The sequence below is a fragment of the Triticum aestivum genome, chromosome 3A (genome assembly GCF_018294505.1).
Source record: "Triticum aestivum cultivar Chinese Spring chromosome 3A, IWGSC CS RefSeq v2.1, whole genome shotgun sequence".
NCBI lineage: Eukaryota > Viridiplantae > Streptophyta > Magnoliopsida > Poales > Poaceae > Triticum > Triticum aestivum.
In genome coordinates, this window is record NC_057800.1 from 136,023,780 (window position 1) to 136,095,868 (window position 72,089).

Sequence of the window (72,089 nt, forward strand, 5' to 3'; positions counted from 1 at the left end):
AACGTCACCTGGCCCGAAGGCTCATTCACGAAAGACGGTGAAGGGGTGGCAATCGGGGTGGTTCTATATCACCGAGCCGCGCGACGCCAACTGGGCAGCGACCCCCGAATTCCGATCCGGAATCCCGATGCGGCTCACCTCCTGGCAAGAGAGGGGCCTAACCTGGGGTCCCTCGGATGAGCTGACTGGGCTCCAGACATGCGTCCAGAACATGATAGACAGGAAGATTAAGCTTGTCAACGTGGTCTAGGTCATTCTCATTCGTCGGGTCCTTCCGTGACAACGCCGGACTTGCTATCTGTGGGAGTATGATCCGGCCAAGCACCAGACGCTACTAGAGCTCTTCGGCACGACGCATAAAGAAATCTGAAAAGTTCTCTTCAAGGCCGGTGAGACGCCACCGCCCACGACCGAAGATCACGGGCTTAGCTTAAAACGCTAGGCTAACTCGGTAAGTTCCTTTAATGTTTTCAAGGTGTACCCTTTACTAGCATATTCTAAGAAAAAGCCTAAGCTTCCCTACCCATGTTTTCAGGCCTGGATCAAGGTAGCAGAAGGGATTAACTGTTCGGCTCCGCTGCCCGAAGACCAAGAATTCCCGTTGCTGACAAGAATGCTTTTTCCAGCACCTTATGAGGTGCCAGAGAAGACGACCAAGAAAGCGGCCAAAGGGGCCAAAAAGGGCCCTCGCCGAAAAGGCGCTCTAGATGTAACGTCCGAAGACGAGACTTCCTCTTCGTCCGCTGACGACGACGACGAAGAGGAAGAAGAAAACGACTCCCCACCTGAAGTGGGGAGGAAGAAGAGAGCGGCCCCCACAAATCCGGAGGAGACAACGCCTAAGAGGGTTAAAGGCTCCCTCGCGGATAACTCCGCTTGGGATGTTGATAGCAGTCCAGAGCGACCTCGCTGGACTAAGCCTCGGGCCGCCTCGTAAGTACCAGAATCCGAAAATGTCTGGCCTTCCCGGTTTGTAACATTGATATATCTTAAAACTTGTCATTGCAGTCCGGCACGCGATGGCTCCCCGCGATCCTCGACAAAGGGATCTCTATACTCAAAGGAGATGGCTAGCATGTCTCCACCACTTGCTCATTCCGTCTTTCCCAAGGGTGATGACGAGGTGGTGTCACAAAAGACCTTCCCCGACCGGGGGAAGTTTCCGGAGATCGTCGGGGTGGCGCCCCAGGATGATTCCTCAGCCATCGGGCACATGGGGGAAAAAGCCCCTATGGGGACTGGTGACGGGGGCCGAGTTCCCTTTGGACCTCAGCCAGATACCATTCCGGAGATCTACGCGGCTCCAGAGTCCAGCGAATGGCATTCCCCAAAAGGAGGGAATGTGCTTGTTCCGCCGGTGACCTCTGTCTAACCAGAGGCACCAGATAATCTACTGGAGGCGCTACGAGGCGCCTTTATTATGGATGAACACCGTGCCCTTATGGGCATGGTAATTGTCGGTGTCAAAACCGGCGGATCTCGGGTAGGGGGTCCCGAACTGTGCGTCTAGGCCGGATGGTAACAGGAGGCAGGGGACACGATGTTTTACCCAGGTTCGGGCCCTCTTGATGGAGGTAAAACCCTACGTCCTGCTTGATTAATATTGATGATATGGGTAGTACAAGAGTAGATCTACCATGAGATCAGAGAGGCTAAACCCTAGAAGCTAGCCTATGGTATGATTGTATGTTATGGTTGTTGTCCTACGGACTAAAACCCTCCGGTTTATATAGACACCGAAGAGGGTTAGAGTTACACAAGGTCGGTTACAAAGGAGGAGATATCCATATCCGTACTGCCTAGCTTGCCTTCCACGCCAAGTAGAGTCCCATACAGACACGAGACGAAGTCTTCAATCTTGTATCTTCATAGTCTAACAGTCCGGCCAATGGAGATAGTCCGGCTGTCCGGAGACCCCCTAATCCAGGACTCCCTCAGTAGCCCCTGAACCAGGCTTCAATGACGATGAGTCCGGCACGCAGTATTGTCTTCGACATTGCAAGGCGGGTTCCTTCTCCGAATACATCACAGAAGAATTTGAATACGAGGATAGTGTCCGACCCTGCAAAATAAGTTCCACATTCCACCGCAGAGAGAATAATATTTTCGCAAATCTAATTTGCTGGCTTGTTTTGGCAGCACGACGTTATGTCATGGCCCGGTGATTATTTGAACCGTTTCTTTTAACCAGCTCCACACATAACACGAGGCGGTTTCTTGACACGTCTTATCGAAGCGGAGATCGTGTTCCCCCAATTACGGGATTCTCATTAATGCGGTCGTGGGTAACCCAACCGTGTATAGGACTCCTAGATTATAGGCAAGTCATAAACGGCTACGAAGAGGACGCTTGATATTCGCCCTCTTTATAAGGGGACAAGGTTTTCGCTTTTTCCCTCTCATGCTCAATCGAACCCTTCCCCCGCCTCGAGTTCTAACACCCAAAGCCCAGGTTAGGTTCTCCGGATCTTCAATCATGTCCGGATCCAGCCTTCAAGGCCGATGGATGCCCTCCTCCGTTACGGAAGAGGACATTAAGAAGTTGAGGGAGGCCAGATACCTGACCAACGAGGTTTCGCATCGGCTGCCTGCTCAAGGGCAGATCGTCCCTACTCCCGAACCCAACGAGAACGACGCGTTCGTCTCCCACTTCCTCCGAGGTCTAGGCCTCACTCTGGATCCCTTCGTCAGGGGTTTGATGTTCTATTACGGGCTAGATTTCCACGATCTAGCTCCGGACTCCTTTCTCCACATTTCGACATTTATTGTCGTGTGTGAGGCCTTCCTCCGTGTTACCCCTCACTTCGACCTGTGGCTCTAGACCTTTGAAGTAAAGCCGAAGATGATCGAGGGGCAACATGCAGCGTGCGGAGGTGCATCAATAGGCAAGATGGTAGGAGCTCCCTGGCTGAAAGGTTCCTTTCTAGAGGTGTCTGAATTATGGCAACAGGAGTGGTTTTACGTCATGGCTCCCAGAAGTGCCAAGTGGGCAGCCGCCCCCGCTTTCTGCTCGGGCCCCCCACCACAACTGATGTCATGGATTAGCAGAGGTCTGAGCTGGGGTCCAACCAAGGACGTGCCTATACTACAAAGCCGCATACGAGATCTCTTCGAGGGAGATTTTAATTTGGCTGTGGTAATACAAGTTATGCTGGTTCGTCAAGTCCAGCCTTGCAAACACCGGCCCCTTCGCTTGTGGGAGTTCAACCCAGAGGGATCGCGTGCCATTCAAAGTTTCCTCGGCCTGACACACGAGGAGATGTACAAGTCATTCTTCGGACCTCAAGTAAAGTGTCCGGATATTATCGAGGACGTGGGCCTGAGCAGTAACCGCCCCGCCGAACAACTAAGAAATCCTCTGGCCGAACACACTGTATTTTATTTGTCACGAAGTTATTTCTGAGAGTTCGCTTTTTGACCAGGACTGGCTAACAAAGGCGAAGATGATTCGGTGTTTGGCCCCCCTCCCTGAGGGTTTGGAAAATCCGATATTGGAAAAGATGCTTGAGGTCGCACCTTGCCCGGAGCCCTCGAAGGAAGATACCGGGGGGGATAATACGGGCGGACGCGGGCCCCCATCACTGCCCGTTCCAACTGAGGGAATGAGCGTCTCCACGAAGGAGGACAACCGGAGGAGGAAAAGGACTGCTTCCGAGGATCCGGAAGCCGAAGCCTCCAAACGGGAGAAGAAGTCTCCCACAGAGGGTCCTGCCTCGGGGGGTGCTTTTGCCGCACAAAGTCCGTGGGGGGATCAGCCCTCCAACGAGTCGTAAGTGATCCAAAATACTTTAATAGTAAAGGTATGCTACCTTTTTTCTGAGAAAATAACCACTGCATATATCTTGTAGTTCGGGCCTTAGCCCCTCTCAGATGAGCTCGTCTTTGGGGGATCTCCTTCCAGAGATGATGGAGAGCGAAACGCCTCCCCCGGACTCCTCCGCTCAAGAAGCGGGCGACCCCGAAGTGTCGTCACGGAGGGCCTCTCCGGATCCGGTGAGGCCAGAAGATAATCCCATAGACCCCCGAAGTCCCCAGTGTCCGGCTCCCGAAGAGAGCAGACAAAAGAGTCCGGCACCATCTGGTGTGCGGTCGGACATTCTGAGGGAGTTGGTGGGGTGAGCGGCCATCTCAGAAGAACACCGTACGCTGATGGGTACGGTGATGGAGAAAATTTCGTCTGCCGAAAGCGGATTACATGAAGCCTTTATGAGTCTACTAACAGGCTTTGAGGTACGTGAGATAATATGTGATAGTACTGCACATGTTAGGTGTGCCCTGTGTAGATAGTAGCCCCTGAGACTCTGGTTGTCGTCGAGAACGGCAGTGAACAGAGGATCATATTCCCAGGCAATAACCAGACGGACCCTATGTGCAGGTGGTGGAAGCTCCGGTGGCTAGCCGGACTAGTGAGTTTGCCAAATTAAAACGGCAACTGGATGCGGCAGACGCCGACATCGAGCTTGTTAACAAGAGGCTTGACAAGGCACATGGTAAGTGTTATTATCTGGTGAACGCCACATAGTAAGAGCAGCATGATGCCAGTATCTTTAACATGTTGTGACTGCAGATGGAGCTGCCACCGTGGAAACCTTGCGGGCAGAACTTGCCCGAGCCAAGGAACAAGCGAGGATTAGTGATGCGGCTGCTTTGAAGGCGGCCGAAGATTTGAAAGCCGAGAAGGCCGCACATTGCAAGAGCCAAGAAAAGATGGCCAAGATGGCCGTAGAGTTAAAAGACACTGCCGACCATTGCTGGGTCCTTGAAAAAGAAAACCGAGCGAGGGCAACGGACCTTGAGAAGGCCACGGCGGCAGACAAAGACACCCGTTCTGCTATGAGAGCGAAGAAGGAGGAGCTGCGGGAAGCCGGGGATATTGCGGCTAGGAAACCCTTCATGTTACGGAGGAAGTTCGACGATCCATGGTATACCCCTCTGGATCGGCTGTGGAGTTCGGCAGATGCGTATATGGATTTGGCGGCGAGCGCTGCCGATGCGGCCAAGTACTTCCAAGGTCAGACAGATCGTGAAGTGGACAAGCTGTTCTGGTCGCAATTCCACGTTCCAAAGCGTCCGCTTTCATTGACTGACCAGCTAGCCGAATGGGCCGAACTGAATAGGTTGTCCGGACTCGCCATGAGGTCTGTTGTGGATCAGCTATGGCCGGAAAAGCCAAAGCCGAACAGCTATTTCAGCTTAGTGCAGCAGTTCCTTGGTGCGGTGCCGCGCATTAATGTGATGAAGAGGTCGGCGTGCATAGAAGGCTCGCGGATGGCCCTTGCCCATGTTAAAGCATACTGGGCGGAGATGGACACTACCACTGTTGCGGCACAGGGTTCGGCCATAGGCCGAGTGGCTGCCGAGCATTATTTCGAGGAGGTTCTCGAGGGTGCTCGTTTGATAGAGGCCCAGTGCTCGAAGAATATTATGTTTGAGTGATATGTATTCTCATTGTAAACACAATGCTTTTATGAAGTTTTTATAAGGCTATGTTTATACTTTTGCCTGAAAGTAGTATGATGCCTCCTGTGCGGTCGTTTATGTATACATGTGTATAACCTGAAATATTGCAGCCGTCGGCTTCAACCCCCACGCATATAATGCGGAGGTGCTCGCAAAAAACGTGTGTTCACACTTAACCCAATGTCTTGGTCGTATTAAGGAGGTGATAGCGTAGCGAGCGAGGCAACCGGATTATAATGCTTTAACACTTTCACTTAGCCATAGGAGTTTGACAGTGGGGCTGCTAGATAGCCCCTGGTGGCTCCGCACTCTCCCGATTGCGGGGTGCGTACATGCCTGGCCGGGAAACGGCCCTTCGTTAAGGCGGAGGAATTCTAACATTCCGATAGGTCATCGAGTGGTTGACCAGTCTCACGCTATATCATGACAGTTAGTTTTCGGCTTTCTCTACTGAGGTGCTCGTCCGGATGAACCAGGGCACAATCGTAGTAGTTCTCCTGGTGCTACCTTAGCCGATAAAGTGGAACGTAAGGCACCAAAACACAGGAGCCGGGCAAACCCAACATTTGACCAAAGACAATGATTCAGAGCTGATGCATATAAGGCCAAACTCGCGACGTCGAACACTCCCTAAGGTATTCGGTCTTTATGGTATAAACCGGGCCTAAATAGTGCCCTTTGTAAGAAGCCCCTTGTGTCCAGGTATGTGCATTATTCTGACGTGGCCACATGCCAAGATGTCAGCATCCTTCTCATCTGTGCTGAGAATTCGGTGGATATGTATCAACAAGAGACAGTAAAAAAGGTTTACGCAGGATCTTAATCTAAAAAGAATCCTTGGAGCGGGTCCCTGTTGCACGTCTGCGCCTGTGTCTCCGTTGTGCCGTCTCCTGTACGGGTGTAGCACGATGATCATCTGTAAAAGATAGGAACTTAGGTGAAAAAGTTGTCGTGCAATAAGATAGTTTTTAAAGAAACCATGTATAACTAAAAATGAGTAGAAATTGCCGCTTGTCTGTGCGCGTTGAGCCCCTTGTATTTGTAATAGGGGTGTGGCCATCCATCCGGTACAAATTACATATAGCAGCGCTGGACTCGTCTGACCGCGTCTGTGGTCTTGACGACCTATCAAATGCTTTAGTTGGTGAGGCCGTTTTTAGTGTGCGGCTGCCAAGGCAGCCGCACTCTCTTCGACGCGCAAAGATCGCTTAATACTTCCGTTTACTGTAATGATGCCGCGTGGACCGGGCATCTTGAGCATCAGGGAAGCGTGATGTGGTATTGCATTAAAGCGAGCAAAAGCTCCGTGTCCGAGTAGTGCTTGATAGCCACTTTGGAACGAAGCGATGTGGAAGGTTAAATGTTCGCTATGGGAGTTATCGGGGAAGCTGAATATAACCTTTAGTAGCAGGGAGCCCATGCAATGAGCCCCTGGGCCTGGCGTTACTCCTTTAAAGGTACTATTGCTATGGCAAATTTTTGTTGGGTCTATCCCCATTTCGCTGATTGTATCCTGGTATATCAGGTTTAGACTGCTGCCACCGTCCATTAGGACTCGTGTGAAGTGGTATCCGCCAATTATTGGGTCTAATACCAGGGCAGCCCATCCTGCACGCCGGATGCTTGCTGAGTAATCACGATGGTCGAAAGTGAACGGTTGAGATGACCAGTGGCAGGGCTCCGCGGTGATAGGCCCTTGGGCATATTTTTCTGGGAGTGCCGTTTTGTTTCTTCCCTTGATCATGTGTAACACGTTTACTATTTTGACTTCTGGTGGAAATTTCTTTTGTTCCCCAGTGTCTTGCTTGAGAGGCTCATCCTCGTCTTCGCTTGGTGTATCCTTCCCCTTGTGTACGGCGTTAAGCTTGCCGGACTGCTTGAAGACCCAACATTCTCTGTGGGTAGGATTAGCGGGTTTACCAGGGGTGCTATGGATCTGACATATTTCGTCCAGAATTTTCTTTAGGCTGGACAGTTCGTCTCTGGCGCCTTTAGAGGGCAGCTTTTGCTGACCTGGCCGAGAGCTTTTGAATCCGGCGTTTACTGCCGTGCTCTTCGTGTTGTCTTCTTTATTCTGGCGTTTGTTATTGCTGTTGCGCCGTGATTTCCCGTTTCCATCTCTAACTTCAGATGTACCAGGGTCGCTGGTGCTGCATCTTGCTAGCCAGCTGTCCTCACCCGCGCAAAAGCGGGTCATGAGGCTTGTTAATGCTGCCATTGTTCTCGGCTTTTCTTGGCCGAGGTTTCTGGCAAGCCATTCGTCACGGACGCTATGCTTAAAAGCTGCCAAGGCTTCGGCGTCTGGACAGTCGACAATTTGGTTCTTTTTAGTAAGAAACCTGTTCCAAAGCTTTCGGGCTGACTCTCCGGGCTGTTGAGTTATATGACTCAAATCATCCGCGTCCGGAGGTCGGACATAAGTCCCTTGAAAATTTGCCCGAAAAGCGTCTTCGAGCTCTTCCCAGCTTCCAATGGAGTTTTCGGGGAGGCCTTTAAGCGAGTGACGAGCTGGCCCTTTGAGCTTGAGGGGTAAGTACTTGATGGCGTGGAGATCATCTCCTTGCGCCATATGGATGTGGAGGATAAGTCCTCGATCCAGACCCCAGGGTCTGTTGTTCCGTCGTATGCCTCTATGTTTACGGGTTTGAATCCCTCTGGAAATTCATGGTCCAGTACCTCATCGATGAAACATAGGGGGTGTGCGGCACCCCTGTATCTGGGTGTACCACGTTGTTTGGATGTTTGTTGTGTTACATCATATGCTGGGGCGCGCTTGCGTGGTCCATAGATGGATTTGGTTGCGCCGTCCTTTTGGTGCGAGCCCTCGCATGGATCGTGTATTGTCTTGTGAGTGGCATTGTTTGCCGCTCTATGTTGGCCGTGAGGTCGTCTATCTGGCCAGGTGGCTGTTTTGATTTTTGGTTGTGGGGGGTCTGAGGCCTCCTCATCGAATTCAGGTAGCAACTTCCGCTTTGGGTAGCTCTTGATGGAGCGATTGTCGCCGTACTTCGCTGCTGTGTTGAGTACTTTACTCCATCTGATTTAGAGTGTGTCCTGCGCAACCTTGAGCCTTTGCTTCTGCTTTTTCAGACTCCTCGCGGTGGCAACAAGCCTTTGACGGGCATTCTGCTGCTCCGGGTGCCTGTCCGGTGTTATGTCGTCCGGACTATTATCTTTGACAGAATTGGTTTGTTCGGTTTGATTCTCCGTATTGCCGTGGTCCGGCAGTGGTTCGCCCTGCTCCAACGCTAGGTCTGTATGATCGTTATTTCTACTGAGGCGGGATTTGGGGCGGCACTTGCGCCGCCGCTTTGACTGCTTCTCGAGGGAACAAGCCTTCGGTGCGTCCTTCCGTTCCTCATCATCGTCTTTTGGTGTGTCCACCATGTATACACCATATGATGAAGTGGACGTCCAGCGCCCTGTGGACGGTGGTTCCTCTTTGCCTCCCGCATCATCATCCATACCGTCGATGTCTTCAGAGTCGAAGTCGAGCATGTCGGTTGAGTCATCGACAGTGGCTATTAAGTGGGTGGTGGGTGGGCGTCGAATTTCTTCGTCGTCCGCATCCCAATCCTGTTGGCCATAATCCGGCCAGGGCTCTTGTCGGTGTCAAAACCGGCGGATCTCGGGTAGGGGGTCCCGAACTGTGCGTCTAGGCCGGATGGTAATAGGAGGCAAGGGACACGAAGTTTTACCCATGTTCGGGCCCTCTCGATGGAGGTAAAACCCTACGTCCTGCTTGATTAATATTGATGATATGGGTAGTACAAGAGTAGATCTACCACGAGATCAGAGACGCTAAACCCTAGAAGCTAGCCTATGGTATGATTGTTGTGTATGAATGTGTTGTCCTACGGACTAAAACCCTCCGGTTTATATAGACACCGGATAGGGTTAGGGTTACATAGAGTCGGTTACAATGGCAGGAGATCTACATATCCGTATCGCCAAGCTTGCCTTCCACGCCAAGGAAAGTCCCTTCCGAACACAGGACGAAGTCTTCAATCTTGTATCTTCATAGTCCAGGAGTCCGGCTGAAGGTATAGTCCGGCCATCCGGACACCCCCTAATCCAAGACTCCCTCAGTAGCCCCTGAACCAGGCTTCAATGATGACGAGTCCGGCGCGCAGATTGTCTTTGGCATTGCAAGGCGGGTTCCTCCTCCAAGTACTTCATAGAAGATTTTGAACATGAAGATAGTGTCCGGCTCTGCAAAATAAGTTTCCACATATTGCCATAGAGAGAATAATATTTACATAAATCTAATCTGCTGACGTATTCCATAGTGTGACATCACACCACGGCCAAGCCTTTATTCGAATCGTTTTACTGTCCCATCTCAGCGTGTTATGCGAGGCGGTTTCCTTGGCATGTCTTGTTAAAGCAGAGATCGTGTCCCCTTATTCCGGGATTCTCATCAATATGGGTGTGGGTAACCCAATCGCGCCATTGATTACGGCGCTTGGGAGATAAGCGAGTTTTACCAGGCTGGTGGGGACGCATAGTCGCGTCCTCCCATATAAGGGGATAAGGATCCACCTTTTCACCTATGCCTTCTTCCTCCTTTGCCTATCCATTTTCGCGCACTCGAGCTCCAGCGCCCAAGTCCGCACTCCCCACCTCAACCTTCTCCAGCCATGTCCGGAGCGGGAGGCAAGTGGATGGTCTCCTCCGTTACGGAGGGACACATCAAAAGACCAAGGAAGGCCGGATACTTGTCCAACGACATTGCGCACCGGCTTCCCAAAGAGGGGCAGCTCATCCCTACCCCTAGGCCCCATGAGAGGGTGGTGTTCCTCCCCCATTTCCTCCGCGGACTGGGTTTCCCTCTCCACCCATTTGTCCGGGGCTCATGTTCTACTATGGCCTAGATTTCCATGATCTGGCCCCGAACTTTGTCCTCAACATCTCGACATTTATCGTCGTGTGCGAGGCCTTCCTCCGCATCCGCCCCCATTTCGGCCTATGGCTCAAGACTTTTAATGTCAAGCCGAAGGTGGTGCGCGGCAACCAAGCGGAGTGCGGAGGCGCCATGGTGGGCAAGATGCCCAACATCTTATGGCTCGAGGGCTCCTTTGTGGAGACCCTGAAGGGGTGGCAATCAGGGTGGTTTTACATCACCGAGCCGCGCGACCCTAAGTGGGTCGCAGCCCCGAGTCCCGATTCGGACCCCCAATGCGGCTCACGTCCTGGAAAGAGACGGGCCTATCATGGGGTAAAAAAGGAGAGCTGACCGGACTCCAAACATGCGTCCAAACCCTGGTGGACAAGCAGCTCAAGCTTGTCAACGTAGTCCAGGTTATGCTCATCCACCGGATCCTCCCGTGTCAACAACGGGCTTTCAACCTGTGGGAGTTCGACCCGGCGCGGCACCGAACTCTGAGTAGGCTCTTTGAGACGATGTACGAAGATGCCTGGAAGGTGCTTTTCAAAGGCGCCGAGGCTCCCGCATCCGCTACCGAGGATCGCGGATTCAGCACGCAGTGTCACGCTCGTGCGGTAAGCTATTTTTACCTTCTACAAGGTATCGGTTTTTCATAGTTTGACTCCATGTGGGATCTAAGCTCCCTTACCTTTGACAGGATTGGCAGGAGACGTCCGGACAAATCAACTGTCCGACTCCTTTGCCCAAAGGCCCAGCGGACGCTCGTTTGGCGAAGCTGCTGGTTCCGGCACCCTATGTGGTGCCGGAGAAGAAGGCCAAGAAAAAGGCCGCGGGGACTCGAAAGAGTGCCCGGCGCCAGGAGGTGTCGGATCCATCATTCGACGGCTCCAAGACGCACTCCTCCCACGAAGACGAGGAGGAGGAAGAAGAGACCTCTCCCCCCAGCGGGGGAAGGGAAGAAAAGGAAGGCCGCCCCAACTGGGAGGCCGAAGGGTCCAAGAAGGGGAAAACCCTTCCTCCGGACTACTCCACCGACGCCGACGACGGCGAAGAGGAGTGGCCGCACAGGGCCAAGCCCCTGGCGAAATCGTAAGTATCCGGATACCAGAGTAATTCATAGTATTCCTTTATTGCACAACTTTCCCTTATGTCGAATATGAATATGCAGCCCACCAAAAGACTGGCTCGACGCGTCGTCGAGCAGTTCACTTGACTCATCGGACGTGAATTCGCTTCCGACGGCTTCCTCCCCCCGCCCTACGGACGATGCCGAAGTGTTGTCCCAACAGGTTCCAAGCTAGGAGGAGGTGGTCCTGGAGGCGCCGCAAGGCGACCTCTCGGACTCCAGGGGGGAAGGGGATAAAATCTCCCAGGGCTCCAAGTCCGGCTCCAGGCCGGACACTGCTCCGGAACCTTCAAAGGTTCCAGAGTCCGGCGGGCGACCTCCTTCCAAGAGGAGCAAGCCCTCCGTGCCGGTGACCCATGTCCAACCGGAGGCACCAGACAATCTGTTGGAGGCGCTCCAAGGCGCCTCCATCGACGAGGAGCACCGCACCATTATAAGTGCGGTGGTCCAGAAGGTTCAGTCCGCCAAGAGCGGACTGACTGAAGCTTGTGCTAGCCTTTTAACAGGCTTTGAGGTAAGTAAATAATGTGTAAATAATATTACCGCATAGACAGTAGCCCCTGATGCTTTGTTTGGCGTTCGGGAAGAAAAGCCGAATAGAGGATCAAATGAAATTCGCAGGAGTCTAACAAAAAAGAGTCAATATGCGTATGCAGGCTTCTCTGTTGGCGTCCGCCGCACAGACTGCAGAAGTGGACATGCTAAAGCAGAACCTCGAGCAGTCCGAGCAAGAGCTCGGGCGTGTCAAGAAGCAGCTCGAGGACAAGGAAAGTAAGAAATACCTTGTTTAAATATATATAAAAAGGTGCAATTGCAAAAAATGACAGCATTATCGTGCCTATTGTAGGGGCCACGTCTGAGGTGGCGACCCTTAAGCAAGCGCTGCTCGAGGCTGAGAAGACGGCAGCCACGGAGCGCACCGAGCGGGAGAAGTATGAGGCCGAGGTTGGCAAGGTGCGGCAAGAGCTCCAGGCTCTCATGGAAAAACATGAGAGTTTGGAGCTTGACTCAAGGACGCGAGCGTCCGAGCTCGCGGTGGCTATTGAAAATGCCAAGTCTACCAAGGCCGAATCCCAGAAGACCCTCCAGGAGTTGGATGAGGTGAAAAAGATAGCGGCGGGTAAGGCATTCTTTATGCAAAGCAAACACATAAACATGAGTTACTTGTTACTTACCCGAATCCGGAGCTCTCCAGGAGCATTCGCAGATCTTTCCCGGAGCGTGTCCGATGCCGCCGCATTCTATCGAGCCGAGGAGGGCAGCTCGATAGAGAAGGTGTTCTGGTCTCAGTATGCTGAGGCCGGACACCCCGTGCCCCTAAGCGACCAGCTGAAGCAACTGGTCGAGCTCCACAAGGCGGCCGAACAGGCCATGAAGGGCCTCATAGTTCGGCTGTGGCCTGGAGAGGCTCTGCCTGGGAGCTATTTCGGGCTGGTGCGGTGGCTGGTGGGGGCCTGTCCAAGGCTCGACGTCATCAAGCGCTCCGTCTGCATTGAAGGTGCCCGTAGGGCCCTTGCCCGTGCTAAGGTGCACTGGGGCAAGCTGGATGCTGAGAAGCTTGTGAAGGACGGGCCACCGCCGGGGAAGGAGCATCGCAAGTGTCAGGACCCCGACTCAATGCCACATCGATCTAGCATGTAACACCTCATATCACTTTGCGGCCTCACGCACGGTATTCCCACGGGTGTCGCCTTACCCTTGCCCGGGACCGTTTGCGCCTTTTGGCACACGTATATGACAGTGTCGCTAGCATCCATATGATAAGGAGTCCGGGCTGACATGGCTAGTCGTAAACCCAAAGTGGCACAAACTTACAGGGACAGGCATCCATGACCCAGCATCGAACGTGTCGGTCATCAACGAGTGAATCCAGGCTGTAGCACTGGGCTAGCAGGACTCCGGTGAACCGGGCTGTAGCGGGCTAACAGGACTCCGGTATCCATCGCGTGACATTTCCCCAAAGGGACAGACACAGGAACGAAGAAGGACACATGCCGGCCAGCCTAAGTGTTCCGGAGCAGTAGCAAGCTACCATGGCTCGGTGGAAACACAAGGAGACATTTCCCGGTAAGAGAGGCTACTAAAGATAAACAACTAGATAGTCAGATCCCACACATACCAAGCATTTCAATAACATACACACAATATGCTCGATATGTGCAATACAACATGGCATCACAACATGACTCTATGACTCAAGTAATTTATTCAATAGGCTCCGAGGAGCGAGATATTACAAACAGGGGTCTCATGACCCAACATTCAGAGCATACAAATCAAAGCACAAGCGGAAGCTATAATGTCTGGGTACAGACATCTATAAATGAAAAAGGCTGAGAAGCCTGACTATCTATCAGATCCTGCCGAGGGCACAAGATCGTAGCTGAGGTAACAAGCTAAACGTCGAAGTCCACGCGAAACTACTAGTGAGACCGAAGTCTCTCTGCAAAAACATAAAATAGGCAAACGTGAGTACAAATGTACCCAGCAAGACTTACATCAGAACTAACTACATATGCATCATTATCAACAAAGGGGGTGGTGGAGTTTAACTGCAGCAAGCCAGCTTTGACTCGGTGGCTATCCTGAACTACGACTGCAAGCGACTCTTTGAGGTGGCGCACACGAGTCCACATATTCACCATATTAATACACCACTATGGATCCGCTCCCGTCTCCCTACGAGAACGCCATCCATAGCACTCACGCTTATCTTGCGTATTTTAGAGTATCCACTTTCACTTGTCTATGAACTGATATAAGCAACCCAGAAGTCCTTTACCGCGGACACGGCTATTCGTATAGATGATGTTAACCCTGCAGGGGTGTACTTCTTCATACATGTTTCCACCACTTAGCGTCTGCACACGACATGTGCTCGGCAGACTTCAAGCGAAAGCCGACGTGGGTGTAGACCACGACCTACCTAAACACTCAAGTCTCTAGTCTAGGTTTATCGCCTATTCGGGTTCCATCCATGAGGAGATCCGGCCGGAGTTTCGCTCACAGCCCCAAACGATGTGAACAGGGTTCCGTGACACCAAACGGGCGCCCGGTATACCCGGCCACGTGCCTACCGCATCACAGCCCACCCCTATGGTCAGCGCTGTCCACGGCCTCCAGCATACTACAAACACCAGAAACTACTTGCAACTCCTGGACAGAGGACTAGGGTGAATAAGAAGTCGAGCGCGGTCATATTTCAGGGCCCAATGTATGGTAGTAGCTGAATCATGGATCACAAACACAGAACTCAGTTCCTGAGGACGGCTGCAATGAGACAACCCACCATGTACTCCTACATGGCCTCTCACCGCTACCTTTACCAAAATGTGTTCACACACTTAGCTCACACACAGTAGGACATGTTCACACGCCTCTGATTCATCCCCGATGAATCAGACCTGACTCAACTCTAAGCAGTAGCAGGCATGACAAGCAAGCATGAATGAGTAGGCACAACAGGGCTCAAACAACTCCTACTCATGCTAGTGGGTTTCATCTATTTACTGTGGCAATGACAGGTCATGCAAAGGATAAAGGGGTTCAGCTACCGCAGCAAGTAACAGATGAATCGATGTTGTCCTAATGCAGTAAAAGAGAGCAGGAGCGAGAGAGTAGGATTGTATTGGAATGAACAAGGGGGTTTTGCTTGCCTGGCACTTCTGAAGATAACATTGAGTCTTCATCAGTGTCAACGATCACATCATCGGTATCACGTCTATCGAGAGGGGACAAATACCGGCAACACAGAAGGGAACACAATCAATGCAATGCACAATATGATGCATGATCATGACATGGCAAAATGAATGTGTTTTGGTCTAATGCATCTAGCAACAAGTTAAATGGGGTTGGTTTGAATACAAGATTCAAATTCAAACTCCATATGTGATTATTCAAATGCCATTTAATTGATTTGTGCTATACAGCAGCTATAAGTTGTTCTAACATGCATGAAAATGGTACAGATAGATTCCTTGAATTTTTCTGATAATTTTTCATATATAAATTATTTAATTTGGAGTTACGGTTGAATTTCTATGAATTTTAGAAGTTTTAGGCATTTTCCGGAATTTCCTGAATATTAATAAATCCAGAAAATGATTTAACTGCGTCAGCCTGAAGCCAGCATGACGTCAGCGAGTCAACGGCCAGGTCCAGGTCAAACCTGACGTGTGGGGTCCACACGTCAGTGACACAGGTTAGACAGGGGGGTTAGTTTAGTTTAATTAAAGATTAGGGGCACTAGGGCCCACATGTCAGTGGCTCTAGGCCTGGGTTAGCGGGGTGGTTAGGCCCTAATGACCGGCCACGTCAGCTCTCGCCGGAGTTTAGCCGGCGACGACCACAGAGCACGGCGGGGGACGCCGGACTTGCGCTAGGGGCATCGGATCGACGCGCCAAGGGCACCAGGAGGTAGCCCGTGCTCGTGCGCATCTAGGGGGACCAACGGGAGGTGTGGGGGTGGCCGGGGTTCGCCGTAGTGGAGCCCGAGGCGGCGGCCGGAGCTCGGGGTTGGGGCGAGTTAGTGCTACGGTGCGCAAACGAGCGAGGTGAGAGGCTAGCGGGGCGCTACGTGGTGCGGGGAGCGAGTTAGGCATGCCAGGGTGACCAAATGGTCACCGAAGCTACGCCGGCGATGAGCTCAGGCGGCGGCGTGCTACGGCCAGCTATGAAATGGCGGCTACGGCGAGCGGCAAGCCACGGGGTTAGGGGCAAAACGTGCAGGAGCTCACGGTGGTTCGGATGGGGTAGATGACGAGCTCGGGGAAGCGGAGACGGCGGCGAATCGACGGTGAAGATCCTCGGCGGCCGGCGATGGAAACGGCGATGGTGGCGGTGTTGCAGCATGTCCGAGACCTTGTGGCTCGGTGGGGAGAGAGAGGGGGTCGAGGCGGAGCCTTTGAGCGCATCGGCGAGGCTAGGGGGTGGCGGTGGCCGCGAGGGAGCTCGTCGGTGGCGGCGGCTCCGTTCGGGCGAGTGAGAGAGAGGTCCAGGGGAGAGGATGAGGACGCGGGAGAGTGAGGGAGAGAGGCAGGGAGGTGCGTGGCGTCTCCGGGGCGTCGAGGAGGAAGCAGGAGGTGGCCAGGGGAAGCAGGAGGTGGCCGAGGCCTCTCGGGCGCGCGCCACGCCTCGCCTCTGCCTACTGGCAGAGGAAGACGACAGGGGGGGGGGAGTGGAGATGGGTTGGGCCGTGCTGGGCCAGGTAAGTGGGCGCCAGGTAACTTCCTTCTCTCTCTCTCTTTTATTTCTTTTCTATTTCTGTTATTTTGTTTTTGATTTGATTTAAAATACCAAATCATTTAATAAAATCCTGGAAACAATTATGGGTGCTTTCTGAATTATTTCAGTGACCCTTAACAATTTCCAACATTTATTTGAACATTTAAATTATTTATAGTATTTAAATGCCCAAAGTCAAATACAATATGATTTAATTCAAAAAAAATCCAAAAATGACCTAAGAATATATTCATCATTTTTGGCAGAGGTTTCCACCTTAACCAGAAATCATGAACTTTTCTTAGGAACCTTTTGGGTTTATTGAAAAGATTTTAATTCACCCTAGTTGAGTTGATTTAATGCTAGGGTTTGAACATCCCCATTTCAATTTTAGGCAAAATTTAAACATGATGCAACACATGACTAGCTAGCTCAGAGCAAACCAGAAGCTAGGGATGTGACAACTCACCCCCACTAAACAAGAATCTCGTCTCGAGATTCAAGCGTAGGGTAAGGTGAAGGGGTAACGCAAACTAGCATAATCTTCATGATGCAGGGTGCACTTCAATTGAACATTGATTCATTCACCATCATTGTCTTGAAGTCTTGCCTTGAGAACTCCAACTATCATGACAACGAGAGGAAAGGAAAGACCCTAAAAGAATTGTTCTTCTCGAAGGTCGAACAACTCAGGATTAACCCACGGAATGAGACATAACAACATCTCTCGAGCTGAGAGACGAAGTACACATCCATAGGAATTGGAGTGAAGCAGATGACAAAGGTTCACTAGGTAGACAACAATTCCAGACTCAAGAATGTGGTAAACGATTGTCACGTAGCGAGGAGTTGAGTTGCCATGATACCATAATGATGCACCTTAGGGAAGGTGACTCGTAGAAATATCCCCTTAAGTGGCAAAAAGAATTACCTTTGATTCAAAGATCATTGAAACTCTTTAAACCCGCCTAAGACAATTCTCGAGCGATCGTTTGGAGGGGGTCGGTAGAATGGCATACTCGGACTTGGATGATGTGGACTACCTTGTTGAAGACAACGCAATGTATGATTTTTGCTTATCACCTGAAATGGAAGAGACCCATGGTAGAATGGCACATTGGCGGTGCAAGCTGGGAACAAAATGCAAATGCTGGGAATGATTCTGGTAACTGGGGAAGAACCCAACAATAGAGAGTGAATTCACTGTTTAGAAAGGTCATAGCATTGCCGAGGAAACTGAGAGGAATCCCAGTTAGTGCTGATGATAACACGTAGCACTTGTGCGTGCTCTCAAGAACTTGAGCATTTCCATAATCATCAAGATTTTATCAACATCCGTGTCAAGGGAGCTGACAACACAACATACTACCATGATGAATAGCGATGGGCGATGCAGATGCAAAGGAGGATAACACTTTCTCAGATTTCACCTTAGCGAGGCCAAGGAAACAAAATCTGGATGATCGACCGAGAGACATTTAGCACTCCGCTTCTAATGTTCTCCTTGATGTGCTAGTGTAACCCATTCATAGATATGGTTTGATATCTAGAACATCAAGTAAAAGGTCGGACTTCGGGAGCACAGGAATCCATAAGGAATAACTACGGAGATAAATCCTACGAAGTCCTCATGGGGAGGTGGCCAACTTCCTCAATCATGATATTATAATAACAGGTCTTCCGGCTGGGTGTGTTGGCCACGACATCCACCTTACCGGTTATCGAGGGACCAATATTATAGTTCTTGGGAAATGTTCCAACCATTATATCTGCCTGAGATTCAGATCTGGTTGGTGTCAGGATATTCCAGACTCATCGAGTCTAGGAAGAAAAATGAAAGTTTGCAACACAAATCGACGAGATGACGTTGCGAGATTCTCGGGGAGCGAACTACGATAGCAAGCTCCAAAACATGAGCTGGTTCTGCTACACACATGTGAACACGTTGTCCCAGACAAACATTATCACATGGTAGTCTTACAACAAAACACTACCGAGTTCAGGTGGGGAACCATCATTAATGACATCGAAGTCTCCACGCGTGGAAGTCCAAAGAGTTCACCTTGGACAGACTCCTTTATCTTTGAACAACTCAATCAGTGGCTTGGTGTGCTCGGAACACATATGGAATGAAGGTTGCAAGTCTCCAGACCACAGAATACTTCGCACGTATGCATGACTGACTTGGGATGATTCCAGAGGAAGCAAAACTAACTTTCTCAAATCCACGGCGGCAACTTTCACCAAATGCACGTGTATAAGAGGAAGTCACTCCTTTCATCAAACAAATACTTCATGAGCTAGCATGAAGAAAATGCTTTCAAAAGTTTCCAACACTAGCTTAATGTTCAACAAAATCATGGAGGAGATAAGGATGTTGTCAATGGGCTCAACAACAATTCTTCCGGGTTTCCCTTTAAAAGGAATTCCATAGTTAAGAGAACAAGTGATAGCATTGGTCAGACCCAAAAGATATAATGGTGTATGCTCGAGGGATCAACCACGAGTAAGACAACATTACGAATATCGTTGGTTCTGGTCTGATTGGATGATAGCCCATACTCAAATCAAAGATGGGGTAAGACAATAGGTCCAACAACTGATCACAAGGACCAATTAATGAAGATATCATCTTTCTTCAACACACACACATACACAGAAAGATATCCCTTAACATGAACTAAGTCAGACAGGCTTTTATCTTCCAACTCTCCAAGTTGTTGTTTGGCTTAACCAACTAGCTCAGGGGTATCTAACACCGATTCTTGGAGAGAAAGTGGTTCACAAGAAACCAACTTGATCACAAGCTCAACATAACAGTCAGGTGACAGCCTGGTGATACTTTCGAGAAGATATTCGGAAAATCACGAACCACCGGTATGTTACTAAACTTGAGAACAATCTTGCCTTTGAGGGCAAGACGACATGATCAAATGAGTGAGGACTTGAAATAATTCCTAACTCATTGGTCGAGGAGTGCACCAGAAATAGGGACTAGGTAGCACAATCAGTCTTAGGGTGACGATTCAACAATCAACACGCTAAGAACGAGGTTATCGTCCATTTAACTACCAAGCAATAGAGTTGCTAGCAGTATTGACTTCATACACCATAATTCATTTGTCGGCATTCCGGTTACAATAACACAGGATCCGAGGAATGAACAATGATGGCAAGAAGTATCACTGTACCAAGAGTTCATAGGATGGTGTGCAATTCCTATAACAATCTCGATATAAAATAAGGTAATACTCCAAGGTAGAACAGAACAAAAGCTGGATTAGCAATTTGATCTGCGGAGCACAACTTCTTTGACCCAATCCTGGATATGGAAGAGGTACTGGAGTTTGTTTCTCCTAGTCATTCTGCGATAGAATGGCTTGACGGACCACAAGAGTAATAGGCATTGATAAACGAGCGCACGCATACTCTTGACTATCAATTGATAGACGAAGGTCAGTAGACAACTAAAGAGGGACAACTCAAAGGAACACACGATTTTCTGAGTTGTGGATGCATGGTTTGGCATGTCGAACGAATTCAACATATTTCTTCCGGGCAATCCATGCGGAAAGGTAGAACTGGCAGAGCCACAATATATAATGGAGAACTCATCAAGAGCACTCTTGTTGTCATCTTTTGGTTCAGAAGAACTCCTGCCAAGAATGGTTCATGGTAATTGGAAGAAGGATATACCACGAACCTCGAGGACTATCGCAAAGTTACTAATATCCTAAAGGAACTAGCAACACTATCAACATGAAGTAAGTAGAGTGAATCTCGGGTTCAAAACCCAGGAATAGAATACCTACTACTAAGTAGCATCACGGAATGCTTTCGAGAATAAAGGCCAGAATCTCACACTGGGAACACAAAATGTTGCTAGATTACTAGGTGACTCCCTAATACCTAGGGTCATAATAGTAACTCCAACATAATGTCAAGGCAATAGAATACCTCAACTCAACAATTAGTGTGATTGAGCTGGCATAAAGGAACATCGAAACCAGAGGGAAAGGATTTTGCAAATGCATCAGACTATTTAGAAACCTGGAATGACTCGGACAGCATAACGGCTGTAAATGCTCAGAAAAGATTTGAGACATTCACAAAAATGGTGGCATAACCACTCAGAAGCACAATATCACGGTTTCGAGATCAACAATTAACATACGGAAGCAGTAAAAACTGAACAGAGGCTTAAGTCCAAAAATCTTATAAGTCTACGGATTAGTAACACGTGATCCTGATAGAAAGAAGAGATAGCCTAGTTCTTAATCCCCGTAGAAGAGAAGATGATGACTCAGATCAGAAGGCATAAGGTGTAAGGAGTAAAAAGAGCCTTACGTTCCATCCCACAATCAATTCCCTTATATAACTAAAGAATTTCTAGACTCAACTTCGACCAGTTTGGCTTGGTAATCCTACAGGCAGTCAAGCTCTGATACCAACGCTGTCAGGACCCCGACTCAATGCCACATCGATCTAGCATGTAACACCTCATATCACTTTGCGGCCTCACGCACGGTATTCCCACGGGTGTCGCCTTACCCTTGCCCGGGACCGTTTGCGCCTTTTGGCACACGTATATGACAGTGTCGCTAGCATCCATATGATAAGGAGTCCGGGCTGACATGGCTAGTCGTAAACCCAAAGTGGCACAAACTTACAGGGACAGGCATCCATGACCCAACATCGAACGTGTCGGTCATCAGCGAGTGAATCCAGGCTGTAGCACTGGGCTAGCAGGACTCCGGTGAACCGGGCTGTAGCGGGCTAACAGGACTCCGGTATCCATCGCGTGACATTTCCCTGAAGGGACAGACACAGGAACGAAGAAGGACACATGCCGGCCAGCCTAAGTGTTCCGGAGCAGTAGCAAGCTACCATGGCTCGGTGGAAACACTAGGAGACATTTCCCGGTAAGAGAGGCTACTAAAGATAAACAACTAGATAGTCAGATCCCACACATAACAAGCATTTCAATAACATACACACAATATGCTCGATATGTGCAATACAACATGGCATCACAACATGACTCTATGACTCAAGTAATTTATTCAATAGGCTCCGAGGAGCGAGATATTACAAACAGGGGTCTCATGACCCAACATTCAGAGCATACAAATCAAAGCACAAGCGGAAGCTATCATGTCTGGGTACAGACATCTATAAATGAAAAAGGCTGAGAAGCCTGACTATCTATCAGATCCTGCCGAGGGCACAAGATCGTAGCTGAGGTAACAAGCTAAACGTCGAAGTCCACGCGAAACTACTAGTGAGACCGAAGTCTCTCTGCAAAAACATAAAATAGGCAAACGTGAGTACAAATGTACCCAGCAAGACTTACATCAGAACTAACTACATATGCATCATTATCAACAAAGGGGGTGGTGGAGTTTAACTGCAGCAAGCCAGCTTTGACTCGGTGGCTATCCTGAACTACGACTGCAAGCGACTCTTTGAGGTGGCGCACACGAGTCCACATATTCACCATATCAATACACCACTATGGATCCGCTCCCGTCTCCCTACGAGAACGCCATCCATAGCACTCACGCTTATCTTGCGTATTTTAGAGTATCCACTTTCACTTGTCTATGAACTGATATAAGCAACCCAGAAGTCCTTTACCGCGGACACGGCTATTCGAATAGATGATGTTAACCCTGCAGGGGTGTACTTCTTCATACATGTTTCCACCACTTAGCGTCTGCACACGACATGTGCTCGGCAGACTTCAAGCGAAAGCCGACGTGGGTGTAGACCACGACCTACCTAAACACTCAAGTCTCTAGTCCAGGTTTATCGCCTATTCGGGTTCCATCCATGAGGAGATCCGGCCGGAGTTTCGCTCACAGCCCCAAACGATGTGAACAGGGTTCCGTGACACCAAACGGGCGCCCGGTATACCCGGCCACGTGCCTACCGCATCACAGCCCACCCCTACGGTCAGCGCTGTCCACGGCCTCCAGCATACTACAAACACCAGAAACTACTTGCAACTCCTGGACAGAGGACTAGGGTGAATAAGAAGTCGAGCGGGGTCATATTTCAGGGCCCAATGTATGGTAGTAGCTGAATCATGGATCACAAACACAGAACTCAGTTCCTGAGGACGGCTGCAATGAGACAACCCACCATGTACTCCTACATGGCCTCTCACCGCTACCTTTACCAAAACGTGTTCACACACTTAGCTCACACACAGTAGGACATGTTCACACGCCTCTGATTCATCCCCGATGAATCAGACCTGACTCAACTCTAAGCAGTAGCAGGCATGACAAGCAAGCATGAATGAGTAGGCACAACAGGGCTCAAACAACTCCTACTCATGCTAGTGGGTTTCATCTATTTACTGTGGCAATGACAGGTCATGCAAAGGATAAAGGGGTTCAGCTACCGCAGCAAGTAACAGATGAATCGATGTTGTCCTAATGCAGTAAAAGAGAGCAGGAGCGAGAGAGTAGGATTGTATCGGAATGAACAAGGGGGTTTTGCTTGCCTGGCACTTCTGAAGATAACATTGAGTCTTCATCAGTGTCAACGATCACATCATCGGTATCACGTCTATCGAGAGGGGACAAATACCGGCAACACAGAAGGGAACACAATCAATGCAATGCACAATATGATGCATGATCATGACATGGCAAAATGAATGTGTTTTGGGCTAATGCATCTAGCAACAAGTTAAATGGGGTTGGTTTGAATACAAGATTCAAATTCAAACTCCATATGTGATTATTCAAATGCCATTTAATTGATTTGTGCTATACAGCAGCTATAAGTTGTTCTAACATGCATGAAAATGGTACAGATAGATTCCTTGAATTTTTCTGATAATTTTTCATATATAAATTATTTAATTTGGAGTTACGGTTGAATTTCTATGAATTTTAGAAGTTTTAGGCATTTTCCGGAATTTCCTGAATATTAATAAATCCAGAAAATGATTTAACTGCGTCAGCCTGAAGCCAGCATGACGTCAGCGAGTCAACAGCCAGGTCCAGGTCAAACCTGACGTGTGGGGTCCACACGTCAGTGACACAGGTTAGACAGGGGGGTTAGTTTAGTTTAATTAAAGATTATGGGCACTAGGGCCCACATGTCAGTGGCTCTAGGCCTGGGTTAGCGGGGTGGTTAGGCCCTAATGACCGGCCACATCAGCTCTCGCCGGAGTTTAGCCGGCAACGACCACAGAGCACGGCGGGGGACGCCGGACTTGCGCTAGGGGCATCGGATCGACGCGCCAAGGGCACCAGGAGGTAGCCCGTGCCCGTGCGCATCTAGGGGGACCAACGGGAGGTGCGGGGGTGGCCGGGGTTCGCCGGAGTGGAGCCCGAGGCGGCGGCCGGAGCTCGGGGTTGGGGCGAGTTAGTGCTACGGTGCGCAAACGAGCGAGGTGAGAGGCTAGCGGGGCGCTACGCGGTGCGGGGAGCGAGTTAGGCATGCCAGGGTGACCAAATGGTCACCGGAGCTACGCCGGCGACGAGCTCAGGCGGCGGCGTGCTACGGCCAGCTATGAAATGGCGGCTACGGCGAGCGGCAAGCCACGGGGTTAGGGGCAAAACGTGCAGGAGCTCACGGTGGTTCGGATGGGGTAGATGACGAGCTCGGGGAAGCGGAGACGGCGGCGAATCGACGGTGAAGATCCTCGGCGGCCGGCGATGGAAACGGCGATGGTGGCGGCGTTGCAGCGTGTCCGGGACCTTGTGGCTCGGTGGGGAGAAAGAGGGGGTCGAGGCGGAGCCTTTGAGCGCATCGGCGAGGCTAGGGGGTGGCGGTGGCCGCGAGGGAGCTCGTCGGTGGCGGCGGCTCCGTTCGGGCGAGTGAGAGAGAGGTCCAGGGGAGAGGATGAGGACGCGGGAGAGTGAGGGAGAGAGGCAGGGAGGTGCGTGGCGTCTCCGGGGCGTCGAGGAGGAAGCAGGGAGGGTGGCCGAGGCCTCTCGGGCGCGCGCCACGCCTCGCCTCTGCCTACTGGCAGAGGAAGACGACAGGGGGGGGGAGTGGAGATGGGTTGGGCCGTGCTGGGCCAGGTAAGTCGGCGCTAGGTAACTTCCTTCTCTCTCTCTCTTTTATTTCTTTTCTATTTCTGTTATTTTGTTTTTGATTTGATTTAAAATACCAAATCATTTAATAAAATCCTGGAAACAATTATGGGTGCTTTCTGAATTATTTCAGTGACCCTTAACAATTTCCAACATTTATTTGAACATTTAAATTATTTATAGTATTTAAATGCCCAAAGTCAAATACAATATGATTTAATTCAAAAAATCCAAAAATGACCTAAGAATATATTCATCATTTTTGGCAGAGGTTTCCACCTTAACCAGAAATCATGAACTTTTCTTAGGAACCTTTTGGGTTTATTGAAAAGATTTTAATTCACCCTAGTTGAGTTGATTTAATGCTAGGGTTTGAACATCCCCATTTCAATTTTAGGCAAAATTTAAATATGATGCAACACATGACTAGCTAGCTCAGAGCAAACCAGAAGCTAGGGATGTGACAGCAAGCCCGAGAATTATTATAAGGATGTTCTGAAGGGTGCCTGCCTTATGGCGGATGAATGCTCCAGGGATGTAATTTTTGAGTAAAAACTCGCTCGTTTTGTCCTGTACGCTGAAAACTTGTTCATATGCGCTAAGCAATGCTGTTAGAATTTAAAATATTACCTTCTGTGCGGCTGTTTATCAATTCTGAGAGATGGCGAGTCGTCGGCTTCTGCCCCCATGCCGCTAGTGCTGGGGTGTTCGGGGATAAACCTGAGCGCTCTTTTTCCCATGTTTGGGTCCTTCGAGGGAGGCGCTCAGCACAACGAACAAGGCAATCAGACTATAATGCTTGAACACTCTCACTTAGCCATAGAATTCTATAATTTTAAATTTCGGCGAAGCCCCTGGTATTCGGAAGACCGAGTTCGGGGCGCTATCCACTCCTTGGCCGGACAGAGCCGACTCCTCGCTCTAAGCGGCATAAGTCTTTAGGGACTCGAAAAACCTCTCGAACAACGACCATCTCTCGCTTCATCATGACAGTTAGTTTTAGCTTTCTCTACTGAGGTGCTCGACCCAGCTCAACTGGGGCACAATCGCAGTAGTTCTCCTATTGCTACCTTAGCCGATATAGCGGAACGTAAGGCACCAAAACATAGGAGCCGGGCAAACCCAACATTTGACCAAAGACATGATTCAGAGCCGATGCATATAATGCTATAAGTTCGGGGTGCCGCACTTGTTAAAGTGCTCAGACTTCTCACACCATATTGAGGGGTACTAAAGCCCCTGGCGTATTTTGGCCATACCAAAGTGTACGGGTGCAACATGTCGTTAAGGAACATATATTTGTAAAAAAAGAGTAATGCAAAAATAGACAAAAGCTATGCATTGTTTAATAAAAAAGGGTTGCGATCAAAGCAGAACGATACAAATAATGCGATAAGCAAAAGTTTGGATTATTTAACATGTCCGTTCCAGGGGCAGGCCGCGGAATGATATGCGAAACAGGTATACTGCTCGTGATAGAGACCACCTGGGAGTTCCGTAATGTGGCATGGCTTGTCTGCTTCCCTGGTTCTTGCATCGTTTGTGCAGCAATTGAGCTGCCAAACAGGCCTTCCGAAGAATGGAGTCCTGAAAGTAAGAGAAAATTAAGAAATCGGCAGCCCCTGGTGCGGTTTAAGCCGTGTTTCGGGCGTGCCGTGGTGGCGCCCCTCCCCCTGTACCCATGGTATTTCTAGAGCGTAGTTATGTACGCGAAGCACTGGTGTTGCATTTTTGCGAGGGCTGGGGTTGGGGCCGCATTGCTACGCCTATTCAGAACGTGCCAGGCGGTCTTGTTGTGGGTTACTCCGGGCGCACTTGATGGTGTCCGGACGTTTAATGACCGGACTGGAGAATTGCCTGGAGAGGCTGCTTTGTGCTTCCGCTGCAAGGGCCGCCATGTGCTCCTTCGTTTGGAGGGAGCGTTCGGTGTTTCCATTGACCGTGATTACTCCTCGAGGGCCTGGCATCTTGAGCTTAAGGTATGCGTAGTGCGGTACCGCATTGAACTTGGTGAATGCGGTTCGCCCGAGCAGTGCGTGATAGCCACTGCGGAATGGGACTATGTCGAAGATTAACTCCTCGCTTCAGAAATTATCCGGAGATCCGAAGACCACTTCAAGTGTGACTGAGCCTGTACAGTTGGCCTCTACACCTGGTATTACGCCTCTAAAGGTCATTTTGGTGGGCTTAATCCTCGAGGGATCTATGCCCATTTTCCGCACTGTATCCTGGTAAAGCAGGTTCAGGCTGCTGCCGCCGTCCATAAGGACTCTAGTGAGATGAAATCCGTCAATAATTGGGTCTAAAACTAATGCGGCGAATCTGCCATGACGGGTGCTAGTGGGATGGTCCCTTCGATCATGATCGGGCAGGAGGACCATGGGTTGAACTTTGGGGCGACTGGCTCTACTGCGTATACGTCCCTTAACACGCGCTTCTGCTCCCTCTTAGGGATGTGGGTTGCGTATATCATGTTCACCGTCCGCACTTGTGGGGGAAAACCCTTCTGTCCATTGTTGTTCGGCGGCCGGGTCTCTTCATCGTCATCGCTATGCAACCCCTTGTCTTTATTTTCGGCCTTTAACTTGCTTGCCTTCTTGAACACCCAACAATCCCTGTTGGTGTGATTGGCCGGCTTTTCGGGGGTGCCATGTATCTGGCACAAGCGGTCGAGTATTCGGTCCAAACTGGATGGCCCCCTAGGATTTCTGTTGAATGGCTTTTTCCGCTGACCGGATTTATAGCCTCTTAATCCGGCATTAACTATCGTATCCTCAGCATTGTCGCTGTTAGTGCGGCGCTTTTTCTTGTTGCGACGCGACCTGCCACTACTGTCCCTGGTATCCGAATTACCAGGGTTCTTGGTCATATTGTTGCTACGAGCAAGCCAGCTGTCTTCTCCCGCGCAAAAGCGGGTCATGAGTGTCGTGAGTGCTGCCATAGATTTCGTCTTTTCCTGTCCAAGGTGCCGGGCAAGCCACTCGTCACGGATATTGTGCTTGAAGGCTGCTAGGGCCTCTGCGTCCGGACAGTCAACTATTTAATTTTTCTTTGTTAGGAACCGTGTCCAGAATTGCCTGGCCGATTCCTCTGGCTGCTGAATTACATGGCTTAGGTCATCGGTGTCTGGTGGTCGCACATAAGTGCCCTGGAAATTCGAGGAATGCGGCTTCCAGGTCCTCCCAACAACTGATTGATCCTGCTGGCAAGTTGTTAAGCCAATGCCGAGCTGATCCTTTAAGCTTGAGTGGGAGGTATTTGATGGCATGTAGATCATCGCCGCGGGCCATGTGGATATGTAGGGGATAATCCTCGATCCATACCGCAGGATCTGTTGTGCCATCATATGATTCGATGTTTACAGGTTTGAAACCCTCGGGGATTTGATGATCCATTACTTCGTCTGTGAAGCATAGTGGGTGTGCGGCACCTCTGTACTGGGCTATATCACGACGTAGCTCCAATGAGCTTTGTCTACTGTGTTCGTCCCTACCGGATTTGTGTCCAGCATGACGGTTATCGTCTCGAGTCATGGGGCGCCCACGCGATCCGTAGATCGATCTTGTTTGCCTTGCCTTGTCCTCCAACATATCTTGCAGGTCTGGCGCATTTTCCCGTGCCTTGGTACGGGGTGAGGCTTGAGTGGAGGGCCAAAAGGCCTCTCTGTCGCAGCCACGAGGTGGCCGGTCAGCCATATCAAGTGCTGGTGATGTAGGTTTAAGTGCTTCCTCCTCTAATCGGGGTAGCCACCTGCGCTTTGGGTAGCTCTTGGAGGGGCATTCGAGTTTATGCTCTTCGGCCGCGAGGACTTCAGTCCATCTGTCGACTAGCAAATCTTGATCAGCTCTAAGCTGTTGCTGCTTTTTCTTGAGGCTTCTTGCCGTGGCCATAAGCCTGCGTTGAAAACGCTCTTGCTCGACGGGATCCTCTGGCACGACGAATTCATCGTCGTCGAGGCTTGCCTCGTCTTCGGAGGGAGGCGTATAGTTATCGTCCTCGACCTCTCTGTCTGTCCGTCTCTCATGAGGGATGGATTCTCCATCCTCCTGTGCTGAATCTTGCTGGAGGGGGTTTTCTTCGACGCTCTCCGGAGTATTATTATCTCCCATGCTGGAATCGCCGTATTTGTTTTGGCGGGATTTTGAGTGGCGCCGCTGACGCTGGCGCTTAGGCTGTTTCTTGGAGGGGTCATCCTCCGCTGTTCCATCGCCATCTCCTTCTTTTGGGGTGTCCACCATGTATATGTCATATGACGAGGTGGCTTTCCAGGGCCCAATAGGCGCTGGTTCTTCACCGTCTCCTGCATTGGCGTCCATACCGTCGATGTCTTCGAAGTCGAAGTCGAGCATGTCGGTTAAATCGTCGACAGTGGCTACAAAGTGGGTGGTGGGTGGGCTTTGAACTTCTTCATCATCCGTATCCCAACCTTGCTGACCGTAGTTCGGCCAGGGTCTCCTGATAGAGAGAGAGACTTTAGTGTCTTCAGAATATCGTCGAAAGGCAAGTGCTGAAAGATATCCGCGGCAGTAAACTCCATGATCGGCGCCCAATCGGATTCGATCGGCAGGGGCGCGGAGGGTTCGGAGTCCAGAGAGGAGTCCGGCTCCCTGGAGTCACGAGTCTCGCGGAGTGCGGGGCTGGTGTTTGGCTCGATTGCCGTTGGGATCGCAGCCCCCGAGGCGGCGTCCAACCACCCATCGTCGATCGGCGCAGTAGGCTCCGAATTAAGGGTCGAAGCCGATGCGGGTGCGGCCTCCAGGGCACTGTTCGGCGGTAGAGCTAGATCATGCTCGTCGTGACAGTGCGGCGTGCTCGACAGTGGCTCGAATCCGTCGAAGATCAAGTCCCCGCGGATGTCAGACGTGTAGTTTAAACTTCCAAATCTGACCTAACGGCCAGGGGCTTAGCTTTCGATCTGCTCCAGATGGCCAAGTGAATTGGCCCGCGGTGCGAAGCCGCCGAAGATGAAGATCTGTCCGGGGAGGAAGCTCTCACCCTGGACTGCATCGCTATTGGTGATAGTAGGAGCCAACAAGCCTGACGGCGACGACACAGAGGAACTCTCAATGAAAGCACCAATGTCGGTGTCAAAACCGGTGGATCTCGGGTAGGGGGTCCCGAACTGTGCGTCTAGGCTGGATGGTAACACGAGGCAAGGGACACGAAGTTTTACCCAGGTTCGGGCCCTCTCGATGGAGGTAAAACCCTACGTCCTGCTTGATTAATACTGATGATATGGGTAGTACAAGAGTAGATCTACCACGAGATCAGAGAGGCTAAACCCTAGAAGCTAGCCTATGGTATGATTGTTGTGTATGAATGTGTTGTCATACGGACTAAAACCCTCCGGTTTATATAGACACCGGATAGGGTTAGGGTTACATAGAGTCGGTTACAATGGTAGGAGATCTACATATCTGTATCGCCAAGCTTGCCTTCCACGCCAAGGAAAGTCCCTTCCGGACACAGGACGAAGTCTTCAATCTTGTATCTTCATAGTCCAGGATTCCGGCTGAAGGTATAGTCCGGCCATCCGGACACCCCCTAATCCAGGACTCCCTCAGCTCTCCTGACAAAGAGATAGACCTTAGTGAATTCAGAATGTCGCCGAAGGGCGAGTGCTGAAAGATATCCACGGCGGTGAATTCCATGATCGGCGCCCAATCGGATTCAATTGGCAGGGGCGCGGGCGGTTCGGAGTCAGAAAAAGAGTCCGGCACCTTGGAGTCATGGGCTGCGCAGAGGGTTAGGCTGGTGTTTGGCTCGATCTCCGTTGAGACTGCAGCCCCTGAGGCGGTTTCTAACCACCCGTCCTCGTTTGGCACAGTTGGCTCCAAACTAAGGGTCGGAGCCGATGCAGGCACGACCTCTAGGGTACTGTTTGGCGGTAGAGCTAGGTCATACCCATCGCACAGTGCAGCGCGCCCGGCTGTGGCTCAAATCCGTCGAAGATCAAGTCTCCACGGATGTCGGCGGTGTAGTTCAAACTTCCAAATCTGACCTGATGGCCAGGGGTGTAGCTTTCAATCTGCTCCAGATGGCCAATCGAATTAGCCCGCAGTGCAAAGCCACCGAATATGAAGATCTGTCCGGGGAGAAAAGTCTCACCCTGGACCGCATCGCTATCGATGATAGTAGGAGCCATCAAGCCTAACGGCGATGACACAGAGGAACCCTCAATGAAAGCACCAATGTCGGTGTCAAAACCGGTGGATCTCGGGTAGGGGGTCCCGAACTATGCGTCTAGGCCGGATGGTAACAGGAGGCAGGGGACACAATGTTTTACCCAGGTTCGGGCCCTCTTGATGGAGGTAAAACCCTACGTCCTGCTTGATTAATATTGATGATATGGGTAGTACAAGAGTAGATCTACCACGAGATCAGAGAGGCTAAACCCTAGAAGCTAGCCTATGGTGTGATTGTATGTTATGGTTGTTGTCCTACGGACTAAAACCCTCCGGTTTATATAGACACCGAAGAGGGTTAGGGTTACACAAGGTCGGTTACAAAGGAGGAGATATCCATATCCGTACTTCCTAGCTTGCCTTCCATGCCAAGTAGAGTCCCATCCGGACACGAGACGAAGTCTTCAATCTTGTATCTTCATAGTCTAACAGTCCGGCCAATGGAGATAGTCCGGCTGTCCGGAGACCCCCTAATCCAGGACTCCCTCAGTAATAAATAAGGTTCAGTTCATCAAATGCGGACTGACCGAAGCCTGCACTAGCCTTCTAATGGGCTTTGAGGTAAGTAATGTGGTTGTAGGAAGAATATCACAGTATAAACAGTAGCCCCTGATGCTCTGTTTGGTGTTTTGGAAGAAAAGGCCGAACAGAGGATCAAGAATAAATATCGCAGGAGTCTAACATAAGTTGTCTATGTGAATAAGAAGGTATCTCTGCAGGCTGCCACCGCTCATGCTGCGGAGGTCTCCGTACTGAAGTAGAAACTGGAGCGGGCCGAGGAGGAGCTCGGCCTCATGAAGAAGCAGCTGGAGGATAGCCAATGTATGCAGTAACCTGCGGGTACATTTTAAGAAAAATGAATGGTTCGTCTGGACTAAAGTGTCGTAAACTTTATTTGGGGCCACGACCGAGGTGGCAGTCCTCAAGAAGGCGTTAGCCGAGGCCGAGGACAAAGCGGCCAAGGAACACGCCGTGCACGAGAAGGATGAGGCCCGTGTTTGCAAGGCGCAGCAAGAGCTCCAGGATGCGGTCAAGAGGTTTGAGTCCTTGGAGCGCGATTGTAAGGCGCAAGGGTCCGAACTGGCGAAGGCCCACCAAAGCGCACAGGATGCACGAGCCGAAGCCCAGAACGCCCTCCAGGAAATTCAGGCGGCCAAGAAGATTGCGGCGGGTAAGTCTTTCACCATGCAAAGCAAGTATGTAGAAGAAACATTCCTTGTACTTATCCGAATTTGGATTTTCCAGGGGCGTTTACGGATCTACCGCGCAATATATCAGATGCTGTCGAGCATTATAGAGCCGAAGAAGGGATGTCTACGGAGAAGCTATTCTGGTCTCAACATCTTGGACCCGAACATCCGGTGCCCTTTAGCGACCAGCTAAAGCAGTTGGTCGAGCTGCACAGGTCGGCAGAGCTAGCCATGAAGGACCTGATAGTCCGGCTGTGGCCTGCCGAGCCTATACCTAGCAGCTACTTTGGACTTGTTAAGCGGCTTGTAAGTGCATGTCCGCGGCTCAAAGCCGTTAAGCGGTCGGTCTATATTGAAGGTGCGCGTATGGCATTTGCCCACGTCAAGATGCATTGGGCAAAGCTGGATGCCAAGAAGATGATGACCGAGGGGCCGCCGGAGGGCAAGGAGCATCGTCGACCTGAGCTCTGTTTTGATGGTGTCCTGGAGGGGTCCCGCCTTGTGGTGGAGCAATGTTCGAAGGATGTTATATTCCCATGAGAACATTTGTATTATCCTGTCCTGTAATATGGAACAATGATGCTATGTAATATAATGCTTGTGATTTAGATTTTACCTCTTGTGCGGTCGTTTATGAAATCTGAGGGTTGACCAGTCGTCGGCTTCTGCCCCCACGTAGATAGTACGGGGGTGTTCGGGATAAATCTAAATACTCTTTACTCCACATTCTGGTCCTTAAAGGAGGTGTTTAGCGCAACGAACAAGGCAATCAGACTATGCGGCCTTTACCGCCCTCACTTAGCCATAGGAGTTTGACAATTAAGAAAGTCGGCGAAGCCCCTGGTATTTGGAAGGCCTAACTAGGGGAGTTATACACGCCTAATCGGAGGAACCGATTCTTCGCAAGAGCGGAAAAAAATCTCTAACAATTTGGAACCTCTCGAACAGCTGACCAGCTCTCGTCGCATTATGACAGTCAGTTTTCAGCTTTCTCTAGTGAGGTGCTTGTCCGGAAGAATCGAGACACAATCACAGTAGTTCTCCCTTTACTACCCTAGCCGATATAGCAGAACGTAAGGTAGTAAGCACAGGAGCCAGGCAACCCAACTATTGACCAAAGACATGATTCGGAGCCGATGCAATAATGCTATAAGTTCGGGGTGCCAAACTATACTGTAAAAGTGTTCGGACTTTTATTGCCATAATTCGGGGCGTAATGAAGCCCCTGGCGTAGTAATACGTACCATGGTGTACGTGTGCAATGAGTAATAAATACAAAGGTGAGGAAATAGGAAAATTAAGTAATAAGCTGACGCCACCATTTATTCACCATTGTGATGTAATTAGTACATCGAGACGTACTTTGTGCAAGTAATGCGATAAGCAAGTAAGGCTATTTAACATGCTGTGACCAAGGGCGAGTTGCGTATGGGTATGTAAAATAGGTATGGTGATCGTTAGCAGAGACCACCTGGGGATTCCCTTGTGCGCCATAGCTCCTTGCTTCCTTGGTGTGTTCTGCAAGCGGGCTGTCCTAATAGACCTCGAAAAGAGAAAAAACCCTAAATGAAAAAGAAAAAGTAAAGGCGTGCGAATCCCGGGGGCGGTTGAGCCGCACTGTGGATCGCGAGCTAGTTATGCCTCCGCCGGTACCAATGGGGTTTTGAGTGCGTAGTTATGTATGCGCAACACGAATGACATTCCCTCGTCGGGGCTGGGACGGAGGCCAAACTGCTAATTCGGTTCTTGACGAGCCGAGCTATCCTGTTGCAGTGTAGTCTGGACCCTCTTAATGATGTCCAAGGGCTCGGCAGCCGGATTATAATACTGCTTGAGAAGGCCGCTCTGTACTTCTGCTGCTAGGGCGGTGGTGTGCTCCTCTTTACGGAGGGAGCGTTCCGTGTTTCCATTTACTGTAATGACGCCGCGTGGACCGGGCATCTTGAGCTTGAGATAAGCGTAATGTGGCACCACATTGAATCTAGCAAATGCGGTTCGTCCGAGTAGCGCGTGATAGCCGCTGCGGAATGGGACGATATCGAAGATTAGTTCTTCGCTTCAGAAGTTATCCGTGGAACCGAATACTACCTCCAGCGTTATTGAGCCCGTACAACGGGCCTCTACGCCTGGTATGACTCCTTTAAAGGTAGTCTTCGTGGGCTTGACTCATGAGGGGTCAATGCCCATTTTACGTACTGTATCTTGATAGAGCAGGTTGAGGCTGCTACCATCGTCCATTAGGACTCGTGTCAGGTGAGATCCGTTGATGATTGGGTCGAGTACCAGTGCGGCTGAACCGCCATGACGAATACTGGTTGGATGATCTCGGTGATCGGAAATGACGACCATGGGTTGGACTTTGGGGCGACTAGCTCTACCGCATAGACATCCCTGAGTGCGCGCTTGCGCTCCCTTTTGGGGATGTGTGTAGCATATACCATGTTCACCGTTTTGACTTGAGGCGGGAATTTCTTCTGCCCCCCAGTGTTCGGCTGCCGGGGCTCCTCGTCATCGTCCTCGCTCTATGATTCCCCTTCCTTGTTTCCGCTATTTACCTTGTTGATTGACTTAAAGACCAGGCAATCTCTGTTAGTATGGTTGGCCGGTTTGTCTGGGGTGCCATGTATCTGGCACGGATGATCGAGTATGCGGTCCAAGCTGGATGGTCCTTCGCCGTTCCTTTTATAGGGCTTCTTTCGCTGGCCGGACTTGGAGCCATTGAATCCGGCGTGAATTGTAGTGTCATCGGTGTTATCGCCATTGCTTCGACATTTGTGTCTGTTGCGCCGAAGCTTGCTGGTGATGTTTTTGGCCTCAGAGGGGCCTGCTTCGTTGGCTGTGTTTTTACTGCGAGCCAGCCAATATCCTCACCTGCGCAAAAGCGGGTCATGAGTGTCGTGAGGGCTGCCATGGACCTCGGCTTTTCTTGGCCGAGGTGGCGTGCTAGCCATTCATCACAGATGCTGTGTTTAAAGGCCGCGAGGGCTTCGGCATCCGGGCAGTCAATGATCTGGTTCTTTTTGGTTAGGGATCTAGTCCAAAATTTTCTGGCTGATTCTCCAGGTTGTCGAACTATGTGGCTTAAGTCATTGGAATCAGGCGACCAGACATATGTACCTTGGAAGTTGTCAAGGAAGGCTTCTTCCAAGTCCTCCCAGCTGCTGATGGAATTTTCAGGCAGGCTATTTAACCATGTCTAGCTGGTCCTTTGAGATTTAATAGGAGGTATTTGATGGCGTGGAGGTCGTCCCCGCGGGCCATATGGATGTGGAGAATAAAGTCCTTGATCCATACTGCGGGATCAGTTGTTCCGTGTATGATTCCGTATTGATGGGCTGATACGTCTCCAACGTATCTATAATTTTTGATTGCTCCATGCTATATTACCTATTGTTTTGGACATTATTGGGCTTTATTATACACTTTTATATTATTTTCGGGACTAGCCTATTAATCGGAGGCCCAGCCCAGAATTGTTGTTTTTGCCTGTTTTAGGGTTTCGAAGAAAAGGAGTATCAAACGGAGTCCAAACAGAATGAAACCTTCGGGAACGTGATTTTCCCAACGAACAAGACCCAGGATACTTGGACCCTACGTCAAGACACAAAAGAGGATGCCACGAGGTAGGGGGCGCGCCTACCCCCCCAGGCGCGCCCTCCACCCTCGTGGGCCCCCTTTTGCTCCACCGACGTACTCCTCCTCCTATATATACCTACGTACCCCCAAATGATCAGATACGGAGCCAAAAACCTAATTCCAGCGCCACAACTTTCTTTATCCACGAGATCCCATCTTGGGGCCTGTTCCGGAGCTCCGCCGGAGGGGGCATCGATCACGGAGGGCTTCTACATCAACACCATAGCCCCTCCGATGAAGTGTGAGTAGTTCACCTCAGACCTACAGGTCCATAGTTAGTAGCTAGATGGCTTCTTCTCTCTTTTTGGATCTCAATACAATGTTCTCCCCCTCTCTTGTGGAGATCTATTCGATGTAATCTTCTTTTTGCGGTGTGTTTGTTGAGACCGATGAATTGTGGGTTTATGATCAAGTCTATCTATGAACAATATTTGAATCTTCTCTGAATTCTTTTATGTATGATTGGTTATCTTTGCAAGTCTCTTCGAATTATCAGTTTGGTTTGGCCTACTAGATTGATCTTTCTTGCAATGGGAGAAGTGCTTAGCTTTGGGTTCAATCTTGCGGTGTCCTTTCCCAGTGACAGTAGGGGCAGCAAGGCACATATTGTATTGTTGCCATCGAGGATAACAAGATGGGGTTTTCATCATATTGCATGAGTTTATCCCTCTACATCATGTCATCTTGCTTAAGGCGTTACTCTGTTTTCATTAACTTAATACTCTAGATGCATGCTGGATAGCGGTCGATGAGTGGAGTAATAGTAGTAGATGCAGGCAGGAGTCGGTCTACTTGTCTCGGACTTGATGCCTATATACATGATCATACCTAGATATTCTCATAACTATGCTTAATTCTGTCAATTGCTCAACAGTAATTTGTTCACCCACCGTAGAATACTTATGCTCTCGAGAGAAGCCACTAGTGAAACCTATGGCCCCCGGGTCTATCTTCATCATATTAATCTCCCAATACTTAGTTATTTCCTTTGCTTTTTACTTTGCTTTTATTTTACTTTGCATCTTTATCACAAAAATACCAAAAATATTATCTTATCATATCTATCAGATCTCACTCTCGTAAGTGGCCGTGTAGGGATTGACAACCCCTTATCACGTTGGTTGTGAGGATTTATTTGTTTTGTGCAGGTACGAGGGACTGGCGCGTAGCCTCCTACTGGATTGATACCTTGGTTCTCAAAAACTGAGGGAAATACTTACGCTACTTTGCTGCATCATCCCTTCCTCTTCGGGGAAAACCAACGCAATGCTCAAGAGGTAGCAAGAAGGATTTCTGGCACCGTTGCCGGGGAGGTCTACGCAAAAGTCAATATACCAAGTACCCATCACATACCCTTATCTCCCGCATTACATTATTTGCCATTTGCCTCTCGTTTTCCTCTCCCCCACTTCACCCTTGCCGTTTTATTCGCCCTGTCTCTCTATCCTCCTTCTCTTTCCCATTTGCCTCTTTTTGCCCGCTTGCTTTTTGTTTGCTTGTGCGTTAGTTCGTTTGCTTGTCGTTATGACTAGTCCCTTATCTTCTCTGTTGTCCCGTGAGTTCGAAATCTTTCACTTCAAACAAAGACTAGGAGAAAACTTAAAAGATGCCTGGTTGATAATAATGGAGTCTTATCGTAATTGTACCTCTGAAATAAACCTGAGAAATTTGCTTCGCAATTTTTATGTTGGATTAAATATGTCTCATAGACAACTCTTGGATTGTGTTGCCAAAGGCAATTTTATTGAAATCGACCCATATTGTGCTTGAAATTATAGAAGGTATAGTGGGAACACTACCTCAACAAAAGGGACCTCATCCTACTCAGGAAGAGACGCAAGTTTTTGAAAAAAATTGTGAAGTTACTAAAATTTTACAAAAGTCTCTTGAACCTCTTAAGAACATTAGTGAAAATATTCACCGCATGAATATGTTGATTACCCTTTGTAATAAGCGGTTGGATTCGTTAGATCTAAAAATTTCAGAATATGAAGGGAAACGTAAAGAACCTCCCGGATTCGAGCTTGATTCCACTAAAAAGTTGAAAACTAAAGATGGCAATACCTAGATCTATCCTTGCTTGTTATGCCTAGCTAGGGGCGTTAAACGATAGCGCTTGTTGGGAGGCAACCCAATTGTATTTTTATTCCTTGCTTTTTGCTCCTGTTTAGTAATAAATAATTTATCTAGCCTCTGTTTTGGTTGTGTTTTTGTGTTTAATTAGTGTTTGTGCCAAGTAGAACCGTTGGGAAGACTTGGGGAAAGTCTTGTTACACTTGCTGTAAAAAAACAGAAACTTTAGCGCTTACGAGAACTGCTGCCATTTTTACTTGGAAAGTAATATTTAGTTAATTATTTTTGCAAATAATTAATAGATAAATTATTCACGTCCAGCAATTTATTTTAGAATTTTTGGGGTTCCAGATCTTGCGCTAGCTACAGATTACTACAGACTGTTCTGTTTTTGACAGATTCTGTTTTTCGTGTGTTGTTTGCTTATTTTGATGAATCTATGGCTAGTAAAATAGTTTATAAACCATATAGAAGTTGGAATACAGTAGGTTTAACACCAATATAAATAAAGAATGAGTTCATTACAGTACCTTGAAGTGGTCTTTTGTTTTCTTTCGCTAGCGGAGCTCACGAGATTTTCTACTTTGAGTTTTGTGTTGTGAAGTTTTCAAGTTTTGGGTAAAGATTTGATGGATTATGGAACAAGGAGTGGCAAGAGCCTAAGCTTGGGGATGCCCATGGCACCCCCAAGATAATCTAAGGACACCTAAAAGCCAAAGCTTGGGGATGCCCCGGAAGGCATCCCCTCTTTCGTCTACTTATATCGGTAACTTTACTTGGTGCTATATATTTATTCACCACATGATATATGTTTTGCTTGGAGCGTCTTGTATGATTTGAGTCTTTACTTTTAGTTTACCAGAATCATCCTTGATGTACACACCTTTTGAGATAGCCATACATGATTTGGAATTTGTTAGAATACTCTATGTGCTTCGCTTATATCTTTTGAGTTATATAGTTTTGCTCTAATACTTCACTTATATCTTTTAGAGCACGGTGGTGGATTTGTTTTATAGAAACTATTGATCTCTCATGATTCACTTAGATTATTTTGAGAGTCTTAAATATCATGGTAATTTGCTTAAAATCCTAATATGCTAGGTATTCAAGATTAGTAAAATTTTCTTATGAGTGTTTTGAATACTAAGAGAAGTTTGATGCTTGATGATTGTTTTGAGATATGGAGGTAATAATATCAAAGTCGTGCTAGTTGAGTAGTTGTGAAATTGAGAAATGCTTGTGTTGAAGTTTGCAAGTCCCGTAGCATGCGCGTATGTTAAAACATTATGTAACAAATTTGAAACATGAGGTGTTATTTGATTGTCCTCCTTATGAGTGGCGGTCGGGGACGAGCGATGGTCTTTTCCTACCAATCTATCCCCCTAGGAGCATGCGCGTAGTGCCGAGGTTTTTGATGACTTGTAGATTTTTGCAATAAGTATGTGAGTTCTTTATGACTAATGTTGAGTCCATGGATTATACGCACTCTCACCCTTCCATCCTTGCTAGCCTCTTCGGTACCGTGCATTGCCCTTTCTCACATTGAGAGTTGGCGCAAACTTCGCCGGTGCATCCAAACCCCGTGATATGATACGCTCTTTCACACATAAACCTCCTTATATCTTCCTCAAAACAGCCACCATACCTACCTATTATGGCATTTCCATAGCCATTCCGAGATATATTGCCATGCAACTTTCCACCATTCCGTTTATCATGACACATTCATTATTGTCATATTGCTTAGCATGATCATGTAGTTGACATAGTATTTGTGGCAAAGCCACCATTCATAATTCTTTCATACATGTCACTCTTGGTCCATTGCATATCCGGTACACCGCCGGAGGCATTCATATAGAGTCATCTTTTGTTCTAGTATCGAGTTGTAATCATTGAGTTGTAAATAAATAGAAGTGTGATGATCATCATTTTCTAGAGCATTGTCCCAAGTGAGGAATATAAAAAAGAGAAGAAAAAAGAAGAGAAGGCCATATAAAAAGAGAAAGGCCAAATAAAAATGAGAGAAAAAGAGAGAAGGGACAATGTTACTATCCTTTGCCACATTTGTGCTTCAAAGTAGCACCGTAATCTTCATGATAGAGAGTCTCTTGTTTTGTCACTTTCATATACTAGTGGGAATTTTCATTATAGAACTTGGCTTGTATATTCCAACAATGGGCCTCCTCAAGTGCCCTAGGTCTTCGTGAGCAAGCAAGTTGGATGCACACCCACTTAGTTTCTTTTGTTGAGCTTTCATACATTTATAGCTCTAGTGCATCCGTTTCATGGCAATCCCTATTCCTTGCATTAACATCAATCGGTGGGCATCTCCATAGCCCATTGATTAGCCTCGTTGATGTGAGACTTTCTCCTTTTTGTCTTCTCCACATAACCCCCTCATTATATTCTATTCAATCCATAGTGCTATGTCCATGGCTCGCGCTCATATATTGCATGAAAGTTTATAGGTTTGAGATTACTAAAGTATGAAACAATTGCTTGGCTTGTCATCGGGGTTGTGCATGATGAGAGCATTCTTGTGTGACGAAAATGGAGCATGACTAAACTATATGATTTTGTGGGGATGAACTTTCTTTGGCCATGTTATTTTGAGAAGACATAATTGCTTTGTTAGCATGCTTGAAGTATTATTATTTTTATGTCAATATGAACTTTTATCTTGAATCTTTTGGATCTGAATATTCATACCACAATTAAGAAGAATTACATTAAAATTATGCCAAGTAGCACTCCGCATCAAAAATTCTGTTTTTATCATTTACCTACTCGAGGACGAGCAAGAATTAAGCTTGGGGATGCTTGATACGTCTCCAATGTATCTATAATTTTTGATTGCTCCATGCTATATTACCTACGGTTTTTGACATTATTGGGCTTTATTATACAGTTTTATATTATTTTTGGGACTAACCTATTAACCGGAGGCCCAGCCCAGAATTGCTGTTTTTTGCCAGTTTTAGGGTTTTGAACAAAAGAAATATCAAACGGAGTCCAAACGGAATGAAATCTTCGGGAACGTGATTTTCTCAACGAACAAGACCCAGGAGACTTGGACCCTACGTCAAGACACAAAAGAGGAGGCCACGAGGTAGGGGCGCGCCTACCCCCCAGGCGTGCCCTCCACCCTTGTGGGCCCCCTGTTGTTCCACCGACGTACTCCTTCCTCCTATATATACCTACCTACCCCCAAACGATCAGATACGGAGCCAAAACCCTAATTCCAGCGCCGCAACTTTCTGTATCCACGAGATCCCATCTTGGGGCCTGTTCCGGAGCTCCGTCGGAGGGGGCATCGATCAGGGAGGGCTTCTACATCAACACCATAGCCCCTCCGATGAAGTGTGAGTAGTTCACCTCAGACCTACGGGTCCATAGTTAGTAGCTAGATGGCTTCTTCTCTCTTTTTGGATCTCAATACAATGTTCTCCCCCTCTCTTGTGGAGGTCTATTCGATGTAATCTTCTTTTTGCGGTGTGTTTGTTGAGACCGATGAATTGTGGGTTTATGATCAAGTCTATCTATGAACAATATTTGAATCTTCTCTAAATTCTTTTATGTGTGATTGGTTATCTTTGCAAGTCTCTTTGAATTATCAGTTTGGTTTGGCTTACTAGATTGATCTTTCTTGCAATGGGAGAAGTGCTTAGCTTTGGGTTCAATCTTGCGGTGTCCTTTCCCAATGACAGTAGGGGTAGCAAGGCACATATTGTATTGTTGCCATCGAGGATAACAAGATGGGGTTTTCATCATATTGCATGAGTTTATTCCTCTGCATCATGTCATCTTGCTTAAGGTGTTACTCTATTTTCATTAACTTAATACTCTAGATGCATGCTGGATAGCGGTCGATGAGTGGAGTAATAGTAGTAGATGCAGGCAGGAGTCGGTCTAGTTGTCTCGGACGTGATGCCTATATACATGATCATACCTAGATATTCTCATAACTATGCTCAATTCTGTCAATTGCTCAACAGTAATTTGTTCACCCACCGTAGAATACTTATGTTCTCGAGAGAAGCCACTAGTGAAAACTATGGCCCCCGGGTCTATCTTCATCATATTAATCTCCCAATACTTAGTTATTTCCTTTGCTTTTTTTCCTTTGCTTTTATTTTACTTTGCATGTTTATCACAAAAATACCAAAAATATTATCTTATCATATCTATCAGATCTCACTCTCGTAAGTGGCCGTGTAGGGATTGACCACCCCTTATCGCGTTGGTTGCAAGGATTTATTTGTTTTGTGCAGGTACGAGGGACTGGCGCGTAGCCTCCTACTGGATTGATACCTTGGTTCTCAAAAACTGAGGGAAATACTTACGCTACTTTGCTGCATCGTCCCTTCCTCTTCGGGGAAAACCAACACAGTGCTGAAGAGGTAGCACGGGCTTGAACCCCTCAGGGAATTCATGATCCATTACTTCATCTGTGAAGCAAAGGGGGTGTGCGGCGCCTCTATATCGGGCCGTGTCGCGGTGCACCTCCGATAGAGTCCGCCTGCGGTTATCGGCCCGGGCGTGACTGGGTTTGTCACGTCCGAATAGGTAGCCGTCGTCGCGAGTTGAAGAACGTCCTCGCGATCCGTAGATTGATCTGGTGAGTCCTGCTCTTTTGTCCAGGTCTTGCCGAAGGTCGTATGTATAATCCCGAGCTGTTTTGTCTCTGCTTTTGCATGGTGGGGTGGGCTGGTGTTCGGCCTGAGTTGCCGCTTTATCCCGACCGCGGGGTGGTCGGTCCGCCGCACTATCCCGGCCACGTGGTGGTCGGTCCTCATTGCGCAAGGGAGGTATGGGATCTGGCGTTTGCTCATCAAACTGAGGTAGTAGTCTGTGCTTTGGGCAACTCTTGGCTGGGCGCTTGAGGCCATGTTCTTCGGCTGCCAGGACATCGGTCCATCTATCGATGAGTAGGTCTTGATCGACTTGGAGCTGCTGCTTTTTCTTCATGCTTCTCGCAGTAGCTATTAGCTGGCGCTTGAAGCGCTCCTGCTCTAGGGGTGCCTCAGACACGATGAAATCCTCGCTATCGATGCTCTCCTCATCCTCGGAGACTGGACGATAACTATCATCATCCGGGTCATTGGGCCTGGCCTGTTTACCAGGGTTCTCTTGCCCGTTGTCTTGTTCCTCCTGTTCGGATGCAGCTCCAACAGAGTCCTCATTGTTTTCGGCGTCGTCTGGAGTACTATTTTCTCTGGTGCCAGTGTTGCCGTCCTTTGAGCGACGTGGCTTAGAACAGCGTTTAGGGCGCCGACGCTTGGACTGTGTCTCAGAAGGTTTATTCGCATCTGGGTCTTCTTTGTCATCACCGCTATATTCTTTGGGTGTATCAACCATGTACACATCGTATGAAGAGGTGGCCGTCCAACGTCCAGTAAATGGCGGGTCTTGGCCTTGCTCCTGAGCATCATCATCCATACCGTCGATGTCTTCGGAGCCATAATCAAGTACGTCGGTTAAGTCCTCGACGGTAGCTATGAAGTGTGTGGCGGGTGGGAAGCAAAATTCTCCATCGTCAGCCCCTAGTTCGAACCAGACATAGTTCGGCTATGAGTCTCCTGCCAATGACAGGTTCTTTAATAGCACATCGCCGAAAGGTGAGTGCTGGAAGATGTCTGCAGCGCTGAATTCAAGAATCGATAACCGATCCAGCTCGGTCTCTATAGGCGTTCGTGGTTCGGAACTTATGGCCGGAGACGAGTCAGAAGTTCCACTCACGTGAATATTGCAAGGTGTCAAGTCTGTGTGCGGTTCCAATGCTACGGACTCTGCGGCCTTGAATGGCACGATCTGCTCCGGCTCTAAGGCCGTTGCAGCAACAGGAACCATCTCCTGGACGTGATCCAATGACAGATTTAAGTCATGTTTATCGGAGCGAGGGGGAGCGATCGCCGCGGTCTCAAATCCGTCGAAGATCAAGTCTCCACGGATGTCCGCAACGTAGTTCAAGCTTCCGAATCTGGCATGATGGCCAGGGGCGTAGCTATCGATCTGCTCCAGATGGCCAAGCGAGTTGGCCCGCAGTACGAAGCCGCCGAACACAAAAATTTGTCTGGGGAGGAAGGTTTCTCCTTGGACGGCGTCACTATCGACGATTGGGGGGGCCATCGAACCTCTCGTTGACGGCACAGTGGAACTCTCAATGAAAGCACCAATGTCGGTGTCAAAACCGACGGATCTCGGGTAGGGGGTCCCAAACTGTGCGTCTAGGATCTATGGTAATAGGAGACAGGGGACACGATGTTTACCCAGGTTCGGGCCCTCTCTATGGAGGTAATACCCTACTTCCTGCTTGATTGATCTTGATGAATATGAGTATTACAAGAGTTGATCTACCACGAGATTGTAATGGCTAAACCCTAGAAGTCTAGCCTGTATGACTATGTGAATGAGTGTATGTCTTCCGGACTAACCCCTCCGGTCTATATAGACACCGAGGGGGATCTAGGGTTTACAAAGAGTCGTTACATAAGAAGGAATCTTCATAGTTCATCGCCAAGCTTGCCTTCCACGCCAAGGAGAGTCCAATCCGGACACGAATACGGTCTTCGGCCTTCATGTCTTCTCAGCCCATCAGTCCGGCCCAATGGATAATAGGCCAGACGCCCGAGGACCCCTTAGTCCAGGACTCCCTCAGGGAGTCCTACTAGGACTCCCAAGTCCTAGTAGGATTCCCTTTCCTTTTCGGAGTAGGAAAGAAGGAAAGGAGGGAGAGGGAGAAGGAAAAGGGGGGTCACGCCCCCACCCCTTGTCCAATTCGGTTTGGGCAGGGGGGAGGTGCGCGCCACCTCGTGTCCCTTCTTCCCTCTCTCCACTAAAGCCCAATAAGGCCCATTAACTTCCCCCGGCGAATTCCCGTAACTCTCCGGTACTCCGAAAAATACTCGAATCACTCGGAACCATTCCGATGTCCGAATATAGCCTTCCAATATATGAATCTTTACCTCTCGACCATTTCGAGACTCCTAGTCATGTCTGTGATCTCATCCGAGACTCTGAACAAACTTTGGTCATCAAATCACATAACTCATAATACAAATCATCATCGAACGTTAAGCGTGCGGACCCTACGGGTTCGAGAACTATGTAGACATGACCGAGACACATCTCTGGTCAATAACCAATAGCAAAACCTGGATGCTCATATTGTTGGGGAACGCAATATTTCAAAAAAGTTACCTACGATCACGCAAGATCTATATGTGATGCATAGCAACGAGCAGGAGAGTGTGTCCACATACCCTTGTAGACCAAAATCGGAAGCGTTTAGTAACGCGGTTGATGTAGTCAAACGTCTTCGCGATCCAACCGATCAAGTACCGAACGCACGGCACCTCCGCGATCTACACACGTTCAGCTCGGCGACGTCCCACGAACTCTTGATCTAGCTGAGTTCGAGGGAGAGTTCTGTCAGCACGACGACGTGGTGACGGTGTTGATGAAGCACTACAAAAAAATACACTTCCGTGATGATACGTGTTTGTCACAGTAGGTCGCATTTTTTGTCATGCATGTACATCCATGACAAATTTATGACAGAATCAAGATAGTCATACTTGTGCTGTCGTAGAAGTGTTCCATGACATTACCAAAATTATCATCACGGAAGTGTCCACTTCCATGACGATAAATCGCGCGTCACAGAAGTGCTTTCGTCAAGGGTGACCGACACATGGCATCCACCGTAACGGAACGCCGTTAAGCTATCGGGTCGGGTTTTGGATCCGATAACCCGTTAACAGCCCCGACCAATGGGAAATTTCCACGTGTAAAATTCTTATTGGCCGGACGAAACACGTGTCAGCTCGTCAGTGGGTCAGATAGGCGCCTATGATATGTCGACACGTGGCACGGCCCAACAGTGGCCCATTCCGGTGAAAAAGGCCGGCCCAGTAAAAATTAGCAGGCCGGCCCATATAAGGCCTACTTGTGTCAGGTCCATTTAAGCCCACGGCCCATACGAGATGTGCCAATTCGGCCGTTAAAGATTTGACACCATTGCAGCCCATCGTCAGTTCGAGCCCGTTAACAGCCCGCTATATACTTGGGCTCAATATCGGCCCGATGAGATTTCGGCCTGTTAACGGCCCATTTAATGGATGGGCCAATTTTCAGGATGTACATCTTTCGGCCTTTTAGCGACCCATTTAAATGTTGGGCTAATTTCCGGCCCGGTGTGTCTTTCAGCTTTTTGGCGGCCCATAAATCTGATGGGCCATTTGTAGTTGGACCTGAGTTTCGGCCTTTTAGCGGCCCATTTAAGTGTTGGGCCAATTTCTGGCCCGGTGTCACTTTCAGCCTGTTGACGGCCCATAAATCAGTTGGGCCAATTGTAGTCGGACCTGAGTTTTGGCCTTTTAGCGACCCATTTAAGTGTTGGGCCAATTCCCGGCCCTGTGTGCCTTTCGGCCTGTTAACGGACCATAAATGAGTTGGGCCATTTGTAGTCGGACCTTAGTTTTGGCCTCTTAACGGCCCATGCCCTTCATGGTCCAATACCAGCCCGGTTTCTCTTTCGGCCTGCTAAAGGCCCACAACACAGTTGGGCCGTTTACAATACGACCTGACTTTCGGCCTCTTAGCGGCCCATGCTCTTCATGGTCCAATACAAGCCCGCTGTCTCTTTCGGCCTGCTAAAGGCCTACAGTATAGTTGGGCCATATGTAGCCCAAACTTAGTAACGGCCTGTTAACGGCCCGTGAAATAAATTGGGGCCACCTGTTGCCCGCTTCGATGTCGGCCTGTTAACGACCCGGGAGGTAAGAGGGCCGACCATTAACTTTCGGCCTAGTAACGGCCCATTAACTTAATGGGCCCACTAAAGTTCGTTCATGTCTTTAGGCCAAATTAGATAATTTGAGCCCATTACGACGAGCAAAGGTACGGCATACAGGGAATAACGTTGCACATCCAGAATATATTACAGGAAATTACATCCACTGGGCAATCAAAGATTGATGCCAGTGCAAATAAATGAGCAGAACCTAACCATCTACAACGTCACAATCTGCAACCTCAGCACAGATGACGCCCATAAGCATGTGGGCAAGTTCTTGCTGCTTTGCCACACTGTCTCTGAAAACATTGATCAGTTGTTGTGTCGCACGACTCTGCACCTCTGATTCATCCACCATTTCCATCATTGCTTCAGCCATTAATTGGTTCACAAACATACATTTATTCCGTTGCATTCGAGACAGAGGATACTGAACAGATTCAGATGGCGATTTTGGCAGGCTTGTATTATTGATAGTGGAGAGTGTCTTGACCACTGCATCATAACATAAATTAGGACGGGAACCAAACAGATTAATCATGAGTTATTGCCATATTACCTGGCCTAGATTTACTGGAAAGAAACAATGGGGTTGCCTTGCTGTTTTCAGAGTTTGTCTTCTTATCTTCAGCAGCCTGCACAAAATTAACACACTAGCATTGCTATCATTGGCCAAGTCAGATAATAGGAAAGCAACATTGACACAACGAACGTTTGGGCAACTAGCCTACACCAAATTAACACAATATGGCACAGCTATCATCAGCCAGGTAAGGTAATACGAAAGCAACATTGACACAATGAATGAATGGGCAACCAGAGAAGCACTACAATTCAGTAATGTGCGTGATATGAGATAGCACATTCATGCAGCTCAGTACGCAAAACTACCAGGCAGTTTTCCTTACAAAAATCAACATTGGCGCCTTTAACATTTTGCTACAACTAATTTTAGATCAGATAAAGGTTAGATTCACGCCGATTAACAAAATACATGCTGATGTAAAAATATAGTGATATACAACAGGTACTTACATCAGCACTGGAGCACAGAGAATTCCCGCAAGATATTTTCCTCGAATACGATCCCAATGGAGGAAGTCTTGTATCGTTTAACCTTATTTTCTAAAAGAGAGATGGGTAAGAAACATGTAGAAAATATGATCAGAATGCTATAAAATTTCATGATGCGAGGATACGCACACGCTTCTTAGAATGGAGTTGACATTCTTTTGCTGGACTGGAGCGGACTAGTTCTTTGGCCACTGGAATCTGCTTATTATCAGTGGGAGTTGGGTTTCTCTGTGCTGGAGCAGTATCTATGAAAAATGGAGTTGGTTTATTATCTCCTGGCGTTTGGATCTTTTGCAAAGACCTGGTTTGTAACCCTTCAGATTCTAACATAGCCGTCTTCCCCTTGCATGCCTTATATAGAAGAATGGTGATTCAGTTATAAAACATGCTACAACAGAGATGGAATAGGTACTGAAGAATAGAAAGGCATGACATATTGACATGTATTCACTCCATCCGGAAATAAATGGATGGGTCTAGGCGTATTTCAGTTCTAGATACATCCAGTTTTATCCATTTCTGCGACATTTAATCCGGACGGAGGGAGTATGATGTAAGAGCTAGGGATACGACAGGACAACACAGTAAAAAAACACTGAAAAACCCACTGCAGAACCAAAGTATTCAAACCCACTGATATGAGATAGTACACTCATGCAGCTCAGGATGCAAAACTACCAGGCAGTTTTCCTTGCAAAAATCAACATTGTGGCCTTTAATCATACATTTTGCTACAACTAAATTTAGATCAGATAAAGGTTGGATTCACGCCGATTAACAAAATACATGCTGATGTAAAAATATAGTGATATACAACAGGTACTTACATCTACATTGGAGCACAGAGAATTCCTGCAAGAATCTTTCCTCATAAACGATACCATTGCAGAAAATCTTCTATCTGTTAAGCTTATTTTCTAAAAGAGAGATGGGTAAGAAACATGTAGAAAATATGATCAGCATGCTATAAAATTTCATGATGCAAGGATACGCACACGCTTCTTAGAATTGAGTTGACATATTTTTGCTGGACTGGAGCGGACTAGTTCTTTGGCCACTGGAATCTGCTTATTATCAGTAGGAGTTGGGTTTCTCTGTGCTGGAGCAGTATCTATAAAAACTGGAGTTGGTTTATTATCTCCTGGCGTTTGGATCTTTTGCAAAGGCCTTGTTTGTAACCCTTCAGATTCTAACATAGTCGTCTTCCCCTTGCATGCCTTGTATAGAAGAATGGTGCTTTAATTATAAAACATGCGACAGCAGAGAGATGGAATAGGTACTGAAGAATAGAAAGGCATGACATATTGACATGTATTCCCTCCATCCGGAAAAAAATGGATGGGTCTAGGCGTATTTCAGTTCTAGATACATCCTTTTTTATCCATTTCGGCAACATGTAATCCGGACGGAGGGAGTATGGTGTAAGAGCTAGGGATACGACAGGACAACACAGCAAAAAAAACTAGTTGAATGTAAAACTATATGCTAGCGGAATACGTACAGAAATAACTAAGGCAACATACACGTGTATGATTGGGAAAATAAGATGGCATTGCAACAGAGCACTAGAACAACACTTCAATGTAAAAAAACATGGTATGGCAGACAGATGAAGTACATACTGATGAATAACAATGCATAAGATATTCAGAAGCATGATGTCCAAATTAAGCAGATGGCATTGCGATAGAGTAGAATGACAGTACTTGAATTTGAAAACATGTTATCATGAATGGAATAGGTACTGAAAAACAGGAAGGCATGACATATTTACATGCATGATCAGCATGCTAAGCACATGGCATTGCAACAGAGTAGATACACTCCAGGACATTATATGCATGTTGTACCCATATCACAGGCCAAGTTAGAGCAAGGACCTTGTGGGGTGAAGAGGATTCATCATCTTTCTGCAAGTCTTCTGAAGAACTGCCTTTACATGTTCCATCATATTGGGTATCATTGACATCAAGTTTATTGGCCTTTACATTGCTCCGTGAGGTTCTTGTGGATATATCAGTGTGTGCAATTATATCTGACATGCATGGAAGACAACTAGTAGTTAGATTTATGTAATGAGTGCCTGTAGGAGACGACATAAATAGTAGGACTGGGGTTAACTAGCAGCAACAGGTCTCATAAACTAAAGGGAGAACACAGATGAAAGCTACAGAATATGTATCGTTTGTACTCGAGATTAACTAGATGGCACACAAAAGTATTAAAGAACAACATAGGAAATACTAGAAGTGGTATAATACTATAATCACCAGCCTGTGGGATAGCATTGGCTGATGGATGATAACTATGGAACAGTGTTACCTAAAGAACAAGTATCTTAGCTGAACTATGGAACAACGTTAACTCCTGAACAAGACCCGTAAGAGATCAGCATGAATATACAGTGAAATGTGATGATCTATTTTCCATGCTTAGATGAATAACAAAGCCATAAATGTTGCACACAAGTAAGATGAGGGTACAACCTATCTGGCTGCCATCCATAGGAGTGAGCATCATGTGCTGACTTGTCGATGGCCCTGCAGTTGTTGTGGCTGTGCATGTCGGGCACGCGCATTCGATGCAGGGAACTGTTGAGTGGGGACTATAGCTCCCTTCTGGTGTATGCTTCCCTTGTTGGAGCAGCTGCGGTGAGTCGGAAGACGGTGTGTCTGAAGATGCAGATAACGCATAATGTTAAGAACGACATATCTCTTTGATCTGAAGAAATACACTAAGAGATCAACAGCAAGGTACGAGAGTGGTCACACGTCTGTTGACTGAAGACTAAATTGGGGTCACACGATTTTATTTTATTTTGGTACTGTCCGATCTACGCCGGATGGCTTGGCCGTCTTGTGCCTCCCGGCTGACACTGTTCGGAATCTTCCCCGAAGAGCCAGCGACCAACGGCAGAGCAGCCTGCCTCCGCCGTCCGTGGCCCCGGCCAAAACCCCGCTCCCCGCCCCACCGCACTGCCGTGGTTGCGCCGCCCCCGGGCCAATCCACAAAGACTCCCCGTCATCCAGATCCGGCGGCGGCAGTACCTTCAACCCACGCAACTCTAAAAGATAGCCATCTAAGCGCTGCTTCCGCGGCGAACTTGCGGCCCCGCACCCTTACGTTAGACACCAGCCAACCGGCAGCCTAGGAGCTCCGCCGCCTCGAGGGGTGCTGCTTCCCATTGCAAATCGATTGGCCCAGAATAAAAATTCAGACAACTGACGCCTAAATAAAGTGATTTGAGATGAGGGTGCGACCTATCTGGCGGCATGGTGAAGTAGGCAGGTCCAGCTGCCGAGTCGGTGAGGCCGGCGCGGTTGCGGTGGCGACCGGCGGCAGGGAAAGAGCGATGTCGCGACGGTCGACGGCTACGCCGAAGCAGCGCCAGGACTCTGGACGGATCCGAAGTTGGAGCCGCTCCGGCGCCGTGAACAACGGCGGGGGTGAATCGGCTCCGGTACGGTTCACGCGGCCGTCGTCGAGGCAGCACCAGCAGCACGGAGTAAGAGGCACACGGCCCAGTGCACGACGGCAAATGGACAGCGTCTCCGGCATTAGGGAGGAGGGCGGCTGTGAAATTGGTGTGGTGGGGGGCGCCATGGAGGTGGGGCTGAGGTTTCGCGGCTCGGGAGAAGGGAGCTTCCCGGGGAGAAGGTGATTTGGCGCCCACGAGGTATGAATGGGGGCGGGCGGGGGGAAATTGGGAGGGGAGTGGAACCATGTCTTACGGACGCATTTGTCTGAAATGTGAGGGGGAGTTACAGTTCTACCCTTGCCTATAGGCTTCTCGGCTTGGGTCTGTGTACTGAGGGTCGGGGATAGTAGAGTAACTTTGCTTCTCCATGGGCGGGAGCGATTTCGGGCGAGGAGGGCGTGTTTTGAACTATAGTGGGCGCGAGCGATTTCGGGCGAGGAGAGCGTGTTTTAAAATAGTGGGCGGGCGAGGAGAGCGTGTTTTGCCGACCATGGTTTATGAATTATTCGGCACATGTCATTTCGGCCGAGGAGAAGGCGCGCTTGGATGAAGTTACGAACCTACCCTCGATGTACAACGGGCCAATTGATGCGTGTCCCACATAGGACGGTAATTTCGCGTCTCCCATTTATTTGCTCGGGCGAATTCCACCGAGCAGAGAGGATGTTTAACGGTTCGTTCAAATTTTGGGAGAACGAGCATCCACGTCTACCTTACCAAGTCGATTCGGATCAAATTTTGAAATATTAGCTTGCCACTTCTTTTTTAGATGGAGAGATGATGCTCGGGAGTAATGTGTTTTTACATGCTCGTTGCTAGCGATTTACTATATGACAAATAGTTGACCCACTCAAAAACGCGAATCAAACCCAAAATGAAATATCTCGATTCAATGAAATAGCTCGTTCAGTAGGTCAAAATAGTGAACTAAATCCAAAATTGAACACCTCAATCGAGTAGCATGTTGTACAGTATTATAGTACTCCATGAACATGTTGAAAGTCAAATTAATGAACTTGTTTGATATACGCATATATCCGTTCATGTGTGGATTGCAGACAACATGTTCTCCAATTTAAATATTTGAATGCAAGTTTATATCGAAACATGGTTTATATCAGTCTTTGATGCATAAAACGCGACCTCCCCCTCTCCCGGACTCCTGTTCTCTCTCTCTCTCTCTCTCTCTCTCTCTCCGCCGACAATCTTCAATTCTGTCGCACGCATCCGACACAAAAACCTTGTTCGTCCCTCTCCCTTTCTCTCCATCTCTCTCTCTCTCTCTCTTTGTGTGTGTGTGGGGGGGGGGTCTTTCTAGTTCGCATGCATATATACACCATCTATAGGTCTCTCTCGCACACTATGTATGATACTCTAGCTAGTCCAAGCTAGATATCTTGGGTGCACTCATCGTACGCACACAGATTCCTTGGCTCTTTGCCTGTAACTCTCTCACGCACCACTATGTCGTCTCGGAGCTCTTCCCCCCTCTCTCAAACTCTCCATCCACCTGGGTCACACATACACATGCATATCTCACTCGCACTCGATAGGCCCATCTAAAACTCTATCTCTCCCCCTCGTTCTCTCTCCATCTCACACGCGCACACACACAATCTCATGCCCAGCTAGCCAAGTATGATGGTCTCTCACTCAATTGTAGGCACACGCAGTCCCCCCTATATGTATATGACTAGCTAATCTTAGTCTCCATCACAAACATGTGCATGGTCTATCTCGATTTCTCTCGGGGCATCTTTCTATCGCGCACGCACTCCCTCGATCTCCCACCCATATAGTCCCCTCACGATCTCGACGGGATCTCTCTATCACAAACACACCCTCTCTCCCTCCCCATGCGTCCATGCCATCCATGTGTCCCTCTCGACCTTTGTTCCTTGTTGGCCACACCTCTATTGGACATGTGCTACAGGGGTGTCTCTCTCCGTTGCAAACAATCACACACTAGCTATCTTCGTGTATCTCCTCGCCTCGCTTTTCCATCTCGGAGATGCATGCGTGATATGTTCGCATAAGAAACGAAAAACACACACTCTCTCTAATTTATCGTTTGTTGTCACTTTCTCTTTCACACACATACTCTTTTTGCACACTTACTCATTCTCCTTCACACGCACTTGATCTGTCTCGACTGAGGCACTCTCCTCGGTCCATAGCATATAGATTTATTGAAAAGTCAAACATCACAAAGTTTGACCATGTACGTGGAGAAAAAGAATTACATCTAGTACGGCAAACATATACCATTAGATTCACCATGAGATGTAGTTTTGTATGATGTATCTTTGGTATTGTAGATATAAATAACATTTGCGTAAACCTGATCAAAGTTTCCAAAGTTTGACTTCTAAAAATTTACATGCACTGCATTATCGAGCGGATGGAATATCTCTTTCCCCCTCTCAGCTATCTGACGCACCACTCAGCCTTATCGGGGCTCCTCAATCTCTCTCAAACTTTATTGGTCAGTTTGGTTCGTGACCTGACCCTCATGCCTTGATGGCCGGTACTGCCTGGTGTGGACGTGAGATGTAAAATATTTCTGCCTGGCCAGGCTTGTGTGGTGCTGAAGCGTTTGGTTCATGCCTGGGCCAGGCAAAGCATCAACGTCCCATCAATCAATCCATGCATCAATTATTTAATGCTAATATCCATCCATGTTGCTGTTAGCCTCGTGGCCACACGACCAGGCACGACCAGGCGTTCGAAATCGGTCGCCTGGGCCAGGCTACTTGCAGTGTCTGGAGTTCAGCCAGGCTAATTAAAGTGCAAGGGAACCCAGGCCAGGCGGGCTTTCTTTTTCACAGGGTAGCAACCAAACAAGCGTGCATGAAATCCAGCCACAACCCCAGGCCAGGCAAAAGATGCTCAGGACGCAAGCCAAACTGGCCTTATATCTCCCTGGTTCACACATACACATGTCTCGCTCGCGCTATACATATAGACCCATCCAACACTCTCCGCCCTTGTTCTCTCTCCATGTGACACGCACCCCCCTAAGTACCATAATCCCTCAATCCATCATAGGCGCAAGCACTCCCCCCCTCCTAAGTATGATTATCTCTTACTAGCCATCAGGAACACACGTATTGTCTCCTTCCATCCATACGTCTATCTCGATATCTCTCGGGGCATCTTCTATCGCGCACACACCTTGTCACTCGATCTCCCACCCATGTAGTCCCATCACGATCTCCAGGGGATCTCTCTATGACAAACATACACTCTCTCCTCCCCATGTCTGCATTTTCTCCGTACGTCTCTCTCGACCTCTCTCCCTTGTTTGTCAGACCCCTCTTGGCAACGTGCTAGGGGTCTTGCTCTCTCGGTTCCAAACAATCACACACTATCTCCTCACCTTGCCTCCGTTGTCGAAGATGCATGTGTGATATGTTTGCATAAGACATGCACGCTTTTTCTCTACTTTTATCGTGTGTTGTCCATGTCTCTTTCACACACGCACACACACTTTTTTCACTCTCTCTCTCTCTCTCTCTCTCTTGTTAGGGACTCTGTCACGTCCATAAGCATATTGATGTTTTGAAAAGTCAAACCTCAGAAAGTTTGACCAGGTATATGTGGAGAATAACATTTACATCTGGAACGATCATTAGATTCATCACAACATGTACTTACTTCATACTATCATTTATCTCTGGTATTGTAGATATAAGTAATTTCTTTATAAACTTGGTCAAAGTTTCAAAAGTTTGACTTAAAAAAATGTTGGAACTACATTATCGAACGGAGGGAGTAGCTCTTTCTCTCTCTCTCTGCTATCTCTCACGGGCCTCCCCTCTCACTCGAACTCTCTATACCGACGGATTATATGCTCACTGTGTCAGCGTATAGCTCTGTATATTGTTTAGTTGACCGGTCAACCAATCCACATGCTGCCTTGTCAGCTCGTGTTCTGTATCTTCGTGTGCTGGCCCATGTGGCAGTGGGTGAAAATAAGTAAACTAGAGGCCCATCTGACACGCGGTGAAGTAAACAAAGTTGAAACCACTCGGGGTAGCACCCCGCACGCTAGTAAATTGAGGGCGCATTGAGGACAAACTTCTTGCGCGCGAAGGACGCACTCGCGCACAATTCACCACTGCGCGGCGGCATGCACAGAAGGACGCACTCGCGCACACCCAGCACACAACACACACCAGCACACGTGTACACCGGCGTCGCCGCCGGTTGAGATGGACGGCGAGGCAGCCAACAAGCGGAGGCGGCTCGAGCCAAAACCGCATCCGGCGAGCCTGGACTTCATCAGCAGCCTCCCCGACGACACGCTGCTCGTCATCATCGGCCTCCTCCCCACCAAATCTGCCGTGCGGACCGCCCTGCTCTCCCGGCGGTGGCGCCCCCTCTGGCGCTGCGTCCCCCTCAACCTCACCGTCGACAGCTGCCTCTGCGACGGGGATTGCAAACGCATGGCCGCAGTCTCCAAGATCCTTTCATCGCACCCTGGGCCAGCCAAACGCCTTGACATCCGCATGTTCAGTACCAACTGCAAGGTCCAACCCAAGTTCGACGAGTGGTTCTTATCCCCCGCCCTAGATCAGCTCGAGGAGCTCAGCTTTGAAGCTGGACGATGTCGCTCTCTGCCGCCGTCCGCGCTCCGCCTCACGCCAACGCTGCGCCGCGCCAGCTTCAGCTCCTGCTATCTTCCCCAGATTAATGCCGCGCCCGCTCTTCTTCTCCCTCAACTCAAGCAGCTCGACCTCTTCGACGTTGTCATCTCGAAGAAGGCTATGGAGCACCTGCTCCGCAGCTGTACTGCGCTCGAGTACCTTCGTCTTGAGCAGATCCACGGGTTCATTAGCCTCCACATCGCCTCGACGAATCTCCGATGGATTTATGTGTCTTGCTGGCCCCGCAACAAGACATCAATTGGGAAGAGATCACTCCAGCTGTTCCACGTTATGGTCATTGAGAATGCGCCTTTCCTTGAGAGATTGCTTGTATCGGATCTAGAAGGTCCAACAAAAATCAGGGTCATTGACGCGCCGAAATTGACAGCGTTGGTGTACTCGTCTGCCAAATTCTCCGAACTCTTTATTGGATCCGTAATCGTTCAGGTACAACACTCATCTTCTTCTCCGTCTTCTTGAAATTCACATTTTTAAATTTCTTCTTGATGTATTTACGACCGTCTTCCAGAAAATGATTCCCACAAGCTTGACCCAGTCCATGCGCACAGTGAAGATCTTAGCACTAAAATCTATCGGCCCCAATCTGGATCAAGTTGTTGGATTCCTTACATGCTTTCCGTGCACGGAGAAGCTACTCATCGAGGTGAAACTTCTTTCCTATAAGTAAACGGTAATCACAACGTAGCTCAATTTTTTCGTAATTTTCCCAAATTACGATGACAAGTGTAGTGTTCAAAACTGCATCTACGCACTGCACCGAAAGAAATGTTTTTAGTATTTTTTCTCACGTGATCACCTGCATCGTTTTTATGCTGTACTACTATAGTAGCCTAGGCTAGTCATAGTGGAAAGTAACTTAGACTACTCCAGTAACTCTATGGTTACCCTAAGAGCAAGTACTACCTCCGTCCTGGTTTACTCTTCCAATTTTGTAGTATCAAAATTTGACCATAGATTTAACTGACAAAATGTTAATGCATGTCACTAAGAACTATATCGTTGGATTCGTATTTGAACATAATTTCAAATGGTGTAATTTTTAGTGACATGCATTGGCATTTTCTTAGGTAAATCTATGGTCAAAATTTTATACTAAATACGAGGTAGTATTACAAAAGTGGGCTATGTAGGCCAAAACATGTGCCAAATTCACTTGTGATGCATTTGGCATCGATGCCCCTCCATTGCTCACCTGGTGTCCCAATCTGGATCACCTACTTTGCTCCGGTGCCAAATTAACTCACGCAATGAAAAAACACTGCGTGGGAGAGAGAGAGGACTGAGGCAATAAAAAACACTTGTTTGGGAGAGTGAGAGGCTGGTGTAGTTGGTTTGATTGATTTGTTTATACATGTGGGTCTGTGTGCACAGCGGTGCCAACTCTCTCACATCGCGAGAGCGGTGCCAAAATCTTTTGATTTGACATCGATGCGTGTTATGTGGCATACTTTTGCGAAATATGGCATCGGCCACATAGTGGAAGGCAACAAATGCCCAAGCTCTTCACGTGCTCCTAGTTAAATGAGAGGAAACAGAAAGAGAGAGAGAGAGAGAGAGAGAGAGAGAGTGAAAAAATATCACTAGCCAGCCAACCCTATCGTATGAGCGAATGATATTGGTACCTCTTGATGACACGGCAATCTTATGCAGCCAGCTGCTCTAATATGTTCTCTTCTTTTGCAGATAAAAAAGACCCGAAAGTGAAAAATGTGCTGCACTATAACAATCTCATCGAATGCCTTGATCTCCATCTTACAGAAATTGATTTGATCGACTACCGAGGCAGCACATCTGAGATTAAATTGGCCAGGTTCTTTGTTCTGGAGGCAAGTGTGCTCAAGGTAATGAGGTTTGGCGTTCTCTGGCGCAACAATGAATGGCGTGCTGATCACCGCAAGCGTCTAAGCCTAAATGACAAAGTCTCCGCAGAAGCTGAATTTGTTTTTGAAACATCAAGTGGCCAGAGACTCGAAAACTTATTTGCCCATTAGTGACTTGTCAGGGCGGTGGATTTTAGTTTGTACGATAATGCTGCATCCACCTAAAGTAACGAAAGTTCTTACGTAAACTTCCTAGTAATTCCCTCTTCGTAGGTGCAGCATTACTCCTAACATTTGTAATATCAGTTTGAAACTTGTAATATTGCCGTGTCCTATTCCTGCGTTTTCAAAATCCTGCGAATCAAACAGGTCCTGAGTTGGTGATGATGTTGTGCCTCCCATCTTTCACCAATAGCCGTCGGATCTAGATCTGACGCATACAAACCAAGCTTCTCCATTTTTGCAAAAAGATGCCCGCACTTGTTCCCTATTTACAAACAACTCCTTGTCTCTCACAATCAGCCTCATCTCCTCCCCACCACATCTAGGAGTAGAAGGCCGTGGAAAAATCTGGCGCGATGGCCGCTGCCGGAGCCGTCCACCCCCAATCTTGGTGTTCCGTGCAATGCACGGGCATCTACGCACGGGAAATTATGTCGAACAGGGCTAGTTGTAAGCAGGCTAGCTCTACAGCCATGATGATAGTGACTGCAGACGGTGAGGCTGACTATGGTATGCCGAACACGGCGCCTATACTCAGGTGTCATCTCCGGCGCAGGGTCTTGTCACTTCACTGTGAGGAGCAGCACGTAATAATTTGACCAACGGGTAGTACAGTGCTAGTACTCCTACTACTACATTGGTAGTACTACTACTAGTACTAGTAGCACCACCGTCTGGATTTAGGAGTACTACCACGTCCATCTGGATTTTAGTATTTGACTAGCAATATCTAGTAATGCATGTCACCAAAAATGTACTACTCCCTCTGTAAATAAATACATGGTGTTTTATTCCTATCGGCGAGAGAACTTAATGTTTTTTTGCTAACTAGAGTACTAATAGGATTACATGCAATGAACTAAACACTGCATGTCATGTTTGGTAGTCTCAAGTCATTGAAAGCATGCACGGCCCACATCTCTCATTGGTTGATATGTCACGAAATAAGAAACAAGGAGGGAGTTAATGCACCGTGCCTAAGTATTTTGGGATTATTTGGTTTTCGTAAGGTGACTTACACAACATTTTTGTTTACATGCATTAACATTTTATTAGTTAAATCAAAGGTCAAAACTTGGCGCAAAATGCAAAGGGGACCAATAAACCAGTAAACATCAAACTTCTCTCGTTTGGCCCCAACTAGAGGTCCGGTGAGATGACTATACTGCACCGGCACGGAGGGGGACGCAGCTTCATTGACTTACGGCAACTGCCTTTGGGTGAATGACACGTGGCCCCAGGGGGTGGCTGGCCCACCTATCATACAGCCAAAGGCAGGTGCAGTAGAGGGCCGAGGAGTAGTACGAAATCCTACGCACCTACGCACGCTAACCAAGGGCTGAGTGATCACTCGAATCGCAAGATCAGTTGACTAGAAGCTACGCTAGACCCATGGAGGCGATGAGCGCGAGCATCAGCCGGCTGTGCCAGATGGTCCACGACGCCGGCCTGCGGCCCGGCACCGAGGAACGTCTCCAGGTAGTATTGCTTGAGGCCGCCAGGGCGAGGGGCCGCTTGGACGACAGCTTCGTCTCCTTGTTCGACGAGGTCCTCGTCGGTTTCCTCGACAAGTTCACCGTCGTCAAGAAGCTTGCGGACGACTTTGACGTAAGCCTCCAGCCGACGCGCCCAGGCTCTGCGATGCCCGCCACCCTCAACGGCCACTATGGTAACAACCTCTTCGACGCACTGGTGGCCCTGCGACTGCCCGCCGTCGCGCCGGAGAATGTCCACCTCGAGGTCGCGCTCGCCGCGCAGCGCCTGGCGCAGCAAGACACCATCGACATAATCACCCACGTCTACGCGCAAATCGTCCACAAGGACTACTACATGCAAGAGGAGGACGATAGGACGCTGGCCTTCTTGGAGCGCAGGGCAACCTTGGACGGCACTGTTCAGAAGCACGTTGAGCTCGCCGCCAACGCCGCTGCTCCTCACACGTCGGTTGGTGACCCGGCGCACTAGGGCGTGAGGATGTCGTTGAACGTTGATGGATCCGTATGTATTTTTATCTTTCCGTCAAATCCATGTAGTAGTATATGATACTACAGTAATTATCTTACCTTTCGCATCAACTTCATAATTTTCGTACGTACTCCATGCATGAACGGCGCCAGAACCAAACTTCTCATTACTCTAGGCAAAATCGTTATTTTCTATCTATCGGTCGCGCCATGGAGCAGAACCAAATTTTACAAGTTACGAGTTCAAAAGGAAAAGCCTGCCGTGTTCGCGTCGCACCCCCACACGGTTGGTCCGGCACGCCGCTCAAGCGGGAATGCGTGCGGTGTTGCATTTTCACTTACAAGTGGGACCGCAGTTGAGCAAACCGACTATCGGCAAACCCCCACCCCGCCCACCGCGCGATGGCTGAGAAAACAGGAGGGAGAAGAGATGGCTGTAGCACGGACTCCAAGAAAATTGGTGTCGGATGGGACTCGTGTGGGTGGCGTGTGCCGTACTGCTAGACGTGAATGCTAGTTATGGCCCATGCCACCCCACTATATCGAGCCTATATCGAGGTACGTAGAACAAATTTCCTGCAGTCCGTGCTCAGCCCTCCTCTATCTCTCTTCTCAGCCAGCCAGCGGACGCGCGGAGCCCATCGTCTGTTTGCTCACATGCGGCCCCACATGTCAGTGAAAACGCAAGAGGACCCACTGAACCTGCACATCTTTCACCTCGACGTGCTGGTGATGAAAAACAAATCCAATAAAGATCTTCGGTGGCCGCTTTTGGAGTTACTCAAGAGTAGTAAGATTCTATTTACAGTTTAACCCAAGATGCACATCTCGTGGCTTCAACTACCACTCTATTTTCTTTCATGACACGACCTGGATGCTGGATGTCCCACGTGTCGGCAAAAGGAGGAAGAACCCGACCAAATCTTCGGTTCTGCTCTCGGATTAGACTAGTTGTGCTAACTTAAAATTTTATTGTGTACTCCCTCCGTTCCAAAATACTTGACTTCCATTTGTCCAAAAATGGATGTACCTATATACTAAGACATGTCTAGATACATATATATTTTGACAAATAGAAGGCATGTATTGTGCAACGGAGGGAGTAGAATGGATGCAAGTTTTTGTATTGGGAAGAAGAGTACATCCATATATTGATAGAGCGCAATTTAGTAGATGTTCTATCACTTTTAGCTAGCACAGACGCAAGATCGAGCCTCCGCAGATCAACAATGAATGCATCGAGAAGGCACTAATCCAACTTACAGGAGTAGTAAAATGTATTCTTGTGGTTCTTGTTTTCTTAGGTCTTGATTTTCTAGTCAAAATTATCATTGGAGTTCGTGCAAAACGGAGGTGCGTTTGGGGTCGTGCGTTGGAGTTGGCCTTACAAGTGGGACCGCAGTTAAGGAAACCGACTATCGGCAAACCCCCACCTCGCCCGCCGCGCGATGGCTGAAGTTAGAGAAACGACGAGGTTGAAGAGATTGCTCTAGCACGGACTCCAAGAAATAATATGGTGTCAGATGGATGTCGTGGTGGTGGCGTGTGCCGTACTCCTGGACGTGAATGCTTGTTCTGGCTCATGCCACCCTACTACTCCTACTACTTACTCCTACTATATAGTACTAGTATCGAGGATTCGAGGTGCTGGTTACGTACACGAACACATTAACATATGGCTACAGTAAAAACACCCGCCCGACGCGCGAAGCATGTGAAGCTAGTACAAATAGTGTACTACTATTGTTGATTGGCCTCATCCGATAACCTGTTGCAATGCACGTACAATTATGTATTCGGAAAATATTTTTTGCCTCGTCGCACCACTCACTCAGAGAAGCGACTCGAAAGCCATTCATAAATTTAGTAAGTTTATCACAGGCATATCATTTTATTACATAACAACAGGTCATCAACCCACATCGACAACGAGGATACATTATAAATACTAAAGTTTTCACCACACAACAAATAACAAGCAATGAAATGAACTTCAACTCAACCATTCCTCGGCGTTGGAAACGCTTGCTTTGAACCACAAGTGATTCTCTGGGACGGGCCATCGATTGTCGATCTGGAGACCAACGCAGGACTGATCATCCAGGCTGAAGCGGCCTACTATATCAGTACCAGGGTAGGGAACCACCCAAATGTCCGAGGTATAGACACAGTTGCTTCTCATAAATGGTACTGTTAACGTTGTGTCAACAGCAGTTGGATCGCCTTTCACCATCATCGGATAGTTTTGTCCAAGGAAGAGCGAGTTTTCTCCAAGACTATCAATTCTGTACCAGGGAGAAGGAGTTGGCGCTAGCACACTAGTATCCATCCCGAATACCATGCAACGGGTGTTGGAATAGGTCCGGAGAGTGCGACCATGGGAGACTACACCTGCTTCCTTAGCAGTAACATCATCAGTGGGCTGTATACACACAAGAAGAGGTGATCCATCGGAATTAGTTGCCAGGCGCCACAGAGTATATGGGCGCTGCTCGTCCTCATGCTCGTGATCATCACCATCGTCATCTCCCCCTTGGTTATAAAATTTTCAAGTATAGGTGGTGGGATGTTCACAGGACCTTGGAAACACAAGAAGAAGGTTAATTAGTAAAGGGAAACTTGCTAACCCGCATGCATGTGGATGAAACAATTATAATTACGGTGGAAGACAAACGTACCGAAACTACGAGGATCCCATGCAAAAACAGTGCCACGAGTGGTGGCAGCAAACACAAGGCCCTCGTATTGAATTGCATCACAGTACTCATCCGTGTACAGAAACTGATTTTTGAGCAATATCCATCGAGTCGAACCACGAAGGACGGCAACAAGCTTGTCGAAGATAGCAACAACTTGATAGTTGTTGTAATTCCAAGAGCGGTTGGGAACTCGACAAATTGCTATCTTCCGTAGAAGACAGTCACCAATGATCGTATTTGAACGTGCGTACAATACCGGTGTGCTCAACCTCTGGGCAGTCTGCTGAGATTTTTGGAAGTGGAACCCGGTCACGAGTGTACACATTCACAAGTTCCCACTCGCAGTTGGACCCAATGTAAACAACCCAATCTCCATTTGCGCCCGCCCAAGCCTTGCCCTCAAGCGATGGCATCTTAACATCATACGTATCATTATCAAGCGGCATCAACTGGCACAGGGCGAGGCCTCCGTCGTGCCGGCGCCAGTCATCAGGGTCACGGCGAAGAAGATAGGGGAGATCAAACCGCTCCTTGACTCTTGGGTTCTTTGTAATGATGTTATTAGTTGAGTCGAGAATGGGCTTGAACGAACCTGCCATGCTAGCCGAGGTGATGACGTCGCACCGATCAATGAGTTCCTCCACCACGTCATCTTTCAGATCGGGGCAAGAATAACGGGGTCGTTTCCGGCCTGTTCCCTCCATGGAGAAGACGATCGAACAATGGCAGAAGAAAGGGTGAAGGGCTGAAGGAAAATGGAGGAGGGAGAGGAAGAGCGTGCGACAGCAGTTCCAAATCGAGAGGGAAAGGCGAAGAGTCGGTGGACGGTTGCGAGTTTGCCACGGTTCACGAAGAGGCGCCCCGGCCTACACGTCCGTTCGGAAATACTCCTACTACTCGCCGTCGTCTCACTGATATGTTGGAACGGGACCACATGTCAACGAAACATGGTGTGTAATTTCTCGTGCAAAATGCGATCTGGCCGCGTTGGCCCGAGGTGCCGCATTAGTTATCGACCTTTATTTTTTTAATGGCGTGCCGATCAGTTTTGAAGCACGACTAACTGGTACTATATGTAGAGAAAATATAAACTACTCTACCACTACCCTACCTCCAGTACTAGTAGTATAAAAAAGATATATAGGCTGGAGATTCAGCGCTTTCTTGCTAAGGGCTGCCCACTTGCTTCTCACACTACCACCCTCTCTCCAGATCTAAAAAAGACGGCCCCTCTCTCCCTCCTCACCGGTGGTCACAGATCCGCCGGGGAAGAAAAGGACGTGCAGCGTTGACGCACTCGTCGTCGGCGAGCGAGGTCACGCACTGACGACAAGGCCGTCCTCTCAGACCTAGCGCCCGCGCGGGATGGCCTCCGTCCCCAAGCTCGTTGCCATAGTGTGTGCGGAGGACGACGACCACGAGCGAAGCCACTTCCCGCCGACCCTCAGGTATGCTACCTCTTTTCGAGCCATAACCTTGTTCTATTGCCCCATCTGCTACGTCGTTGCATGTGGATCTTTTTCCACTCCACCATCTTCCCAATTTGCTATCCTCTACTCTGCTGGCCACGCAGACGAAAACCATAATTTGCACTATTAAAGGAAACCCTACTTCATGCAGACTAATCCATGTCTGGGTTGAATAAGGAAAGGAAGGGAGACTGTACTGTCCAAGAGAGTAGGCATCGAACCCGCATCTAGGTTGAAAAGGGGAAAATCAGTAGCTAAGGAACGAGTCTCGTGTCTCTTGGTTGAAGAAGGGTAGAAAGGCATGACAACGCAATAGAGAATGACCAGGTCGATCGGTTTGTTGTCCTCGCATAGGAAAAAGGTGGCTAAAGAGAACAAAAATGGGACGTAATCCACATATGCTGCCTGGATATTTGTTGCTCTGGGCAACCATACCTCCCTCACCACTCTGCGTCCGTGGAGGTACATCGTACTGGTGCGCCCACTGTCCGAATGGGCCTCCCATGCTCTTATTGCCACTTTTTTTGCTGTTAGTATAACGCCAGCAGTCAAGTCAAGCAATGCTACTGCTAAAGTGATGCCACATTTAACTAATGCCGCTCTCAGTCTAATGCCACCCATAAATTTAAGCAATGCCATTTAATGTCACTGGATTATTTCAGGGTTAGCTGTTGATTGTGGATGTATTAAAGATTTTTCAGCTAAGGCATTCTAATGCTGTTGCACAGCCAGTATACCAACGATGAAACTTGTTACTACCTTCAGATTTTTGCACTGTTAATGCTTATAGATTACATACCTCACTTTCATGAGATAAGTTAATTTTTTTGTACAGTGTCACCAAAATGCCAAGGCGCTGATGTCATTTTATTTTGGTTAAACTGCACAGACAATTATGAAGACAAGAGGAAAGGTCAAGAGTGGGCACCTCCTCCTCCGGCTGTTCTCTTGAGGAGGTCTGTATGTTTGTCTCTAATGCCTGTCGACTACATACCTGACATCATGATGTAATGTTAAGTCATTTCCTTTTGTACAGTGTCACTGAATTGTCAAGGCGGTGATGGCATTTTATTTTAGTAGAACTGCACAAAATTTGCTTAAAAGAAGAGGAAAGGTCAGGAATGGCTCACTTTTCCAGAAAAAACTATGTATGCCTTCCTGACATCAGCCGCTGTTGCTTTATTTATTCCTTCAAACAGGTGGTTAGAAACAGTCTTGCTACCTTTTCCCATTAAGAAATTGGAATGCTTATATTTGTGAGTCTATGCTTCAACTAGTGCCACTTTTAGAGTAATCACACTTTCAATATCTATGCAAACAGGGATGCTCGATTTTAGTGGAACTGCACAAAAAGTCCAACTGGTTCAACATTAGGAGCATGTTTTTTCCAAACCTTTATATCCAATTGGTGGCACTATGAGCTGTTCATTACGAAGGTACATGGTTTGCTACTATCTTGCTACTCTTTTTGTACTGTCATTAGATAGTAATACTAGTGGTTTGCATGTGAATTTATTGGCAGGGTGGACCTACATTGGAGGTGCAGGACAGGATTCAATGATTGGATGCTCAATTTCGGTTGTATCGATTTCACCTCTTCCATCACTGCGAACATGGATATCCTTGGTCTGATGAAGAATAGGCGCTATATTTCTGCTCTGAACCAGCAAATCAATTCAGTATGAAATTGTCCAGGGCAAAACATAACTGTATCAGATTGTCCAGTGCAGAACATGACAGATGCTAAGCGGAAGAGACATGTTTAAACCGAAAATACAAGGTGTGGTATATGTTTACTAGCTGCTTGATATTTGTGCAGACAGAGATGTCTGCCCGTTGCTATTTGGCAAACAAACAAAGTGCCCGCAATTTTGGTTGAACTGCACAAGAGAATAGTATAGTCACTGCATGCAGTGCCATTTGAAAATAGACACAGAAAGATTGGATAGTCACTTCATGGACTGCAGAAAAGTAGTACTGTACTATTTATTGGCCAACACTAGGTGCTTCATTGCTTTGGTCTGATTATACAATGGGCATCATTTTGCCTAAGTTAAAGTTTGTATTCCGAAAATAGTCTCGCCGTGTGATCGAGAGAAGACCAAATCATATTGCAGTGGATGTTCCTCCATCATGTGTGGTTCATTCTCATGGTTCCAGCTGTTGGTGAAACCACTTACGTTTGCAAGAGGAATTGTAGACTTCACAAACAAATTTGTCTTTCAGTCTGTACTGAATGTTGGCCAAGAGAAGCATCCATGTTAGTAGGAAGAACAGATGTTTTTTCTAGATCTTTGCTTTTGGAGCTACATATTTGTATATGATCTGTGAATCATTGAGATGCATTAACATGTTGATCTTATGTATGGGAATCGTACTAGTTAGTTTTAGTTGCGACGCAAGATCCGAAGTGGCTGATCTTTGCTTTTGGAGCTACATATTTGTATATGATCTGTGAATCATTGAGATGCATTAACAGTTACTTATTTCTGTTCGCTCAGTGTTTACAAGTTACTGATCGATCACTAGCTAGCCTACAAATGCGCTCCTGGCAGTTTTATTTGCGACGCAAGATGCGAAGTGGCAGTTTTTTGAATAAAAATGCCTACCTCTGAAGAAACTGACAGGCTACACTATCGATCCTACACGGATAAAAATGCCTACCTCTGAAGAAACTGACAAGCTACACTATCGATCCTACACGGATAAATAGCGGATCACGCACGTACTACCTCCTTTCCGGTTTGCAGGGCTCAATTCAAGAAACGACCTACTCGATCCTACACGAATAAATAGCGGATCACGCACGTACTAGTACCTCCTTTCCGGTTTGCAGGGCTTAATTCAAACCTCTCACCAACCAAGGTACTCCCTCCGTCCGGGATTTATTAGTCCCGTGAGCAAAGCAGCAAGACCAAGGCATGGCAATAATTAACGGCATGCAGAAGTTTAAGCCTAATTAATTCCAGCGATTTAAGTGGCTGCATGCGTGCCCTCGGCTGCGACTCGTTGCATGCTGCTTCGCGTACTGCCTGCGAGCGATTCTGAGTGCCTGCATGCAGCCGGCCGTAATTAAGGCAGCTAACTGATGCGAAAAAAGATACGCTTTAAATCCGTGGAATCATTATTGACAAGGAGGGAGATGATTCGAGTGCACTCGTTTGACCGCCATGCCGGCGTGCGACCCAGACGGGACGGGACGACACAGTCATAATTTTAGTTTCTCTAGTTTTCCACGGCTAGCTAGCGCGCTAAGCCATTATGCATTGAATTCCGATGACCGTCGCGCTACCTTCCGCCTATAAGTACTGTTTCCCGGCCTTCTCAGGTGCCACCGTGACCCAACTCGCCATATCCTCATAAGCCCTCACCGGCCCGACGTCGCTCGCCACGTCCGCGGTAGGCGACGCCGGAGGCGGTCACCGCCGAAGGCGGTCACCGCCGGAACTAGTATTCGGGTTTTCACCGGAAGGCAGACGGAGGGAGGAGGCATTCTATCTGTCTTTAGATTGCAATGCGGAGATCGAGGAGTTGTTGGAGCGCGACCGCATGGCGAAGGAGCAGGAGTTGTTGGAGCGCGACTGCCTGGCGGAGGAGCAGCGTATCGCCGATTTGCGCCGCCAGTGGGTCATGGAGCAGCAGCGCACCGACGCTCTGAGTCGCGAGCAGAGCGCCCACAACTGGGCCGACTACGTGGAGGCCGGCGCCCTGCAAATAGCCCTGGAGGATGTTGGGCACGCACGCGTTTGCAACGCTGATTTTTACTACCAGCTCGTCAAGTGGGTTTCCCGCTTGGAAGCCGAAGCTTCGGTGGACCACGCCGGCATGGAAAGGGCCAACGCGCGCGGGCAACGCGCCCTATCGCACCTCTGGAAAGTCTGAGGTGAGGCGGAGGACGCCGGTGCCGGCGTTTAGCATGGACAGCAGATGGCGGCCGGCATCATCTAGTTAGCTAAGAGTAAGTTAGTACTTGTATGCTACTAGACTGTTAGTGGGAGTAGATAGTTAACTTGGCTATGATGGTTGTCAACGTGGAAGTTTAGTACTCTATATGTTGATCAGACCTGTTACATTGCTCTGAATGTTGAACTTTCCGTTTGAACGTATGGAATGGGCTGTTATTTTTTTAAATGGGTTGTTTTTGTCCTCCACGATTTAGAGGCTGACTTGTGGGCCTAGCAAGTTGACGCGTACACAATCAGGAGATGATTAGTGGAGAGGATGACAGCAGGGTCCCGCCAAGGTCATGGCAGTACGCAAGGAAGTGCCTCCTTATTTCCATCCAATAAAAAAGGCTCCTCCCAGTGGATTTCTGACATCTGGGTCCCATGCCATTGTCAACGTAGTCAATAAACGAGAGAATTGCACAACGAGCGGCTGACACCAGGGACCCAGCAACTCGCCCAGTTATTTTTGTTTTGGGTTAATTTGATAAATGCCACTCCAAATCTGGTGTATCCGAGAAATGCCACTGCAATTTCCAAACTTTGAAAAATGCCATTTCATGCCATTTCTAGTGGCATTTTTCGAAGTCTGGAGTGGCGTTTTTCAAAGTTTGCAAACTGCAGTGGCGTTTTTCAAAGTTTGCAAAAATTGCAGTGGCATTTTTCAAAGTTTGGAAATTGCAGTGGCATTTTTATGAATCGCCATAATTGGAGTGGCATTTATCTAATTTGTTTTTGAGACGGAAGCAGGGTGTCAACTGGGCTGTGCGGGACACTCTGGCCTGTCTAGACAGCCTTTTCTTTTATGTTTACCACAGACCAGCCCAGTAGTTTTTTTCTTTCTGAAAATGGCTAGCCCAGTTCTTTTGTGATTTGTCAAGTAAGTCGCTTTATCAGGCCTGTTGGGCTGCAAATCTTTCAAGACGAGGAGAGCTTCATTCGGCTGGCCGAGAAAATGGCCTATCAGTAATGAGAAATGGGCTGTACATTTTTAAAACACATCAAACCGGCAATTATTTTCAAATATCTTTTTTTCATTTCGAGATTTTAAATTGCATTGATTTTTATGCGTGGACAATTTATTGGATTTTATATTGATATACATTTATTTTTAAAATCAGTCTGAATGTGACTCGAAATTTCGGGATTAAAAACAGTTCAGACCGCACCGACATATGCAAAATTTCGTATAATTTTTTAACCGTGGCCACAATATGGGCTGTAATGCTAACATAAAGAATATGGGCTCCAAAAAAACCCGTAAGAATTAGCAAATGGGCTGTAAATTATTTGAAATAATGGCAGATGGGCTGTATGCTGTTTTCCATAGATTTGAGGCTTTCCACAGATGGCCTGTATACTGTTGGATGTCCATCCAACGGCCGTCGTGCTTCTTCAATCTCTGCTCTTCCTGCTCCAGCCGCTCAAACAAGCGCCGGCGGGACTGCCTGCTCCCTCCTCCCCGCGGCCGGCTGTGCTGCCGCGCAGGCCTCACCGCCCCACCGTACTCCCATCGCTGGCCTAGCCATCCCTCTACTCACCCACACCTGCTGTTATTCTCCGGCGACGGCAGACGAACCAGTAAACCCTCGTACAGTCGTACTCCCCTCCGCGTGGGAAACAAAAACAACGGCCGAGTCTTCCCTGCCTCCGTGTCGTTCCCTTCCTAGGCCTCGCCGTCGTCCACCGCCCTGGTGCTCTCGGCGTGGCGTGGTCAGCGTGGTCAACGACCGACATGCATCTGAAGTGGACTGTACGTGGAGAGGCTGACAGCTGGGTCCACGGCCGCACGCAAGGAAATGCCTCCTTATTACGCACAAAATAATGATTTCCTCCACTTGATATCTGGGACCCACTGAAACGGCCTCTGTATTTCATGAAAAAATGTTACCGCCGCTGACAGCTTGGACCCACCAGCTATATCTTCGCACGCAAGGAAGTGCCTCCTTACTACGCAGCAAAAAAATGAATACTCCCCCTGCTAGCTGGGACCCAGTATAGTGGGCCTACTAAGTTGATGGGGACGAAGGGCTTTGTCAACTTAGTCAATATGCACGATTCTAGCTCGACTGACCGTACGATGTCCATCCAACGGTCGTAGTGCTTCTTCAACCTCTGGTCTTCTTGCTCCAGCCGCCCAAAGCAGTGCCGGTCGTGCCGCCTGCTCCTGCCTCCCGTGGCCGGCTGTGTTGCCGTGGAGGCCTCACACCTGGCCAGGCCATCCCTCCACTCCACTCACCCACACCCCCTGTTATTCTGCGGCGACGGCAGCGCAGCCAAACCAGTGAACCCTCGTACTCCTCTCCGCATGGGCATCCACTACCGCGTCTTCCCCGGCTCCGCGTCGTCCCCTTCCTAGGCCCCGCCGTCGTCCACCGCCGTGGTGCTGTCGGCGCGGCGTGGTCAATGTGGTCAACGACCGAATTCCATCGGAAGAATACTGTACGTGGAGAGGCTGACAGCTGGGTCCATGGCAGCCGCAAGGAAGTGCCTCCTTATTACGCGGAAAATAATTATTCCTCCAACTGACAGCAGGGACCCACCGGATGCCCACCAGTATATCACGAAAAAAAGTTTGCCCCTGACTGCTGGGACCCACCTGATGGGCCACCGTATTTCGCGAAAAAAACATTCCCCTGCTGTCAGCTCGGACCCACCAGAAGTGCCTCCTTATTACGCACAAAAAATGAATACCCCCTGCTAGCTGGGACCCACCTTGGTGGGAGGCTGACTTGTGGGCCTACTAAGTTGACGGGGATGGAGGGCTTTGTCAACTTAGTCAATATGCACGATTCTAGCTCCAGCGTCCGTACGATGTCCATCGAACGGCCGTAGTGCTTCTTCAACCTCTGGTCTTCTTGCTCCAGCCGCCCAAACCAGCGCCAGTCGTGCCTCGTGCTCCTGCCTCCCGTGCCCGGCTGCGATGCGGCGAAGGCCTCACCGCCCCCTACTACTCCCACCGCTGGCCAGGCCATCCCTCTACTCACCCATACCCCTTGTTATTCTGCGGCGATGGCAGCCTCACATCGCAGCGAATCAGTGAACCCTCGTACTCCTATACGCGTGGGCATCCACTACCGCGTCTTCCCCGGCTCCGTGTCGTCCCCTTCCTAGGCCTCGCCATCATCCAGCGCCGTGGTGCTCTTGGCGCAGCGTGGTCAATGTGGTCAACGACCGACTTCCATCAGAAGAGTACTGTGCGTGGAGAGGCTGACAGTTGGGTCCACGACCGCAGCAAGGAAGTGCCTCCTTATTACACGCAAAATAATTATTCCTCCACCTGACAGCGGGGACCCACCGGATGGGCCACCGTATTTCGCGAAAAAAACATTTGCCCCTGACTACTGGGACCCACCAGCTACATCTTCACACGCAAGGAAGTGCCTGACAGTCGGGACCTACCTGGTCGAAGCGTACGTAGCGTTGTCATTCTGGTCGCGAACGTGTACGCACATATATATTGGTTGATGTAGAGGCGCGCACGTGTCGTAGTAGAGGCGCACACGTAGCATGTACACGTACGTACAGCGGCCAGGGTGCAAGGAAGAAAATACGGCCACGTATGTGTACATACGGGCGGGGTCTCGAATGCCTACTCACGCATACGTACGGCCTGGGCTCGTGTACATGGCTAGGTCGGAATGGAGAAACAGCATCATCGTCGTGTTCATGGGGAGGCAACGGAATGCGTCGTGTTCATGGGGAGGCAACGGAATGCGTCGTGTTCATCGGGAGGGCTTGGACGGAATAGGCGATGGAAACGAGGCCTGGCGTACTGCAGAACGGAGGAAACAGCCTTGTGTTCGACCGGCCATGTTCGAAACAGGATCCTGTTCATCGGGAGGGGTCTGGCCTACCGCAAAACGGAGGAAATGGACCTCCTACGGTCGAAACGGGGGTCCTGTTCATCGGGAGGGGTGTGGCATACCCCAAAACGGAGGAAACGGACTTGTGTTGGAGCGCTACGGTCGAAACGGGGGTCCTGTTCATCGGGAGGGGTGTGGTGTACTGCAAAAAGGGACTCCACGGGATACTGTTCACACCATCGACCCCCTCCAGCCTCCACGAGCTACTGTTCATCCACCGTCGACCTCCTCTAGCCTCC